The 57,579-nt window shown below is 45.1% G+C and overlaps 3 protein-coding genes, 2 long non-coding RNA genes and 1 pseudogene across 5 annotated transcripts; 3 read left to right on the top strand and 3 right to left on the bottom strand.

Moving 5' to 3' along the window:
• The first annotated feature begins 11,575 nt into the window (after positions 1 to 11,575).
• On the top strand, positions 11,576 to 14,359 carry LOC100838022 (annotated as a pseudogene).
• Positions 14,360 to 18,283: 3,924 nt separating this feature from the next.
• LOC100837714 (TPD1 protein homolog 1A) lies at positions 18,284 to 21,029 on the top strand. The gene is made up of 4 exons (XM_010238963.3): positions 18,284 to 18,633; positions 19,037 to 19,163; positions 19,823 to 19,936; positions 20,268 to 21,029. The coding sequence occupies exons 2-4, from the start codon at positions 19,049 to 19,051 to the stop codon at positions 20,657 to 20,659; spliced, it is 621 nt and encodes a 206-aa protein (XP_010237265.1). The 5' UTR covers positions 18,284 to 18,633; positions 19,037 to 19,048; the 3' UTR covers positions 20,660 to 21,029.
• Positions 21,030 to 29,984: 8,955 nt separating this feature from the next.
• Positions 29,985 to 31,904, bottom strand: LOC100839852 (leucine-rich repeat extensin-like protein 3). The gene is made up of 2 exons (XM_003576251.4): positions 31,480 to 31,904; positions 29,985 to 31,156 (listed from the first exon to the last, which is right to left on the bottom strand). The coding sequence occupies exons 1-2, from the start codon at positions 31,880 to 31,882 to the stop codon at positions 30,207 to 30,209; spliced, it is 1,353 nt and encodes a 450-aa protein (XP_003576299.3). The 5' UTR covers positions 31,883 to 31,904; the 3' UTR covers positions 29,985 to 30,206.
• Positions 31,905 to 35,356: 3,452 nt separating this feature from the next.
• Positions 35,357 to 37,492, bottom strand: LOC100831065 (bidirectional sugar transporter SWEET13). The gene is made up of 4 exons (XM_003576177.4): positions 37,214 to 37,492; positions 36,762 to 36,798; positions 36,177 to 36,669; positions 35,357 to 36,070 (listed from the first exon to the last, which is right to left on the bottom strand). Exons 1-4 carry the CDS (start codon positions 37,263 to 37,265, stop codon positions 35,774 to 35,776), a joined length of 879 nt encoding a protein of 292 aa, XP_003576225.1. The 5' UTR covers positions 37,266 to 37,492; the 3' UTR covers positions 35,357 to 35,773.
• A 4,342-nt stretch (positions 37,493 to 41,834) lies between these two features.
• Positions 41,835 to 43,463, bottom strand: LOC112272378. The gene is made up of 2 exons (XR_002966096.1): positions 43,375 to 43,463; positions 41,835 to 43,287 (listed from the first exon to the last, which is right to left on the bottom strand). It is a non-coding gene; the product is annotated as an uncharacterized LOC112272378 (long non-coding RNA).
• Positions 43,464 to 45,437: 1,974 nt separating this feature from the next.
• On the top strand, positions 45,438 to 46,699 carry LOC112272344. The gene is made up of 2 exons (XR_002966004.1): positions 45,438 to 45,772; positions 45,878 to 46,699. It is a non-coding gene; the product is annotated as an uncharacterized LOC112272344 (long non-coding RNA).
• Positions 46,700 to 57,579: the final 10,880 nt, after the last annotated feature.

The raw sequence follows: 57,579 nt of genomic DNA, 5'->3' as shown, positions 1-57,579 counted from the left end.
GTCCAAAATAATTATAAGTCAAATCTTAAGTGATTACGTTCATAGTGGAGCATTCTGTCACTTGGTCCTGTTTCAGTTGTCCAAAACTGAAAATAAATTATGCCAAAAGATTCTACATGCCATGAGGATTCCAAAAAGGTGCGGATCATCAAATTTGGCCAAACGGTTCAAAAGTTATGAGTGTTTGAAGTTCCAGGGGTTTTTCTGCAATTTTACCATTTAACTCATCCGGGAATAAAATTTACACTTTTATACAAGCCACATGTCGCGTTGTGATTCATCGGTACCGGTTCGTTTAAATGATCTAATCGGCCGAGATCCAACGGTCAAAGGACGTCGGGCTCACCTCCGGTGACCCTAGGGTTCCGGCGGTGATCTCCAGCGGCGGCGCGGTTCGGGCAGGGCGGCGGACAGCGTCGCAGGCGGCCTTCGGGCGTCGGGGAGAGCGTCGGCGTGGGCGGCGCGGCAAGGTGAAGATGGTGACGCGAACGGCTCGCTCCGGGGACGACGGGGTGCACGGCTAGGACGACGACGAGCGGCGGCGGCGGCGCGGGAGCTCCGGCGAGGATGGGCGGGTGGCGTCCGGCTGCTACAGGGCACCAAACAGGAAGATGCTCACGTCAAAATGAGCACAAGGATGAGAGGAAGAAGAAAACGAAGGCCTCGGGCAATATGGCTCACCGTGGGGACGACGAGGAGCAAAACGGCCGGCAGGAAGCTCCTAGCTCCGGCGAGCAATTGCGGCAGCGTAGGCGCGAGTGGAGTGAGGGGGTGCGGGGGAAAAGAGAGAGGGTGAGGGGCCCTTTATAGTGACGCAGGAGTGGTGCTTAATGGCGTGCTCTAAATCGCGAATTGAAGACGAGAAATTAAGACGGTACTCGCTAGATTCCCGGCCGAGGTTGAAGACGACTGACAGGTGGGCCCCACCTGTCAGCGACTGCGGGTGTGCGGTGGCAGCTGGCGGGACTGGCTGGCTTGATGGGCCGGCTCGCGGGCGGAGCTGCGCATGCATGCGGGCGACTGGGCCGGTTCGGCCCAAGTTGGCCTGGCCGGTCTGGTTTCCCTATTTTTTTGTTCTTTTTCTTTTCTCTTTTTCTTTTTCTTATTTTCCCTTTATCTTTTGATTTTGAACTCCAAATGACCTCAAATAAATTGCAGAAAATTTGTAAAATCATATCCTTTAATGCCAAAGCATCTGGGACTTGATTCCTTCCAAAAGCAAATTATTAAAAATATTTTTGCTTAAATAGTTGCCTCTAGTGCAATAATACTTAGAACTAAAATAGTTCTTCAACTCCAAAATAAATTACTAAAATTATGGGATAGCTTATCTTGTTGCATTAAACCCCTTTCTATTGACAAAAACCCCATGGGTTGAGAAATTCCAAAAAGTTAGCAAAGAAGGTTAAAAGGCAAAAGCTTAATAAAAAGATTTTGAATTTTGAATCCTTGGTTTAAAATGCTCAAAGTGCATAAATGGCATGATGCTTATGGGTGCAAATGCATGATGCAAAGTTTGGGAAATATTGGGATGTTACAGACCTAACTCCCTTAAGATGAATCTCGTCCCCGAGATTCCGGTTGGCTAGCAAAGAGGTGTGGGTGGTCTTCTCGAAGATCGTCTTCACGTTCCTAGGTTGCTTCCTCTTCGGTGTGATGATCCCATTGCACTTTGCAGAACTTGATAGTCTTGGAGCGGGTATGCCTTTCTGCGGTATCCAAAATCCGGATGGGTTTTTCCTCATAGGTAAGGTTACTCTGCAACTGGGCCTCCTCAAGTGGAACGGTGTCCCTCAATGGAGTGTCGGCCATGTCAGGGTTACACTTCTTCAGTTGCGATACGTGGAACACGTTGTGGACGCTTTCTAGAGTTTCCGGTAGGTCCAACTTATATGCCACTTCTCCCTGGCGTGATAAGACTCGGTACGGTCCAATGAATCGCGGGGCTAATTTCCCTTTGATTTCGAACCTCTTCACACCGTGTATCGGTGAAACTTTGAGATACACTCTATCACCAACCTCGTAGGTAACTTCCCTACGCTTTGAGTCTGCATAACTCTTCTGCCTCGATTGTGCTACTTTCAGTCTGTCACGAATTAGTCCGACTTTTTCTTTGGCGTCCTTTATCAGATGGGCCGAATAGACTACGGTCTCCTACCCCATCCCATAACTGTGGTGTCCTGCATTTCTTCCCATATAATGCCTCGAATGGTGACATTCCAATGCTTGCCTGGAAACTGTTATTGTACGAAAGAGGTGGCTCCATCGGTTCCCCTCCTGGAACGAGTGTTGGCGGCGGGCGGGTCCTCCTCTAGGAAGCTCTCCTCCTCTGAGGGCTCATCTGGAGGTGGTCCCTCTCCCTCGGGCTCAGATATCTCCTGTGCGGGAACGTTGGCTGCGAGCGCGTTGTTGAGGAAGTTCTGCATCTGATCGATGTGCAACTGCAGCAAATCCCTCTCGTACTGAACGTGCTGTAGAGCGTCCCCCATATTGAGTACGGTGGCCTCTAGGTTGGCCCGGTTTCCTAGGAGTGCTCCAACCTGCTCCTCAGCAATATTAGCACGAATCATCTGGTCGTGCAGCTGAGTCTCCAACTCCACCATGTTGCTTTCCATTTGTTCAAACTGGAAAGCCACCTCGGTTGGGTTGTCTCTGATATGGACATGCTAACCATGGATACGACCTTTGGTGCCCTCAATTCTATAATATTTGACAAGATTTATAATCAGGTGAATTCAAGTAGTAATTGTTTTCATTGTCATATTTATGAAGAGGCGGAGCTACTACTATCTTGTCTCGTTTTATTACGTAGACATCTTGTCGAGCTTTTCAAGTCCAAGGTCAAGATGAGATACGATGGAGGCGAACGAGAGGGCCAACAAGAATCAAGCATTCTTACAGCTGAGAGGGAAGGATTTCAAGTGTACTTTCCAACAAATCAAACGGCACATGATTCGGAGCTTGCTAGAGAAAGATATCAGGATTTCAAGTGTACTTGATTTGTTGGAAAGTACACTTGAAATCCTTCCCTCTAGCAAGCTCCGAATCATGTGCCGTTTGATTTGTTGGAAAGTGCACTTGAAATCCTTCCCTCTCAGCTGTAAGAATGCTTGATTCTTGTTGGCCCTCTCGTTCGCCTCCATCGTATCTCATCTTGACCTTGGACTTGAAAGGCTCGACAAGATGCCTACGTAATAAAACGAGACAAGATAGTAGTAGCTCCGCCTCTTCATAAATATGACAATGAAAACAATTACTACTTGAATTCACCTGATTATAAATCTTGTCAAATATTATAGAATTAAGGGCACCAAAGGTCGTATCCATGGTTAGTATGTCCATATCAGTCTCCGAGGGCGTCGAAGCCCACAGAGGCTCCTCCAACAACGCTCCTCCTGAAATCACGGAAGAAGGAGTCGAGTGGCAGCTCATCGCGATAAAGAGCCCCGAAGAATCGGAGATTAAGAGGGGGGTGCGCGACGTGGCCTTAACTCTCTGGTGACTAAGGGAGATAAGGCACGAAACCGTGCGCCCGACCGTTTCGCTCGCAGAAGTGGAACTATAAATGCGACCCGCGAGGCCAGGTGCCAGGGGTTTTTCCCTATGGGACCCACGCGTCGGATGGGGCGTAGCCCGGCAACCGACCGAGGATAGCACTTGCAGGGATCTTCAAGGCTGCCGGCCCACGCCCGGGGGCTACTGTCGTACCAGTGGCCCGCGGGGTCCCACTGATACGGGACGCGTGGGTCGCCAGTGACGAAGCCCCGTCAGGAAGGCTACCCGGGAAGCGGTGAATCCAGGAAGCCTGCCTCGAGGAGACGGCCTTTGGCAAAGTTAAAGCCGAGGGCCGAGTGCAAGGTGCTCCCGGGAACCTCGGTCCCGAGAAGCCGAAGGAACGCCTCCCGGCAACTAGTAGGTGCACTAGCCGGGAGGGTGCACCCCAGCAACCCGCGCTCGGGCATGCAGGCGGGACCCGCAGAACAGTGAAGACAGGACAAGACGGCGGGCGCAGTGCATTTAATGCACCGACAGGAGCCTTATCGGCAGGCCTAGTCCTGCTGAGCAAGGCTAGGGCGACTACCCTACGAACCATTTCTCTTCTACCGTGTACAGTGGACTGGGCGCTGCATGGCGTCCAGCATGGGTGAGTAAAAATGTATTCCATGCGGCTGTGACACGCGTCTAGGAAACGTGTCGCCCTGCATGCATCGGCACCTGTGGTATCCCCTTGTCTATAAAAGATGAACCAATGCCACCGGTCAAAGGGTTCCGTTCGGTTCTGTTCTAGACCTAGTAAGAGTCATAGCCAGTAGTAGCAAGGAGTATCACTCTGGTAGGCAGCAAAACTCTCTAAGGAGAGCAAGTAGCTCCCTGGGAACCCCCCGGGGCACCCTGTAAAACGCACACATATTCGTGAATACAACTCAAAGCAGGACGTAGGGTATTACACCTAAGGATGGCCGGACCTAGGTAAAACTCGTGTGTCTACACCTCGTGTCTATCGCCATGCCGGCGATCGCCGGAGCGATCACCTCGCCCTCCGCCGAACCAAAAAGGGGTGCTCGGCATCCCCGGTGCCGGAGACCGGCTCCGACACGTACAAATTATTGAAATATGTAGGGCATGGACGAGTAGGAATGCCTCGGAAAATCCATCTGATGAAGTGGGGATTCATATTGAAGGTAAATGATAGTAGAACAGTCTTCTTAATCTTCCGTACTTGTAGTTGAAACACATAGTATGTATGTGATGTGTCAGGTGATGAAGGTAACCACCCAGTGGGAGATGCTGGAGAAGATGTTATGCGTGGCATCGCAACAGGCAGTACGTGATTGCGTTTGGTTACTAGTTTCGTAGTTAGGATGAAACATTTTTTATGTGTACCTAAAAGGTTGTTCCACGCAGATGATGTACACAGTGAATGTAACATGGAGGAAGCCAAGGAAAAAGAGTGTCGGGCAGGTACGTTGTTTCGTACCTTCAAGTTGGGAAGCACATGAGACGTAACTTATAGGACAATACATTTATGGAGTATACCTTGGAGGATATTATATATTTTTTTGAGTATAATTTGGGAAGCACATGGCAGGCATTGAAGCTGGTGTGCATGGTACGTTCGGAGAAGAGGAAGAGGTGTCTGGAAAAGCAGTTGCAGCAGAAGATGGTATTGATTTCACATAAGTCAATTAACTTATGTAATTCATGGCAGTTGCATGAAACACAATATGTAATCGGATTTTATGTTACTGTGCAGAAACAATTCGCCCATGTCGTATGGAAGCCGTTGATGCTGGATCATCGATTCCTGGGAACGAAGTACCAGAATTCAAAGGTATCTTATATTTTTTTGGACTTGATTATGGGAAAATTGTATTTCATGAGGCGTTGATGATTTGTGTGCAAACAGAGGCTGCGAATGAGAGGAGATCATATGAGGCACCAAGTGGGAATGCAGGATCCGGAAGTAACAACTCGGATAATGTCAATGATTTGATAATAGCTTTTTCATGACACCTCCTGCGGATGAAATAGTGCCAGGTGATTTAGATAGGAGAAACATTGGTGCTAGCTGTAGGTCATTGTTTCAATTAGAAAAAAATATAACATGTGTTCAATTTACAGATGATGTAGGTGGTAGAGAGAAGGAAATCGAAAGCGAAGCACCTATATTTGACAGGACGCCACAATGTGAGTTGTTTCCATGTACTTGCATAAAAATTAGCAACAGTATTTCAGTACTTGTGTACATAAGTTTTGGAATGATGCAGGCCCACGTGAAGAAGGGAAGAGTTTTGCTGAGAACAGCAGTGCGGATAAAAAACATAGAGTTATCAGGTTCTGATTTTGACATACTGTAATACGAGATTTATCGTTATATGTTCAGAACGCTTATTGTTATTGTACCTGTAGATTCTTCAGTTGAAATTCTTGGTGTCAGGGTTTATGAAAGGCGGAAGTTCTTGAAGAAGATGTACATGAGCAAGGCACTGAAGAAACAAGCAGAAATGGCAGCACCAATGAAGAGTAAGGGAGCAAGTACTTTGTGATCTGCTGAAGTAACATAATATTTAGACTTTATTACCGTTTGTGGGGGTTTGGAAGAATTGTATGAATGATGGTACTATGCACGTTATTGTGGCTATGCACTATATTTTGTCTTCGTTCACATTGTATGGAGCAGAAGAACTTCATGAGTCATTATGTTGTGGCTATGCACTATATGAGATGTCAATGTACCGCACGTAGTCATGATTACGAGAGACTGCGACGAGTAGTCTTTTTGACCATGAATACGATGCATCTGTGTTCAATATGAGGCGACATGGAAAACATCTTACGATCAATAAGTACCTCACGCACTCATGGTTGTACTTCCATTTATTTACACGTACACGTAATGGAGGTACATTAGACGGGGGATTTGTACGTACTAACTATTCGATCAGTTAGATGGTACATAGTGCAGTACCTTATTTGAAAAAGCAGCTGGATGGTTGTTGTTTGGAACAACAAATGGATATATGGAAGATATGAAGATATATGGAAGATGGACGTATGGATGAAACCATACGAGCACAACGGTTGGACCCGAAGAGTATACGACATACATAGTTCCATACGTTGAAATAAATCCATGAGACAGTGGTACGAAGTGCATACATAGTACTGTCATTCATCACAACTATGACAGGAACATATTGGAATTGTGAAGGTACTACTTGAAGGGCAGGATAAAACAGGGTTCCTAGGGACATTGGCATCAAAACTCTTTTGGTTCACCGATGATCTTCAACACCGGGACCAGAAGTCGGGTCTTGTTCTTCTCAATACTGAGAAGTTCAAACAGGAACGTGTGCTTCATCCTCATGTAACCTTTCCGCAATAGTGTAACACTGTTATTATTGTTGTACGTGAGTACAGAAGTTGTTGCATCAGATGATTTTCTGGACATCTTACCAATGTCAGTGGTTGTTCTAGCTCATCACCGTTGTAATTCCTAATGCAGTGCAGCATACAGAGGCCACTCTGCTTCCTGCAGGTAAGATTTATTATGTAATTAGTACACAGAAAATTTGTTTTGTACTTGATATGACGGTTGGTGAAAAAGGATAGGTTACTTGTCGAATGTGTCAGCTGTCAACACAGGGAAAACTAGGGGCCAATCTTTCTTTGTAGGATTCCAGTTCTCAAAAAAGGTGTTCAAACAATCAAACAACTTCTCATGGATGAGACCTGATTTGTGTACATGCAGATCTTTCATTTTTCCAGTAGAATCCTGCTACAAGAATGGGTCTAGCACGTGGATAATTTCCTCCTCCATGTCGAACATGTAGGCTGACCAATATTCGTTAACAAATGAAGGGACTGCAAACTGGAAACAAATTTAAAACAAGAAAGAGTGTGAGGAAGGAACACGTGTGGGGAGCCTTTGTATTGGATGCGATCCGCACCATTCGGGTGCATGACATGTTGTACTGGATACTGTCACCAATGAGTTGTTGTCGGATAGACACCGCAGACGTGACTTCAGCTGCTGCAAGAACAGAGATCTGACAGGTGCAAGTACGTAAGACACAGTCAATGCATTTTCGATTTGTTATTTTGTTAAGACACGTATGAAAAGAGAGGATTAAAAAATGTACCGAGAAATCACTTTCTAGCATATGACGCCAACCCATCTTGCAGCTGTACATTATTTTTGTGTCTAGCTGAGTTAATCGTCTTACAAATAGGTCACACATCTCAAAGTCGAGCATCTCGGAATGGACAAGTTGATCCTTCACATGAGTACCCAAGGTAGTTATGAAACGAGGTAATTGAACTGTCAACCATGTGCAGAGAACAAAGATGTACTCATTAGAGAGTAGATAACATGACCGAAACAAGTAAAAGGAAAGTAATGTATGCACTCCTTACATGTTCAAGTACTGTGGACCTGCGTTGGCACACCAGTCCATGAGAGCAACCATTAAATCACTGTCTGGTTTGGGATGGTTGTACCCATCTGACCAAGGGGATGGGGCAGACTGTCCAACTTTGGTCCGACGCCTGTCTGGTGGAGATGCAGAGCAGTGGCCAAACAGGACTCTACTCTCAGGGCGGTCTAAGTAGTTTGTCTTGAAGATCAAATCTGCCATGACAGTTTCAGTTGACCATTTTTGTAGCAGCCGGAGAACATGGGGTGAGAGTAGTGGGTGGTGGAGTTCTGGTTGCATCATCATTTGAAGCTGCGATTGATGTCACATTTCTTTCAATGATATTGTGTGGTGTGTCGATCCCAAGATCAAATGAAGGTGGATCAAAATCCATGCGGTTGAAGGTACATCTTGTAGTATCTAATGTCGAAGCTATGATTGTTAAATATTCAATTGCAAGTAGTAAGTACATCATGGAGGTACTTCATGTACCTGACGTGCTTGGCTTAGCTTTCTTCATGGTAGGATCGTTGGTTCCAGTGGAACACCTCTTGGTTGTTGGTTGAGCCCCACAATCTTTGATGTCACCTGATTGTTAAAACTCAAAGGTTAGAGATATAATTTGCAAGAGATGTTGAGACAAGTTCCGTACCTTCATTTTGAGAGGTCAAATGTTCTTGATTGTTGAGGCTGTTGATGGTACCATGCGCAGAAGCTAAGAGAAGGTGCTTGCAGTTAGCTTGACCTCAAAGGTATGAACATTGTGTTAGAGAACACATACCTTCACTAGGAGCACCGGATACGGACGGCTGATTTTCAAGGTTGCCAGAATGAATGAAACCAAAGACCTGATCAGCAAGCCACAAATTCTGTTCAAGTGTGCTGTTTTTCTCAGCTATGTGCCTCTCATGCATTGCTCTCATCATGTTTGCATTGTATTTCTTGAAAGCAGTTGCAAGCGCTGAATTGCTCTATAGTACATAGAAAATACATGTGATAGAGGATAAAGCATATTTACAGCTGCATTGTAATATATGTGAAATTTAATAGTACCATAGCTAGGTACTTTTCTCGAAGGAATCGTGGCAGTGTTGCCACACTCATTGGGAGACTTGCGGAAGAATTTGCTGGTGCATGAGGCCTCGCAGGAGGTGTCGGCGCAGTTGTCGTGATGGGAGGACTCTTTGCAGGACGAGGAATTGGTGCGGAAGAGGCACATAATGTACCTCGTGCATTGAACTATACAAGAAAACTGGTATGTAAGGACATAGGAAGTTACTTTAAAGTTGAGGAGAAGCAAAGGTTTGGCCATTGTACCTGCTTCAAACCGTAGCCGCCTCCAGGCTTAGTATCTGCCAGTATCATCTTGTTCAGCACATCAGTTGGGAATGCCTTGCAACGAGGAAATACATTCTTCGGTGGTTGAAGTGACCCAAGCAATAGATTATCCAGATGGTGTATCTGGTTAGTGAAAAAATGTAAGTATGTGAGAATTGGAGGAATAAGAAGGCGATGTCAACCATTGTGAATGAATGATTTCTGTGGTGACATAACAAGGTCATACCTGCAGAAATATGTGACAACCAGCAATGTTTGAAACAACTTTGTTCATAGAAATGTCATCCTGTACTCTCTTAGCAGCATCAATTATACCTTTGATGACATATGCACACCAGTTGTACTCTCTGATCTCGTCTGTACAACGCAATTCACCAAGGAAACCAGGGTTAACGTGATCGTACTTAGTGGATGGTGACAACATGTGACCTATAAGAATTATGACATAAGCCATCTTGAAAGAATCCTTTTGCAATCTGGTACTCTATGGCGTAAGGTCCATGAGAACGATCTTCTCAGCTTCTTTTAGGCTAATCTTGTTTGTAGGCATCCCAGCTTGCTCACGGATGTATGCCAACGCTGTTTCGGATATCTTGGTCTCTGGGCCTAGGACATCACGGGTTCCACATGGTATACCAAATGCCCGGTTCACATCGATTGGTCGAAATGGAAGAGCACGTATCGCATCAACATCTATTGCGCAATTTGTGCAATCAACATTCTTCAGTAACCAAGTGCTGAAGATTCTGCTAATCGAGTTCCACAGCGGCACATCCAGTGTTCCACCAAACCCTATCTCTCGTACACACTCCTTCTTTACTTCATTAAATTTCTTGATAATCCAATACAAAGTCTTGGCTGATGTCCTCGAGGTTGCTGGTTTGGAGCTCGAAGAAGCTTGAGTATCTTCATTGCTATCATACTCGGTGGCATCATCGGTGCCATGGGAACCACAGGGAGGTTGTCAGAATGAGACGGCCTAGTTCTGTATGAAGGTTGAAGCATTTAAGGAAAGTATATTAAAGCAGGTACATTGGTGTTTTTGACGTTGCAGTGCATGAACATAAGTATTTAAAAAGAAATGTACATGATGTACGAGATCAAGGAGGTAAGGCATGAATGTAAGAACATTCAGTACATGATGTACATTGGACTGTACATGAAGGAGTAGAACTGAGTTATTGATTACATCATATGTATGAAGGTAAGAGTGCGGACAAATTCAATGTACATGATGTACCAGGTAAAAGGTGAAAGAATTTCGTAACGATTGTTCGAAGATAACTTTCTGAACTGTAAATATATGAACATAAGTACGCACAAATTCAATGAGGTTGAAATCGTACACTCGGTGAACTATTAATTGAGTACATCATGAAGGCAATGTAGAAGTATATCAATAAGTGAACATAGTATGGTAGTATATAATGAAAGCAAGGAAACTTAGGTACATGAGGTACATGAGATATGGTAGTACAGGATAGAAGGGGAAAGACATGAATATAAGATTGCATTGCAATGTACCTCAAGTATGGGAACCGAAACTTATTCAATACATCATGAAGGAAGAGCGTGACAGGAGGTACATAGTGAACGTTATGAAGTTCATAGTGAAGTTAAAAGGATAGCGATAAACTTGGAGACAAGAAAAAACCAATGCAAAGTAATAAAGGCAGAAGATGATTGAACTTAAATTTGAACTTGAGCAGAAGGAAGAACAGAAAAAAAAAATAGAAGATGAGTGAACTTAAACTTGAACTTGAGCAAAAGGAAGAACAGAAAAAAAAAAACTAATAATAGTTGGTACCTTCGATTCACTCATCTTGTGGACTTGTCTTGTACTAAGATGACTGAGAGGTACACATTTGTGCGTGAAACTAGACGGCAGTACAGAATGAAACTTGAAGGCGTAGGATTCGGAACAGAGGCCGAGGAACAGAACGAGGCCGGAGAAGAAGAAGCATAGTGAGGACCGGGGAAGAGTGGGGATGACGAGAGGAGAGAGACAAATATCCTTTTCCCAAACGCACAGTAAATTTGACCGGACGGGTCGGCCGGTTGACAAGACAATACACAATTAGGGTCCACTGACATTTCAGGACAGGGCTAGAAAAATAGTCACATCAATTCTACCGCCTAGTCCAAGACCTGGATTTCCCTGGCGTTCGATCACCCGCAGCATAAGGATGGACGGTTACGACAGCACGGCCAGATCGCGTTATCGTCGCCACGAGGTTTGGCCTGGTCCTGGCCTATGCCTGCTCATAAGAGTACATGGTATCCTTTATTTCTGCCGTACAATACAGTATAAGAGAGACGGAAGTCATTGTTGTCATGCGGGCACCAATTTTTTTTTTTTGGTGACAATCTCCAGTATATTTGTCGTTTGTCCAGGCGGCTTCCTCGGCGCTTGTCGAACAATTGAATTGACCAGCTCACTATTGCGGTATCCTTGAAATACAAACACCGAGCTCCACGGGAAACTGATAAATGAGTGAGTGACGAAGCGCGCACGAACTAAAGTGGAGCATGGAGGAGCAGGCAGCAGCAGCTTCTCCTGGCCACGGGCAGCGAGAGCGAGAAGAAGGCGCGCGCAGGGGCAGGAGGATGCGATGAAGAGGGAGAGAGCTTGGCGGCGAGCGAGGTGAAGAAGCAAGTGTGGCTCGCCGGCCCTCTCATCGCGGGGGGCCTCCTGCAGAACGTGGTCCAGATGATCTCCGTCATGTTCGTGGGCCACCTCGGCGAGCTCGCCCTCTCCAAAGCCTCCATGGCCACTTCCTTCGCCACCGTCACCGGCTTCAGCTTGCTGGCATGTACTAATTAACTAATCTTCATTATTAATTTCTTGCTTAATTTGGATCGAGCTTCAGCTTCATCCTCACCTTCTTCAGCTTGCTTGTTGGGTTGCAGGCGGGCATGGCGGGCAAGCCTTCGGATCAGCGCAGCAGCAGCAGCACATGCTGGGGGTGTACAAGCAGCGGGCGATGCTGGCGCTGGGCCTGGCGAGCGTCCCGGTGGCGGCGCTGTGGGCCAACACGGGCCGGATCCTGCTGCTGCTGGGCCAGGACCCGGAGATCGCGGCGGGGGCCGGGAGCTACATCCGCTGGATGATCCCGACCCTGTTCGTCTACGGCCCGCTGCAGTGCCACGTCCAGTTCCTGCAGACGCAGAGCCTCGTGGTGCCACGGCGCTCGGCCACGTTTTGGTGTGCTGGGCGCTCGTGCGCGGGCTCGGCATGGGGAACAAGGGCGCCGCGCTCGCCAACGCCGCCACTTTCCTCGCCAACCTCTCCATCCTCGCGCTCTACGTCCGCCTCTCGCCGTCGTGCAGGGACACCTGGACCGGCTTCTCCCGCGACGCCTTCCGCGGCCTCGGTTGATTCTTCAGGCTTGCCGTGCCGTCCGCTCTAACGGTCTGGTACGTCCTCGATCGATCGCCTTCTCTTAGTGTTAATTAAGTAAGATTCAGTTAATAATGAATGGCATTGCTGCTCGAATGCGTTATATGTTGATGATATGCAGCATGGAGTGGGGGTCCTTCGAGCTGCAGGTGCTGCTCTCGGGCCTCCTCCCTAATCCCAAACTCGAAACGGTCGTCCTCTCTATCTGGTACGGAGTATATATACATCTTCTTTGCTTTCTCTTAATTAATTGCTGATCATCATGGATTAATCTCGATTTTGCATGCACTTAATTCCTGCAGCTTGAACACGACCTCCGTCGCGCCATAAGGTCCGCTCAGCTCAAATACGGACACCGGACTAAACTAGTGACTGACAACAAATTAAACTGAATATGTTGGGTTCATGCAGTACGCGCGTATCGAATGGGCTTGGAGCAGGGCGGCCGCAGGCGGCCCGTCTGGCGGCCCGCGTGGTGATGCTGCTGGCGCTGGCGGTGGGCGCGTCCCAAGGGCTCGCCATGTTCCTGCTGCGCAACGTCTGGGGTTACGCCTACAGCAACGACGAGCAAGTGGCTGGGTATATTGCCCGGATGATGCCCATCCTTGCCATCTCCATCGTTTTCGACAGCCTCCAGTGTGTCCTCTCAGGTATTATACATACAAATCAACCATTATTCCGCTGCCCATCTTGCACTGATCAGCTTCAGTTTTCCATTGAGACAAAAACAAACGTTACAACTACTTAGTACTAATCGGAATACAACTGTAGTATTTTCCGTACATGTCTGATATTCTAGTAGTAGACCATGATCCCCCCACCTCTGTTCTCAATTTCTCGTGCGCATGTGCCGTGTGCTGAACCTGGCTTCATGCTGCTCCGTTCTAAAATCAAGTGCTGTCCCAGTGTTCTCTGCTCTGTTCTGAAATCCAGTACTCTCCATGCTTGGTGCTCTCTGCTCTGTTTTGTCTTGCAAATGAGAAAGAAACTTCCGTCACTAGGTACATTTATAGGTAACATGATATTATGATGATCATTGATGAAGCCGGTTAATTTTACAGGTGTTGTCAGGGGCTGTGGGCAGCAAAAGACGGGCGCTTTCGTCAACCTCGTTGCGTATTACATCGTTGGTGTCCCTGCGGCATTCTTTTTCGCATTTATCTGTCATCTGGGAGGAATGGTATTTCCAGTCCCGTTAACTCTTACATATCCACTTTTGAATCGGCGATTATTTTTGTCCATGGATTGACACAATTGATTTGAACAGGGGCTTTGGTTTGGAATAGGATGCGGACTAATGGTGCAGATGCTCTTGCTTCTCACCATTTCCTTGTGTGGTACTAATTGGGATAAAGAAGTAAGCCTAATTTTGACAAAAGAAGTCATGTGTTTAATCCTCTTATCGGTGTTTGTCCAGCCGCTGCTGATATTTGTGTTCTGTTGGATGCCCAGGCACTTAAGGCAAAGGATAGGGTTTTCACTTCTTCACTGCGTGCGGATATGACAAACGACATGACGTCATAGGGAGCAAAGTTTGAGAGCACACTATTTTTTGGGCAAAAGTTCTCAATGAACCATGGAAACATACATTGAATTGGATGATCTCGTGACACTAAACGAAATGTTAGGTATACCGGCACAATCACACTAGTAAACCATCAGGTAGTTTGCTAGTTCGAGCATATCAGACATTCAGATTCAGTGAGCTGAGTACGGCCCAACCATATCCAACATATAAATATGAAACACTGATCATAAATGAGCACGATACAGAAAACAAAAGTATGGAGAACTGTTAGAGTGATCTCCCATCCGCGTGGGCCCAACGGCCCGTCGGGTCTAGATCTGACGCGTCCTGATCGGGAGCGCCCAACCCAATATGGTTGGCGGGCCCCTGTCGCGCTGCGCTATATAAAGAGGTGGGGGGCGGGGCACGCACTACGACGTTCGCTGCGTTTGCCACCGACCCCACCGACACCCCTACCGATCTAGGGTTTCGCGCAGACAGCAACCGGAAGCTCCGCTGCCGCCGTCTCTCCCTCGCCTTCGACATGGCTGCCCCGTCGAGCTCCTCGTCGTCCCAAAGCGAAGGTATCCCTTCTCTCTCTCAATCCCGAATGCCATGTTGTATCACAGTAAAGCTATCTGCCCGTTCCGATCTACGTCTAGATGATCCCACGGTACTAACAAGAACAACAAGTTTTCTGTTAAAGAAAAAGTTCAGCCCGGTATTGCTCAATCGCTCGCTTCTCTTCCCGCAGCCCCGATCCCCTTTCTCGTTCACTCTGATCCCCTTTCCCGTTTGCCGGACCCTTCCGCCCCGTTTTTCTCCGACGACCTCTTCTGTCTTCTCCGAGCAGCGACAGCGCCGGCCGTCGTCTCCTAACTGAGCACGAACTCGAACTGCCAGGGCACGGCGGCGGGAGCAAGCGGTAGCCCTGGCCTAGTTGTAGAGGTGGTGGATCGGGCCGAGGGTGCAGATCTTGGGTTGCTTTGCTTTTCGTAGTTACAAGCATCTTTTTCTTCTACTCCATGCTGGGCCTGCTTACTCGGGCTGGGTTCTGGCTCCTTCGGCCCATCGTGGTCAGAGGTATCCATCTCAGCGTGAAGAGAATCAACTCCTGGCTGGCAAGATTAATGATACAATTGTGTACCCAAATGCCAGAACGGCCGGCAAGGCCGACAAATAAAAAATTAGACCGCAAAATTACAGAAGGAAACAAAAAAGGGTTTGTTATATCTAAATTGCCTAATTTTTTAAATACAGATAAGGTTGATTGCTCAACCATTCTATTTTAAGATTTGGGACGCATAATGAAGAGGAGGGAGTAGGGACGGCGTCTGAATATCAATCTGACGGTTTTGATGTCATTTCTTTCTTAATAGACGTCTAAGTTATGACCACACACACAAAAAAAAACAGCAAAAAAAACAGTGTAGAGGTGCAAGGTACTCCACAACGACAAAAAGGGGAGGGAGGGTGGGACTTAAGCAGTTAAGCTCGCAAGGTAAATTAGGCACGGAATAGAGTGAAACACGCCTTTATTATTGAGCCGCAAGGCTAATGCCACGTCCTAGCTCCTTGTATAGTACACGCACGAACGATACTGTGAGCTTTGTGGCCAGCAGAAGCGCAGAGCAAGCAGAAGAAAGGTAAAGAAAGCCTCAAAGGACGAACGGATGCTGAGGTCGTTTTGCGTCCCCAATCTTACCGGAAGAGGCCAAACCAGAGCTACCGTGCCCAACGCAGCGTGTGCAAGCCCCATTCTCATCATACAAACCGGCTGCACCTTCGCAGGTAGATGCAGGGGGATACTGTGATAACAACAGTGTATAAGCGTGTACGTGGTACTGGAGACAGAGCAAAGGTGCAATGCAAGGCTGCCACGTACCATCAGCTGTGCACCTGTGCCCGTTTGCTGGACACTCTGATCACGTATTCACGTTCTGGCGCTCTTTTGGGTGGAGGGAGAGGAGAGGACTCATGGCTCGTAAGAAAAGGAATCTTATTTATGATCTTGGATGGATAGAGAGGGTGGGCCAAAAGTGTATAGTACTAGTACTCCTTAGCTTATTTGTTGAGCAGACAAGTTTGATCTAAACTTTAGATTTTAGATCGCTCAGGTAAGATACAAATATTGTCTAGGATACAATATGGAGTACTATACAACAGTACTAGTACTATGAATCCTCTTTCGCTAGCTCTGCCATATACTACCACTGAACCAGCTGGCGCTTTTCCTTTGGCCACGTCTACAGTTCATGACAGTTGAACCCCACCGCCCGGTGGATGACAACAATCTTCAAAAGGACGGGCTTCATTCTCTTGGGCGGGGAGCCAGGATTTGGCGCGGAGATGAGAGCCTGTCCCAGAATGGGAGCATCACGGCTTCCATCGACGGCTTCTTTTATCCTCCTTCATGCAACAGCGCGTTAATATATGTTTCTATGTCTATCCTGGATAAAGAAACGAAAATTCCTCTCCTTGTTAACACAAAAATGACACGGATTTTGAAATCAATGTACAAATTTGAGTAAATTTTGTGAGGTCAAAGGGATCCCGTGATTGAGTTTGGGAGACTAACTCACGTGCTAGGCCCTCTCCTTCGTCTTTCTCTTTTGCTGCATTCCCTCCAATCATCTTCTCTTTTGCTTTTGTGCCACCTCTAATCAGCGGCTCGTACAGCCGCGAGTACGTGCGAACGATCCTCGCGAAACATTTACTACCCCTACTTAGTACTACTAGACAAGAGCAACACTCTCTCTGACAGCTGGTCCCTCTGAACCCGGCCCCATTCCTCAGCGAGAGTCAAAAAAACATCCGAGGGCAGTTGAGTTCCGATGCCCTGCTCCAGATTTGGTGAGAAAACATGGCTGATGGCGGATGTCCCCGGCCGGCATCATGATGGCTTCTCCGCCAGTTATAAACGTCGCCATCATTTGCACCCGCGGCCAGCCTTCATTCAATTCCTCCTCGTCCCCCATGCATACGCAGCGGAAGCGGCAGCACACGTGATGCGGCGCCAAACGGGAGTAAGATCAACGTTGTCACACGCTCGCCATGACTCGCCCATGATTTCGCTGCCCACAAGTGGTATACCGCATGCACCAGGAGTTATGGTAAACCGATCCTCCCACCGGCGCCACCGGATTGTTTGGCCGGGCCACCGACATGGCACGCTCGTTTCGTTCGTATATTAGGTGTAGGAGTAATTGATTTTTTGACTAATGGACTGAAACTGGAATTAGTCATCACTGGTACTGTAGTCCTGGAATCCACACCAAACCCGTGGAAACCGGCGATTAACCAGGTAGTTTGTTTACCTTTCCCATTCACTGACTGACGAAGTTACTCCCAACTGTTTCAAGGGGTTGAGCCGAAGCTATATTCGAAGGTTCGTGACTACATGGAGTAAAATACAACCACCCACCCATTGACATCGAACTTGGCCGGCTTATTCACCTTTAAGTCATTCTATATTTAGGAAAGCGCAGGCAAATTATGCATGTTCACTGGAGTTGCTAAAAAGGTTTCACTAGCCCGCTAGTATCTCAAGGGCCACTTTGTAGCCAATACCGCATCAACACTTGGACAAGACACAAGAGCATGCATGGATGGACGCATGCAAAAACCTTGGCTCGCTGAAAGGTAGACCCCCCTACAGTCAGTTGACATGTGTGTGCCGAGTTAGGGATCGTGTCTCAAGCCTCGTCATCAACTTTGGTGAAAAAAAAAACTTTGTTGACCAAATTGCTGACCAAAGTGCGTGAAACTACACACCAAATTTCTGGATCATCCTATACCAAAGAGATTATCTCTATCCCAAAATCCCTCTCACCATCTAGCTCCCGTCCACCGCGAAAAGAAAATCAACACAATGATTCAAAAATCAAACTGGGGTTTCAAAAGAACGGAGCAAGCCAACAAAAGAGAGCAACAGAAGAAAAGCCAGGAATTGGAGTCCAAAAGGCAGCAAAGCAGCCAAAAATCCACAGAGCTTTCCAGAGCCACTGGCCAACCCAAGCCCGGCCACACTGGCCTTGACCAGAACCGGACCAGACCGGATCGCTTTCCTCCTGATCCCTGTCGGGTCCCCTCTCTTCTTCTCTCTTCGCCGCACCGGAACGACCCAGCTTGCATTTCGGAACGGCCCAAACGAAAATCCTTCTTCCATCAAAGCCATTCTTCCTTCCATCGTTAAAATCTGGGTCCTCCACTCCAACTCAACCCTGATCTCCTATATAAAGCTGCCGGGGTCCGTATACACACACGCCGTGGCATCACAGCATCCCATTCCCATTCCCCCCGTCCGGTTGCGCCGCACGTGCGAGAGAGGCCTGAGGGATTGCAGAGGCAGCCCAACCCTACTAGTACCCCGCACGTACCGGCCGGCAGGCAGGCCACGCGGCGCGGACGAGCGAAGCAGCAGCCGCCGCCGCGTGCACGATCTCCTCGCCGGCGACCACCGTCGTTGCCAGGTACGCGACGTCCTCCTCGTACGTCTCCCTCCTCCCGTTCCTTCCCGTTGGTGGTGGGTGGCGTCGTAAAGTGTTTGGCCGGCGCGCGCGTCTCGCTGCAGCGTGCGTGGTTTCGTTCGCGCGCCTCGCCGGCTGCTGGGCTCGTGGTGGGCGGCTGCGGTGGCCAACGGAGCGCGCGAGGAGTTCGTGTCACGCTGGCCATGGCGGCCAACCGGGCCTGGGGAACGAGGCCCGAGGCGCCGCCGCTTGCTACTCCTAGTTCTCTGTGGAACTCTCTCTCTCTACTTTTCTGCAGCTTTTCTCGTCGATCCGCTTAGCTTTTTTGTGTGGTTTTTGTTTGTAGCGTTTCCACAGATCTGTATCGTGATCTCCGTGTGTTTCTGTGGTGTTCGTCTTACCGCAGGGTCTCAGCGAGATGAGGGCGCCTTTATCGGCCTGTCCGCCGTCGGCTCTCGCTGCCGCGGCGTGGATGGTTGTACTAATCGGCGCGCTCGGCTCCCTCTCCGTCGCATCCGCCTCCGACGACGCAGGTAGCTCCCGTTCTCAACTCTCTCCCTCCCTTCTCTCACTCTCATCTCCATGTTTTTCCAGCCCCAATAGCGTTCTGCTCATCTTCGTTTTTCCACTCTTGTGGCCGCCTATCGTTTTGGTTTGAATAAACCTCCCTTCCTTGCATCTGTTCGGCTGAGATTTTTGCCGAGTGGTTTGCTACTACATTGTTCTAGTTCAAGGATTGAGTTCTAACTAGTTGCAACGAAATACTCTCCCCTCTCAGTGCGATTCCGGTGATAGTATTCTTCATTTGGAAAAAAAAAATCTTCGGAAGATTCTGTGTTTAATTTTGCTGTTCTACTTTCCAAGTTTGGGATACAAACGCCAACGGGGAGAAGAGAATACATCGGTGGGGCCCGCCCAGGCTTCTTCCTGTTGCGTTGTGATCTCGCATCCAAAGGTTTGTTGTTGGTTTTGTTTTCTTCCTGTTGTTGTGATCTTTCGGAGCTGTTCCGATGTTTCTGCGTTTTGGGTTCCGAGAATTTCCTGGTATTTTATGTCGCTGACATAGTGGGTCCGGTTAACCTGGGGCCTTCGTGTCTGCCTCGTGCCTCCGTTGTAGACGGTCGAACACGTGCATTCCAGTTGTATACTCGATTGCCAGACTAACGATGTTTCCGGCCTCCTGTTGCTGCAGGATTCTCGCCGACGCACGCGCCGCCGCTCGCCCCATCCCCCTCCCCCGCGGCGGCTCCTCCGCACCCGGCGCATCGCGCCGCCGCCCTTCCCCGCAAGGTTCTCCGCCCGGCAGGTAATTAATACGGCAAAGAAAAGCATCTCCGTCTTGTATCTCGAGTCTATGTCGTCGCCTCTCCGTCCGATCCTCCGATCGTACGGTCAGTGATGCCTTTGGCCGCTTCGTTGGGCCCAGGGCCCTGCTTTCTCCGACCAGCGTCTGCGCCCGTGGACCCTGGTTCTGCGCGCGCAGCGCAGGGGTGGTACTCTGAGCCTGGCACGTGGGCCCAGTGCCCTTCTTTGTTTTTGTCCTCAGAGACTACTACTGTTTTGAAATATCTCTCACATTCCATTCTGTCCTGCTTAGTGAATGACGTGTGGGACCCTTTCTCTCTTCTTTTTTGCAGACACGGACGTGATGAACGTCGTCGGAGCCCGGCCGTACCGCGTGGCTGAGGGGTGTGCCGGTGCTGAGGACATCGCCATCTACCAGGGGCGTGGGACGAGGCTGCCGAGCGGGGTGCCGGCGTACACGGTGGACGTGATGAACCGGTGCTCGGGCAGCGACGGCGAGTGCGGGATCGCCGGCATCCACGTGCGGTGCGGGTGGTTCAGCTCCGTGAGCCTGGTGGACCCGCGCAAGTTCCGGCGGCTCGCGGAAGACGACTGCCTCGTCAACGACGGCCAGCCGCTCCTCGCCGGCGAGACCATCTCCTTCGAGTACTCCAACTCCTTCCCCTACCAGCTCTCCGTCGCCGACGCCACCTGCGTCGACCCCTCCGCCGCCACCTCCCCGTAGCCGCCACTGATCACCATACGGACTTACGGAGTGGTAGTCCAATACGTATAACTCAACTCATTATACGAGTAGTAAGTATACTAAGTACGAGTATCAATAACAGTGTCAATTTCATGCATCCTTAGTTGCAGTGGATCGGTATAAACTGTACGTAATCTGATGGTTTGTCCCCGTTGGCTAGCTGCTGGGGAAATTTTGTTAAACCACTAGTAGCGCTAGAAAAGGACCTCTTCGACTTCCCCTGCAGTACTTGCGTGCATGCCTCAACTGGTGACAGCTCGCTGGAATCGGGAATTGTCGTTGTGGGCAAGAAAGGGAATTCCCTAGCGTCTTTTTGGCAGGTCAAGTAAATGCGACAAATTCCCTTTTCTTTGTGTGTTGCGTTGTCCAGTTTCTCCTTTCGGGCGATTTCTTCCGTCCCCTGTGTGTGTGAATGGAATGCCCGTTTTGCCTAGGCGCGAGGGCACGATCGCCGTGTGGCTCGTGTAGCTGTGGTCTGCAGCTGTGATGAATGACAACGGCGTGACCGTGCGAGTCGTGTTTCCGGTGGCAAAAGCCCTGGCGTCGCATCGGCGGTGCGGTGCAGTGCAGTGCATGGATCTGTGTGTGACAGGCATGCGATATGTGATGCGATGGAGCTGGAGACGACAGTTAATACGAGCGAACAAAGCTGTCAACGCTCCATCGCTGTCCTTTTTTCTTGGGATGTGAAGGGGCGTATAGACAGGGGGTGCCCAGGGTTATTGTTGGTAGTTGGTGTAGGGGCCTGGCGATACCTCGTCCACGTGTAGGGCATTTACATCTACGGTGGGATGCCGTGTCTGTTGCAGAGGAGAACTAGACTTGCAGAAATTCGTCCTGACAGAACAGTGTAACGCGTGCAAGCAGTCATGCGGTTTGCTTGCAGTTGTATTCAAGGGGGGCACCGTTTGCATTTGTGAAAACAATATCAACTGGCGTCCACCAGCAATGAATTTGCTAGCGTATTTTCGTACTATCAACTGAAGTAAACGAGACCCGGAATCGTCGGAAGAAGCAGAAACTGGTTTGCAAGGCCGGTCAATAAATTAGTATTTTCATAATTCTTGTCTTAAATTTATCTAAATATAAATGTATCTATTTCTAAAATGTCTGCGTACACGTAAAATTTGGACATAAAATTCACGAGTACTCGGTACAAACGCTAGCACGATCGAACCAACTTACTAGCCCTCAAAAATGTCACTCGAGATCCCTTTTCCCGTTGAACCAGCTGCGATAAAGTCCATCAGTAATGAGTGGTGAATAGCACATCAATCACGTCGCGCACGACCCCGTCTCCCCTGCTCGATCTCTCTCTTCGACAGGCATCAGCTTTCAGCTAGTTTACAGTAGCCTGCTAGGTAGGCGGCCTGGTGGAGCAAAGAAAAGGTAGATACGCATGGCCCGGTCTTGCGACGCAGAAGCAGGATCACGTACCACGCCGCCGTGCCATGGCAGCGCTAGCTAGGCTGTTGCTGGCCAGCCAGCTGCATGCTGCTGCTGCCCATTGGAAGGAGGGAGGGAGGAGAGGAGCTTGTGCGCTGCGGCTGCTCGCGAATCGACGCAGCCTTGGACAGAGGGGACGGGACGCTCGGCTGGACGGCTTGGATCGATCGACAGACAGGGGGACAGGCAGGGGTTGCCACATGTGTGCAAGTCGCGCCAGACGAGGCAAGACAGGCTGACCTCGGGACCCACACCGCACGGAACGAGACCCGAGTTAATTCCCCCTCGCTGTTTTACTCCCGTCTCTGCCCTAGGGATCAGGATAGCTAGCGCTATCAGCCAATTAAATTTGTACGGGATGTCCTGACGATTACTGTCTATTTTTCAATTGATTTTAAAATAGTTTTTCCAGCTGAGAATTATAGTCATTTGATTAAGATCAATCTTCGCAAATAGTATTAGTGATTAGATTCGACCGTTGTTAGCGTTGACTTTAGTTATTTCTGATTAGTCTTGAATATAGCAAAATCGTGATTTTTTTCATTGGTATAATTACATGCGCTCAATGACGGTGTTCGCATCACTTGGTGCAGGTGCACAGGGGCGGAGCCAGAAACTAAGAGCAGGGCTATTATACTGTATCAGACTTAAAAGAGTAATTAAAGAGAAGACGTCCGAGGCCAAATTTAAAAGTATTATAATTTACCAAAGGAAAAATTCTCAAGCCCCAGGCCGTGGCCACCCTAGCCTGGGGCTTGTCTCCGTCTTTGCAGGTGCAGACTCACGGAACTTGAAGCCACTGTGTCTCTGCATTTCGACGATTGGCAGATATAGTTTCAATTTATTTGATAGAAATGAAATGCAATCTAATTTTCATACGTGTATGCGTGTCCGGACAAAACGGTGACAAGTGATGGACCGGAGGGGACAATGTTAGATTAAAAAAAATCATGTTTGTTTGCTTGTTTAATGAAAGACAAATTTAAAAAGCAATGATTTTTAGAGAGGAATTAAGATTAGTTATAAGTGTGTAATTCTTTTTAAGAAGAAAGGAGACAATGTGACATAGGAGTCCAACAGAAATGAAATCACATGTCTCGATCGAACGGCAAACACCAAATGATCTAAAACTTCTACACTTATTACAAGTTCAGCAAAGGCCACAGCTGGAAAAAGTCCGAAGTTAAGAACTAACAAAAATATCAATCTCCGACTTCAAGACAGTGAGTCATGGGCCTCCGACCATACCAAGCATGGAACACTTCAACGGCAATTGTGGAAAGCTTGTTAGCAACAAACAGTGGCGGACCCAATTTTTCAAAATTGGGTGAAAAAACAGTGTATTTCAACATTGGGTGAGACAATACACTACAATTCTACTCCCTCCGTTTCTAAATACTTGTTGTGATTTTAGTGCACTGAATTTTGTACATTTTTTACTTATGATAAAAGAATTTCCAAATTTATTGGGTAGGACGGACCCCACCCAATCACCCGGCTGGGTCTGCCCTGGCAACAAACTTAAGCTTCCTCTTGCTAGTGCACTCCTGAAGTCCATCCCAATACAACAGCCAATGACATATAGGAAAGACAACGTTAATTGGGTCTTTGACTTGTTTCCTACTGAAATAAGAGGAATTACGAGCTTATCAAATGCCCCAACACTCAACAGCAGCACCACAGGCTATCAGGTTCCTAGTTTCTTGAACGATCCATAATCAAGTCACACAATTCCGTCAAGGATCGTGGCCCATTGTTGAGATCATATACACAACTTATCACAGTCCAACAGAATTTTTAAATGACACCGTGCTAGCCAAACAAGTTGGTTTCAAGGATACCCTGAAAGAGCCTCACTTATCTGTCAGAGGTGCTCAAACAACATCTCTTTTGAGGCCAAGGTGCAGGTGGTATCGTAAAAGAATAATTGTCATCGCCTAAGGTGTGTTCGCACATTTGGTGCCAAAATTGTAACTATGCTGCTTCTTGACATCCCCTCTCAATCTTGTACTCCCTCCGTCCCAGTGACAAAATATTACATGTATTTATATCTCTTTTGATTATAAATACATACACATTTTGATAAATTTGAGTCACTTAATATGTGATGGAGGAAGTAGTTATAATTCTGGTTGTTTTTTCATAAACTGGTGTAGGCTGGTTTTGTCCGTCGTAGTTTCTTAAAAGAACAAGTTGTAGTTGGTTTCTAAAATACAAAATAAAATCAAGAATTCCAGATCCAAACGACGATAGCCAAACAAGCTGCAAGTTTTATTTTCCTCAAATGTGCTGATGTAACGCTGAGCTAGCAATATGTGGTTAGGTTATTTTTTCGCTTAACGACGAATAGAAAAGGCCGATTTTAGAAAAAAATTACGCTCAACTTCAACTCAGGAAACGACGCTGCTTTGAAGACCGCTTTGGGGCGCCCGTGAGATCGTGAGTACAGTGGCTGCTACTCTTGCACGCGTCGACGTGCTCGGATGGTCCGACTACAGAAAAAGAGGCGGTGTCCGTCGTCCGATGCCTGCCTGTCTCAAAAGCTGCTACTATGTGCTTCGTGCAATTCCTTCTCCCGGTGGAAAAAAAGCTGAATAGTTAGCAGTAAAACCCTAATCAACCACATCTGTCAATCACATCGCCTAGCAGTAACTCCTACTAGTACTGTAGCATGCATGTGTTGATCAGTTTTTTTTTTGATCGGGTGCATGTGTTGATCAGTTGATAGCACGAGCAGTGCTAGCGATCTCTTCAAGATCTCTTGTACCAGCTGTGGACTGCGCCAGTTTCGCAGTGTATATATGTGCCTTAACAGAAAACGCAGAGTGTCAGACTGGCGACGTAGGTGTTTTTTAAGTATGCTTTTTCCAGAACGCACCTTCGTTAATTAGATCTTGCGCACAGACGTGCCGTATCTCAAGTTTCTTGGCCCAGAAATCAGACTGAACATGCGTTGTTTGGATTTTTAAAGTACCCAAGCGCAAGATGCGATGTACTATAGATGGGTGTACTTCTTTATCTTAAGTCCGGTGATGTCTCAGTTTGGGTCGGGGTGACACGAGGGTCTGGATGGATGACGCTAAGCTGATCGCATAATCATAGCTAGATGGGGGCAGAAGACTAGTACGGCAAGCAAGCATCCTTTCCCCCGCTGCCGGACCGATGCAAAAGCGTGAAGCAGCGAGAGAATCTTGTCAACTCACGTGTCCTTCAGCTTTCATCCAATGTCAATCACAAAGCATGTCTGAACGAACGCCAACACGGGTTATTATTTATACTACTAACAGTGTGCTCCCTGTCCACAGCAATGGCCTTTTTATTCGTACGGTAGGAAAACTGAAAAATCACAGATTACGATTGATGCCGATCTGATTACATGACTGTGGTTGCTGAACACAAGAAAAAAAATTATAATAAAAAGCTGAGTACCCGAAACATTTTCATATAAAATGTACCCCTCTGCCCTCTTATCGATAATAAGCAACAAGTGTCTCGGAGTTAGTATAATTTTGCACTTAGTACAAAATCTGAGTCACTTATTATGAATCGGAGGAAGTAGTTCAACAGAATTTTTATGATCTTTTTTTCATAAAATCGTTCAAATTATTTTATGAAAATCCTTTGAATCACAATGTCCTAAGAAAACGATTGGAACGGAAAGAACGGAAAGAGTAAACCAAAGATAATCATCCACGCATCACTTAAGCATAGCTACTGCTACAAGTCCTCAACTCTTCATCCATAGACAAAAACCATAAATCTCCTCCTGCACGGTTGCGTCCACGGGCCCACGGCACCACACGAGTCATATCCTCTGATCTGCAGTATTTCCGATCATTGTTAGGAAAGTAGCCTCTGATCTGCAAGGCCGTTGATGTCGACAAATGCACATGAAGTGAAAGTTTGACACGACATGAATTACTCTTCTTTCGACGACGAGCACATGCAAAAGTAGTAAGCCACGCGAGCTTGCGTCCACAGTATGACTGTAAGGCCTCTTTGATTAGCACGACCAAGATTTTTTTTTAAAGCAGAATAAAAGACACGGAAATATGATAGAAGTACACGTGCAATACAAATAATTGAAAAACATGAAGATTTACTAATCATTTGATTGATAGGAATATAAGAAACACATGAATCTTAATAAACATGGTCAAATTAATTCCAACCATATGAAAAATAAAGTTGTAACGTTATTACATCCTAAACACTCTTCTTTTTTATGCAAAGGAATCTAAAAGAGAAAAATCCTGCGATTTTTCTTTAAAACGGGATTGAATTCCACTTTTTACCCCACTAAAAAAGTTTTTGGCACATTTTACCATATTAAAAACATCCTTCTCTTTACCCCATTTAAGAATTTTTTGCCATAGTAAGATTTTTGGCCATCGTGACTAAGTGACCCCACATGCCAGGCCAACTCGTTGGAGGCGTATCTCCTAAATAAGATTATCGCCACAATTTAACTTTACCCAAAAATTTCAAAAGTCTATAGAATTTTGGAAATCGTTTCTGCACTATCTATATAAAAATTCATTGAACTTAGACAAATTTTGACAAAATAAATGTTTGATTTAAATTTTGTTTGAATCCTGATGATGTGATTCCACATGTCAGGCCTATGTGGCCACTCAATGTGGTCAGGCACGAGCAGGTGTGGTTTCACCAACTTGGGAACGGGCAATCCCTCCTTCAAATTTCAACAAAATGTCAAAAAATAATCAAAATTGAAGTGGGTACATAAATTTTACCTCAAATTTTTAAACTACTCCCTCTGTTCTTAAATATAAGAAATCCTATATGCGTGCTAAATCAAACTTCTTCGAGTTTTTTGACGGTTTGACCAAGTTTATAGAAAAATCTACTAAGATCTACAATATCAAATGAGTATATAGTATGAAAATATGTATAATGACATATTTAATAAAACTAAACTAATTTAGAATTCTATATTTTGGTAGATTTTTCCTTAAACTTTGTCAAATTTGAAGAAGTTTCACTTATGACAAAGGTACAACTTCTTATATTTAGGAACCGATGTAGTAGATTCAAACAAAATAAAATCATGACATTTTGCTGGTCGAAATCCATCTAAGTTCAGTGAATTTCGGCCAAGATAGTACAAAATAGTTTTCAAAATTTCATAATTTAATGACATTTGAAATTTTAGGGTTGCTAATTGTTTAAACCTTCGCCCGGAAGTGTATTCAAGAGACATGCCTTTGACTGGATGCGCCATGGAGACCTGATACGTGGGACAGCTCGGCAGGATGGTTGAAATCTTAAAAGTGGCAAAACAATGTCAAAAGTTTCTTAAACGGTGTAAAATGTGTCACAAACTTTCTTACGAGGGGTAAAATACCATCAACCGCATATAGCTAGTAGAACTAAAGTATTTGTTTTATGGTTTTTGTTACATTATAACCATAAAATAAGTTTTGAAGTCCCCTCTGTTGCCTATCCATAAGTCCAAGAATCTAGAAACGATTTCCACGGTCTTTCCTCGTTGCTTCATTACAACTAAACATGCTCTCCTAGAAGGCCATATAGTGAGCTTTGCAAACGAAAAATCCCGAGTTGAGTTCATCGCAGAGCATGACAACGAACTGGTGCTTAGCACAGTAGCAAAAAATCATACTCCATATGTAAACACTTCAACTTTCAGTTATCTATGATAAATATTTCATACCTGCAGGTATGCAGGTCAGAAGGTGAAACCTAATATTCTTTTCTCAATGGTTCAGATTACTTTGTCCCGGCCTCTTCTAAGAAACATTCCTGTACTTGCAGGGGCGGAGCTGGAACAGACGTGAACCTGATGCACACTTACTAGTCAACCTGATGCATTAGCCTTATTAAGCACATAGTTACCATTAAAAACTCTTTTTACCCTGATGAATGTGCATCAGGGTATGCCTATGCAGCTCCGCCCCTGTGTACTTGTTCCCTGAACACAATTCATCAAGCATAAGCGTGTACATCACAGTAGCGGTGACAATTTCTAAAGAAAGAACAGTTTGCAACCGTCTTGAGCTCAAAAAACCTGCTATCGTGACCACCTCCAATTGCTGAATCAATAACTGTCGACTTCATGTGAGGCTTGGCCAACGAAATAAAAATAAAATAGAATCCAAAATGGGAAAAAGATACAAGCATAATATAAGAATGAATTTTTCTAACCTCCTGAGAGGTTCTGCTGGACACATGGCAAGGGCAAACTCAGCATTTTCCTGGTGAACTCTTAATACCTGATAAGCAGTTCAGGCCAGCAAGCACCATGTATGGAAATCACACAACTGGTACACTGAAAAACTTTGGATCTCTTCTACTAAAGTCTATTAACATTAATCCATACTATGGAGTGTAGACATTCTATTAGGATTTTTGCACGTCCCATAGTGAAGAAATGCAATTTTCAGCTCCTTAAAATTACACAAGCTAATAAGAGAGAAAAAAAAATAGATCACAATCACATCAGCGATATTAGGGGTATTAGCACTATCCATGTTTTGGGGTATTATCATTATCCGTGTCGTACAAATCGTATTAGGTTCTTTGAACAATCCATCATGCAGAAATGCAACTTCCAACATTAGTAAATGATGCGTAATTAAGAACTAAAATAAGACAACATACGAAATCAGGGCGAGAATCAGTTGCTACTAGGACAACATGTCTATTTAGCTGGGCCTCAACATCCCAAATTATCATGAATCCTACCAATCCATCCATGATAACATAAAAACCCACACAACACAGCGAAAACATTATGTTTCGAACAACAAGGACTAACAGGGATAAAGAAACCGTGCTCAAGTAGTCAAATCATCGGCACAATACGATAACAATAAGATTGTACAACGAAGAACTAACATGCACAAAGAAACACACTTAGGTACTAGTAGTGAAAGCATCACCATATTGCAGCTGATTCACCCAAACAGCCAAAATAATCGTAGAACACGGTTACAACATAGTACAGTTCATCAGTACCTAAATGACTTCATAATAAGTTCAGAACCTCACAGACTAACTTAATAGCAAGATCACAGTATCATGCAGACATGGGTGGATCAACAACAGAGATGAACGCTGCCTAATTAATATATGAGTAAATTTCACGGAATCACACTTTTTGTGGCAACTGTCTCACAAAACCACGATTGTTTGTAATAATCTCACAAAACCCTAATCTCGATAATTAAGCTGGCTGATGGCGTTTCCGACAACCCAGGGCCACCAGTCAGATGTCACGTCATCTTCCCCACACAGTTTCGACGCCACGTCAGTTTCTAGCCGACCCAAGACATCACCAGCTGTCAGTAGAGCAAAGGCAGCTGACGTCCGTTTCTAGCCGACCCATGTCAGTTTCTAAGAATCATGAGGTCTAACCTCTTGGAAATTTTCTTTTGAAAGTTTCAATGCAACTTCTCTCTATCCCTCTCCTCTCTTACTCTAATTAAGTACCATATACTTCGTCCATTCCATAATATAAGGCACGCATGCATTTCAAGTTTTGCTTTGACCACCAATTAGACCAAAAAGATGTGAATTATCTCTTCCAAAAATTGTACCATCGAAAACTTCTTTCAGATATGAATCTAATGTATAGTTTTTATAACACATAATTCGTATTTTGTTAGTCTAATTGATGATTAAAGTTAGATCTCGAAATGCCTAGGCGGCTTATATTATGGAATGGAGGGAGTAATTTCCAAATTTCTGTATTTTTTCTATGTAGCACCCAAACACTTCTTTCAAGTAATTTCTATTTTTTTTATTCCTATACTTTTAAACATGTCATGGCATTTCAATCTTACATTTTTCCTATCCCTATGTTTTTGGACTCCTGCGATCCAAAGAAGCCCTCAGAGTTTCAAAAGTCGAACATCGCAGGTTTAGACATCCTAAAACTGCAAGACAGAATAAGTCATTTGCTTACATTCCAGAATATGTACTCACTTGCATGCAACCACAACGAACCAAACAGAAAAACGAATTCATATACCTAGTACATCATCATCTTTTTTTTTTACTAGCACGAGCAAAACATATTACTCCGTAATATTTACTGTAATTATGGAGCAGGAGTAGTTTTAGAAGAAGACCAGGTGGTTGGATCTTTCCTGGAACGCTTCAAAGGCGGAGGAGAAGGGGCAGAAGGACTCGTCGGAGGGAAGAAAGGTAACGGCGGGAAAGGCCAATGGAACGAAGGCGGCGGAGGCGGCGGCGGCGGCGGAGGAGGAGGAGGCGGTGGCGAATAAAACGACGGCAATGGTGGAAACGCAAACGGTGGCAGGTGCGGAAACGGCGGCAAGTTCGGGAACGGGAACGCAGGCGGTGGCGGCGGCGGGGGCGGAGACGGCGCCGAGAAAATCGGCGGCAGACGAGGGAACGGGAACGACGGCGGTGCCGGTGCCGGCGCCGGCGGCGTCCACGGCCAGGGCGGCAGGTTGAACGGGAACGCCGGCGGCGGCGGAGACGGCGGTGTGAAGAACGGGAACGGCGGGAATGGCGGCAGAGGGAACGGGAACGCCGGCGGCGGCGGCGTGAAGAAGGGGATGGGAGGGAACCATGGGCGCGGCGTGCAGAAGGGGATCGGCGGCCAGGGCCAGCGCGGGCAGTAGAACAGAGAATCGTTCAGCGCGGCGGGCTGTAGCGGGCCTCCGCCGTCGTCGTCGCACAGGCCAGGGCCCTTGTTGGGCCGCGGGCGGTAGTAGAGCGAGTTGAGGTTGTAGAGGCAGACGTTGGCGTTGGAGTTGGGCTCCTGGGCCTGCGTGGAGAAAGAGATGTGGCCCACGGTGGTGGTCAGGGCCGGCACGTTGCAGAGCGCGGAGGGGTTGTCCAGCACGGCGGCCCGGCAGAAGGAGACGGCGGCGGCGGCGGTGGTGCAGCCGACGCCGTCGATCGCCGGGATGTCCAGCTGGTACGCGCCGTAGCTGTTGGTGGTCTTCTCGGCTGTGATCTTGATCTCTTCTTTGGACGGGGAGTTTGCTCCGAACGTGCAGTCGATTCTTACTCTGACGCCTGACGAACAAAGGAAAGTTAGCTCAGAACTTGGGAGAAGTTTGCTGAAATGCGTGCAAATTCCGCGGGTTAAAATCTTGAGGTTAGTACAGTGGTAGCAGTGGGAAAAAAAATTTAATGCGCTCAATTTGTTCATAGAAACATTTTGCAGGTAACAAGTAAACAAACTCCAGTAGTATCAAGTTACAAGTACATTATGCACATGAATTTCAGACAGAAACAACTCTACTGGACAAGTAACAAGTAACCGATCCTGTGTTGTGTATACTTTGCACTTGCATTTGCAATAAACCTGGCATCTGCATACCAACGGAAGACCGTACCTGGCAAGAAGTAGCTGTGGTTGGAGAAGGAGCTGCGGGAGCACGCGTCACAGAACACCGTGCCCGTCACCGTCAGATTTGCGCCGCCGCCATGAGAGCTCTGGCATTCCGCACCTGGAAGAAGAAAAAGAAGAACAGGAACCAGCAGCACTTGCAACACAAGAAACGACATTGGCTTCGCCATCTTCGAACTTACTCCACTCCTGCCTGTTTTATATCCAGCGTAGGAGGTAGTAGGAGCCAAAGCGTTAGCCAGTAGTGGTTGGGAGATGATCGGAACCTGGAGGTCGAGGGCAATGAGCGCGCAATTTGAGTAGGGGCACGCTGAGGAAGAGAAAGGGACGGGGAGGGCCGACGACGCAAGCCTCCAACTCACATGGAACAAGCGCATGTGAAGAGGCATTCGGACCTTTCCTGCCTTCTATCGCAGCCGTGCTACCATTTAACAATGCGTACAGACTTTGGTTCCATCTCACGGGCTCGACCGACCCGTGACTGAAAGGTGCTCTCCGGTGTTCTCGATTCTGGAAGCGTCACGGCTTGGAATGTAGCAGTAGTACTGCCGCGAGAGAGCCACCGTCCACCGGGCAGCAACAGTGGGAAAGGAACCGATCGAAGGGTTCTCTGATGGGTTCATTCATTCCTGATTTCCTGTGCCTGATAAACAGAGGAGGTTGCGAGAGAAGATTTGCGTGCCGCGCCTTGGCCTTGTGCTCTGAATTGTTACACAGACCATCCGTGAATCCTCCGTCCTGCGGGATATATAGAGAGTGGGATGTTTCGGAAAACGGTGGGCTGTGCAATACCACCCAGGAATCGATGCCATTCACCATGACTCGTTCAGTAATAACTCTATGGATAATTGTCTGCAGATGTCCACACGCACACACACTTCAATAACGAGTCATCCATGAGAAGCTGTGGTTTATATGACCTCAAATTGATAGCGCTAGATTTATTTTCAAAAAAAAAAACTTGGTACTAAGATTTGCAGTTTCATATCTTAATGCCACATATTAATTAATAAAGTAATTCTTAATTAAAACCTTCTATTATGGAATAGGTTATTTTTGGATGCCATATCTTGATATTAATACTTAATTGATTAGGTTCAAAAAAGATGTGATGAAAATATAAAAACTTGGACAATGGATTTTTTTTTGTGAAGAAATCATATCTTAGTGAAGAGAAAGCTTTGTTTTCCTTTTATTTTCCAATTTTTATTGTCAGCTAGCTATTATCCTATGGGTCATTGTTCAGTAAATCATATAAAATGCTCAATATGCCCGTATAAAAATGTTGGCGTGTTCATATCAGGCCGGTGGGCGCTAAATCTCTGCAACCACTGGAGCTTGTGTCTGAATTGATCAATGAAGCAGACTGCTCGTGGAGGTCGGACTCTCCTTGCCGAGCATTTTTATGCTATGGACATCGAGCTTATTGGTAACATCCCGCTGAGTAATTGGCGCCAACATGATTTCTCGGCATGGCATTTTGAGAAGAAGGGCAAGTTCCCTGTTTTGTTCTGCTTATCATATGTTAGCGGAGACGAAGAAGCACAGGGAAGATTGCCATATGGCTGACAGTAAGCTTTGTCCTATTTGTCGGGGTGCGAACGATGACTGGCGGCATGCCCTAATCCACTGCAACATGGCTTGTTGTGTCTGGTCCTTGGTAGATGAGGATCTGTTGGAACATGTTATTGCTAGTGTGTCTCCTGGCGCGAGATCCTGGCTGGCAACTTTATTTGAAACCTGGAACCAGGAAAAGCTAACGAAGATCCTCTTTGGACTTTCATGATGAATAATTTCAAAGTCCACTATCAGCGTTTTCTGGATGATCTTCAGGTTCCAATGGAGAACAAGCCTTCTCCTGCACAACAGGTGCAGCGGTCTGTTGCTAAACTGAGATGGATCCCGCCTTTGACAGGCTTAGCGAAGGTTAATGCCGATGCTGTACTGTCCCGTTTTGGGCGCACAAGTGCAGTCGCTGCTGTCTGTCGGGGTGCTAGCGGAGAATTTCTGGGAACCTCTTCGGTCACCATTGATGGCCTCAACTCGCCGGAAATCCTTGAAGCCATTGCGTGCTGTGAAGCTCTGGCCTTGGCCACTGCTCTACACTTGAGATCGGTACAAGTTACTTCTAATTGCATGAACGTGGCCTGGTCAAGAATCTTCAAGAGGAAAACCTGTGTTCATATAGCTCCATTTCTAGAGAGTTCCAGGAGAGGAAGAAGAGGTTCGACGAGGTCCTTCTTTCTCATGAGAAGCGAGAGACCAACATTGATGCCCACAATCTCTTCAAAGCCGCGTCCACTCTTGCTGCTGGACACCGGGTGTGGCTTATAGATACCCCTGATATCTCTTGTATTCCAACATTTGTGTTAAGCTAATAAAGTAGGGTATTTCGCTAAAAAAATTATAAAAATGTTTCGCGTCGTTGTATGGTTCCCGCATATAGGGCTTCAGAGATTCCGAATTGCCCCAGCTTCGCTTGTCACATATAATGACCTGCATAATGGATCTCTACATCACTACTAGAAACTAGAGTTTTCCCTAGACACAAATACCCTAGGTGAAAGGCAAAAAACCATAGGTAAAGGCTTTACCTAGCCATTGCTCTAGGTAAAGGATACTAGGGACAGTATAGTCGGTAAACACTTGTTTACCTAGGGGCAAACTGACAAGCTCTAGGAAAACATTACTTTACCTAGTGACACATGCTCTAGGGAAAGTTCCAGCTGGATGTTCATGCCAGCATGTAAAGCAGATTTCCTTAGGGTGTTTTGGCTCTCGGGAAAGGTTGTGGGGCCCTTTGTCCTTCGACATTACCAGGTCAGTCATCTTTCCTAGAGGATTTTTATCTTTATCTTTACACTTATAAAGATCTGAATTGGTGGTCGCGAGTTCACTTCAACAAATTGACACTCATTTTATACGTATCATGATCTTTTGACTATTCTTGATTGGTTTTGATGACTTTCAAGATGAAAAAAATTCAAAAATAATATTTTGAGATAATTCTTATTTAAGAGAAATTATAAAAAATATGAGCCACAGCCACAGATTCTTAATCTCGTAGAAAACTCAGATTCTTAATCTCGTAGCAAAGCACGGACATTTAGCTATTAGGGACACATTATGTCCTTGATGGAGGGAGTAGGAAACTAACAAAGATTAATCCTCTGTTTAAGAATAAAACTGATGCAAAGGAAACACAACAATATATATCAAATATGCTTGGACTACTACAGAAATAGGCGACTCACTAAGTAGGTAACTGAATCTACCGTTTTTTCACCTACTAAATTGTTTTGGTGGGAACTCACGGGACATGATACAAGAAGGTGGGAGACTCACGCGTGAGTTGGTTAGTGATCTCAAAAAGATAGTGCGAAACAAAGTTCGACGAAAGAACGTACGTCTTTCAGCGGGCTATACATCAAGGTGGAACGGCGTTTGATAGAAGACAAAGAAACAATTATAATGATTTTTCTGGAAACTAGAAAGCAATTAACCAAACCAACAATCCCCGCCAAAAAAAAAGTAATTTGGACGAAAACGTACGTATATATGCCACTGCCACATGGCAGCGCGTAAGCCCGTTCACAAATTAAGCAGGCAGTGTGCATGTGCGCGCGGCAACAACAAAGCTCAGGACGGCTCAGGTTGCGTGCCTATTAGATCACTCTTGGACCACGTGCGCCGCTTTGCATGCTTTCCGGCCCTTGATCTATGCTTCTATATATCTCTGTAAACGTCATCGCAAACAAGTTAAACACGGCAAAAAATCCTCGTGTGTGTGCACAATACGAGATGATATATAGATCAGATCGTGACATGCATGCATGCAGTAGTGCGTGAAATCACATAAGGTATAATTAATTAAAACGATTTCATTTTATTATAAAACGTTTACACGTACAATTTGAACTCCAACGACAGGTAAGAATACATGCATCCACCGTCGATCGATGGAAATGAATACGACACAGACACAGCAGCAGTAATCAAACACAGACCGAGACCTCTCTCTCCCTTCCCCCATGATTATTAGCTAGGTTCAGCCACTCTCATGCATGCAAGCATGATCGGCCTAGCTAACTAATAGGGAAATTAACTAATTAATAATCATCAATAATTAATAGCTCCTTAATTCAGTCTATACCCGGGACGGACTGGAGCTAGCTAGCATATATTCCCGGCTGCATGTGCGAATATTAAAGCCTGCATGCATGCATGACTTGTGCATGGGCCATGCATGATGCATGCAGACACGTGGATCATATCTGGAGCTAGACCACCTCGACAGTCGCAGGACGAGCCGTAGGATCCACCAGCGGACGGTCAACGCCGGCCGCGCAGCTCTTGGGCAGGGCTTTGACCTCGACCGGGTACACCTCGGAGCCGCAGTTCTTATTATCGGGTGTGGCGCCGCCGCCGAGCTTTGCCATGTTGACCACGACGTGCTCCTCCGCCGCCGGCAGCTTCCCCTCCTTCCCGTCGCCGCGCACTATCGGCGTCTTGTTCATGTAGAACATGTACAGCGCCATCTGGACCACCCCGAAGGAGAACCCAAGAATGTTCGGCAGCTGCAAATTTATTAAGTTTTCAATATATATACACAGAAAAAATGTCACTGATCGATCGATGCAGAGGCGGGGGTATATATATAATATGATTTTTTCTTCTTCTTACCGCGACGTATTTGTCCTTGATGAGAAGGCCGTAGAGGAACCAGACGACGGCGCTAAGGGTGAGGGAGAGGGAGAGGGAGAAGGGCATGTACTCGACGCTCCGGGTCTTGATGACGCGGCCGATGATGCTGAGCGGGGCGACGAAGACGCTGACGGAGAAGGCGACGCAGATCCAGCCGAGGGAGACGACGCGCTTCTCGCCGTGGGCGAGGAAGAGCGTGCAGAAGAGGATGACGCCGAAGACGCCGCCGTTGAGGAGGAGCATGATCTTGGCCGTGAACAGCTTGGCCTTCCTGGGCGCGTACACAAAGTACATGACCACGTAGATGGTCTCGATCACGCAGCCCGCCGCGTTGATGGTGATCAGGAGGCTCTCGTTGCTCTTCACCAGCGCGTAGTAGATCCACAGCATCGCGCTGAAGAGCGCCACCACGTACGGGACCGACTGGAATCCCTCCGTCGACTTGCTCTTGTAGATACGGATAAACGTCGGTCTGTGATAAATCAGCGGTAATTAATTGATTGATCTTTAAGAAGATATTATTAGATGGTTAGCATTTAAGATCAAGTGAGAATCGCCGCTTACATTGGGGCCAGGTAGCTCATGAAGGAGATGACGTTGCCTGCAAGGGCCAAAAAGAAATGGGCGCTAAGGTTAGGCGTTTGAAAAGGGTAGCAAAGCTGATAAAAAAAAAGTTGAGAACTGGACACGTTACATCTTTTTCTCCTAAGCTTTGCCTTCTTTTTTGCGAGCAAAGATAGGAGATTTGCTTTACCCTTTTTTTATGGTGTTATTGGTGCATCTATGATGTATTCAGTACTAGACTAATTAATCAATCAATGGCAAGATAGATACATATGCTGCAAAGGACGACCGGTTATGGTGACACAAAGTGCAACCCCACTAGCTAGCTAGGTGGCTACTATCAACTGTAAAAGAATGATCATATATATGCTTGCGATGAAAAGGAAAACAAGAGATGGTAACTCAGAGGGAGGCATCGACGATCGATCTCTTCTCTGGGATGAGTATTATACCTAGAAGGCCAAAGGCGAATGCCCAGGGGTGTTCCAGAGATAGGCCAGCCATTGTGATACAAAGGTTGCAAACTTCACAACAAAGCTTGACAAAATGAATGGACACTGGCTCGTAAGCTGAGAGTCTTGCTGTTGTTTGGAACTTCTCCCTGTCTGTCTCTAACCCTAGACCCCGTGGAGGGACGAAGGGAGAGCTGTAGGGAGGAGTATTCTGTGTTGGCTCAAACTCTTGCAGGAGTAAGCAGGTTCTGGGGGGCTTTATATAGGCTCAAGCTAGGTGCCAGATATGCCCATTGGTGTGTGCAACCTCTCCACACACATACTTATAGCGACAGCATTAATCATGGAACTGGGAAATCACTTCTTTTTATTGCTTTGTGAAAAGCTTTTTGGCCCTGCATAAATCAAGCACTATCAACTAATGTACTTTATTTAATGGAGATAACCATAGAAAATCGAAAAAGGTTAGAGCTTTTTTTTAGCAGACTTTAGTGCATAATTGCATCGGTTGGTGAATCGTTGTACACTCTTAATTGTCCTGCGCTGCCCGTGGATCTCTAGCTGCGACCTTCACGCTTTAGTATTTGGAAGCGGCCGGTAATAGCTAGCCGCCTAAAACAGAAAATCACATGAAGATATTCCTTTTTTTCTGCGAGTACACATGAAGATATTTCAATACACCTGTACCTCAACGGAGGTACTGAAAAGGTTTTCATTTCTGGAGACACATTTAATTTGGTTTTGTTACAGGAAAGTTGTCTATTTTTAAGTTATAGAGATTTGTCGACACGCTGGCCATCAGATCTTAAGCCATCAACAGCACGCGGGAGATAAAGGGAGTGGGGATGCATCCAGAACTTAATCCAACGGATCTGGTGCGTCGCCTAGATTTGAGATTTTTGCTTAAAGGTGAAATGCCTGAGACATAGCCATACCTTTTAATCTGGCAAATTTTACGGACCTAATACTCTATTGTATCCAAACATTGTACTAGGCAATGGCAGTATAGATTTTCCGCATGCAAGTCGAGGCACAGGCGCACAACAAGACTAAATATAGCTTAATTAGTTTGTAGAAACTATAAACCAGAACCCTTTTTCTAATGCATTACAATTTTACATGTGTTTTCTGATAATCTTTTTTTAGATGATACTTCATACGTCCACATTAGGCTACTTACTCCTTTCCACGAAACAACTCACATAGGTTTTTCTGGTTTGTTCTAAAATATAACTCGATTTTCTCTTAGCTCCCGCATCCGGCCAATAACAGTTCACATCCATTTAGTGTTAATCCAATATGTCTGGTCAGACATCAGAAACGAGAGCTGTCTTGATCAAGTGCACAAATCTATATGAGTGTTTTGCGGAATGGATGAAGTACTAAGGACTGTCACTTTATCTCTCTGCCAGCAGAGTGCAATTTCCTGATGGAAAACATCCCACTCCAGGCGACTCACCAAGTCCATCCAATCATTTTGCTTTTACCGGAAGAGGTGCTAACGATGGCTGCCAAAACAGAACGTGGTTCCAGCACTTGAAGAGCGAACGATCGAAGTAATTCTGTACCAAATAGAGTTTTTCTATTGCTTGAGTAACTATAGAGCGAGAGAGGAGATTGCTTGCACGAACAAAAAAGTTTACAAATGTGTATAAGATCGTCATTCGACACACACAAAAAAGCTCCTCGCCTTTCCAATTGTATTCAATCAGCTTCTAATCGTTTAATTAGTAGCATTTTCACGTGCAACAAACGTGCCACGTATCATCTTACGTCTATAGTTTCGGAAAATGTCTTTGCTTCTCTCGGTTCTCCTCTGACCTCATTTGGCGCATGCATGCAGTTAGTGGAGCTCTTCTTTGCTTTATAACGCTTAATTTCCATTCAACATATCATGATTAGCACACACAAAGCAAGAGCATCACCGGTATCATAAGCATATATAGTAACTTGATCATGTGTGTGTGTGTGTATAACAAGGATTGCGTGCTCAGGTTTACTGGAAACATCGACCGTCAGCAGTTGGAACGATTAAGAATTCGACAAACTTGTGCGTTAATCTGTGACCCATCGACCCACGATTGGATGCTAGTTAAAGTGGTTGATTAAGAACAGAGGCCTAGTGATCGAGGTAGGGGTAGCAAAGAACGGCTGATTATGAAGTAGCTCTCTCTTTTGGGAAAAGGCGAGGAGGATGTGATCAATGTCCACTGAATTTTTTGATCGCCACCACCTTTGCCACAGATTTCACCAGGATGGTGCATGTTGATTGCATACGTGTGTTTCATATGATATTAATGGTTAACACAACTTTCTCTTTGTGTATGTGCATGTGAAAGCCATAGACCTATATAACTTAACTGATCAGACTATATGAGGTACGGTAACCGTGTTTCTAGGAGATTTCGCGGAAATTTCTTGTGGAACTGATTGACCTCACCTGACAAATCTAGTGCATAGTAGTGTCGTGTGACCCTCCTCACTTCCAAGCAGCTTAATTGGGCGCTGATTTGTGAGTCTGCGCGCGATGTGTCTGCGTATGAGATGTACATTGGAATTTTGTACAAATTTGGGTTTAGCAATGGAATGGTGAAATTAGTCGATATGACAAGAGAATAATTTCGTGCTCAAAGTTTTTTGACAAAATATCGTCTTTCAAACCCAAATTTCAAGCACAAAAAAAAATCCTCTATGTCAAGAATGTTAAACCCCACGTTGACACGGCTGTAAATCACCAAAAAAATTGACAATTAAAATTTTCTCAGAGAGCTAAAACGTCAAGGGATCACTCAAAATCGAAGAAAAATACTCCCTCTGATCCATATTAGTTGTCGAAATATTACATGTATTTAGACGATTTTTAGACATAGATACATCCATTTTTTGGGCAAATTTGAGACAATTAATATTGATCGGAGGGAGTATCTTTTTCACATCTCAAAAACGTTGCTAACTTTTCTCTAGAAATTTAAAAATAAATAAATAGTAGATCTGCATCCAATAATCATTTAAAACCCACAGAAAAAGTGTGGAACAAGTTATGCCAGAAGACAAAAAAGAAATGCATGTGACTTTTGGTCACTCACATGTGGGGTCTGTCCACAGTAGGAGGTCCCATTAATTTGCCGGCGACCCAATTCACCGTGCAGCAAGTCAGAGAGTCGCTGGCATAATTTGGTTTTGGGTTATGATCGCTTAATTAATGCACGTTGGCGGCTCAACTTTGTGCGGACGACATCCCATCAGAACTCTGGTTCGAGCAACAGCCGAGGCTGCTCTGCTCCTAAAAACGTGTGTTATATATAAACTGTTTTGAGAGTTACAGTAGTAACAGTGCATCGATCAACGCGCCTATCTGCAGAAATTTCTTCGACACTTCACAGACGTTACCGCGCTTCGATTAGTCGGCACCAACAGATAGCAAAAGAGGTGTGGCGGGACGGGATACGACTTCCTTTTTGAAGCCTTCCTCGATGGTCCACCAAAAACGAATGGATGGTTCCCCGTGTAGGGGCTGGATGTGCAACGGATTTTAAATCGGAAACGTCGCAACTTTAGATACATGCATAGAGGGATCTTTGGACCAAAGCACTCACGCGTACCTCAAATTTGCGTTGTTCACTTGGAGCGTGAGATCCGTTTCGGGCTTTGAGATTTTATCTTGGTCCGCTCTTTGAAAATTCATTTTTTTTCTTTATTTTGGCCCGCTCTTTGAAATTCATTTTTTTTTCTTACTACTTCGACAGTGGCTCACTTCGTCAAGAGAACAATCTCAGTACTAGTACTTTTTTTCTTTTCATGGCGATGGCAGTAATAGGAGTGTAGCAGTACTTAATCGCCTATGGATACATGTAGCTATAAAGGCTACACATATAAGCAATCATATACACGAACGTCATGCATGTATGGTTGAGATCGTCCTGTAGGTAGTCAAACAAGTCATGCCATATAGAATGGCAACAAAAGGAACCTTTTGAGATTCACCGTAGGTTGAAAGAATCTTTCCTTGAAAAGAAGTTAACCATTTGCCTACCTCATTCCATATTTTTTTAGCACGCTCTAGCTTAATAATTCCGTTCGGTACTACCAGTTAAGAAGATTCCTCTGACTGCGACGCTGCTTGATCGAGCACATTCACTACAAAAGGGGGAACCCTTTAATTTATTTCCTGTATGTTCACCGCCGTTCTTTTACGATTATTTTGTAGTCTGCAGCAAGTTGGTCTTGTGCCGGAATGTGGACCGTACGTACATATCGATTCCATATCTACAGGTGCTCGCGCGGCTGTTAGGCTTACGAGGGCATCTTCAAAGTCTACGTGTTAGGTTCTAAGTTAAAATGCCCAGTTTATGTATACCAAAGCCATATTATAGGAATGCTCCAATAGGCAATAGATTGTATCTTAGTTGTCTAATGAGAGGTGGGACAATATACATAGTTGTTCTCTCGTTCTTTCTTGGAACTTATATATGTTCATGGGTTGTATCTTAATCCAACCTTCCTCGCTTTCTTAATTTAATATGTGCACGTCATCTAAGGCTTCTACACGGCAAATTTACCGACAACTATCTTACAACAATTGAAGATGGAACAGTTATGTGTTTGTGTCTTGAAATCACGATTGCGGTTGGAATGGAATCAATTTAAAAACATAAGCGTACAGCATGCATGCACTACTAAAGACCACTTATGTTGGAAGGCAAGGCCCAAAAACTTCATTTGTGACACTCTGGCTCGGACATTTGGCTTGGCGAGGAGTCACCACATGGGGAGGACGACTTTGCTCCAATGACTTCTTCATCGTCGAGTCCTTGGTTCCGATCACATACTCCATGTGGCCTAGACTTGGCGCTGCGTGATGGTCTACCCGCGATCGATTTCCGGGTCGCCTCCACCTCTCGCGGTCTTTTTATCGCCTCTGCCTCTTGCAGTCTCCCTTGTCGGCTCCTGGAGACCAAGGGAAGACAAATTGAGAGGGGAGAGCTCCCGATTAAGTCCGCTCACCTCTAGAAACCATGGCATTGCCAGAACACATGTGTGGACTTGCCGCTATGAGCACAGTAGAAGGGCCACCACGAGCCATGAGAAGTGGAGAGGAGTGTCCACGACATGGGTGGAATGGGAGAGGAGGAGGAGGTCAGTTGACGCGTGGGTAGAAGGGACATGAATAAAATTTTCGCAAAAGTGTTGGTGGAAGGGAGAAAATGGTCATTTTGTTAGCGTGCTCGCGGCCAGACGGGCAGTAATGGTGGTGACAAAATTGGCACACAAATAGTGGGCGCATTGATGCTATGAAGATGATCGTCAGCAGCCGGCAACTTTTTAATTGGCTAGGGCATTGAAGGCGCGTGCTAATTCAGGCAAGGCGAGCGGTAAGGACGCAAGGCCAAAGCGGCCTGGGTCCACGTGTGTAAGAGGGAACACCGCAGGTTGAGACATTGGCATGAGGGCTGTAAGCTTATAGCCGGTCCACATGTAAGGTTTTAGGCGGTCTCACTCATGTCAGGAATTCGATCAGCTCAGGAACGATCAACGTGTGGGCATTTTCGAGGTTGGTATATGGACGAATGTGGGAGAAAGCGGAGCAAAGCTACGGAAAAAACTAAGTAGTGCTAACGAAGTGGGGGTGGGGGGTGGGCCTTATTTGAATAGGTCCAAAACCAGTTTAAACATGGTGAAAATTGTTTGACATAATTTAAAAAATATATGAAACTTATTTGAAGTAGAATTTCCATATCTTCCATTATATCCCTTCTCGTAGCGGTTTCCTCTTCCTAACCCCCTCTCCTCTTAGATTGATCATGCGCTGCCTCCCAGCCCCCGCTCTCCTCTTATCTCGGATCTTCTGTGCCGGAAATATATAGTCTTTCTCGACCCATGGACTCTGGCACTCTCTTAGATCATGCCGGTTTGTGTTGCAGTACTCCAGGTTATGACTGCTGTGTATCTTCCTTGACCCTCTAGAGATAGAAGGTAACAAATTAGAAGAGGACTGCATAAGGATTGTATCAGTATGATATTGGAGCATCAATATATATGGGACTGGGGCCCAAGGACTATTCAGCTAACCGCCGCTACACAATAAAATAATGTCCTGTCATTGGCAATAGACAGTACGATGATTTGGATTTAGATTGAATCAATTGCTCGAAAGTGCTTACCACATTAACATCCATTAACACACATCTTGATCAACTTTTGTGTGCTTATGAAACGGATGAGGCATAACTGGCTCCGCTGGAGAATGTGCTACTAGCTAGCTATATATAGTAACGTAACGATTGTCAGCTCGTGCATTTCAATGCATTCCAGCATGAACCCAAGTAAGTTTTTCAAATATTCAAATCCTCTGATTAATCATGTGTGTGCGTTCATAGCGTGAGTGTACACGTGAGTTTGTGACCATCTGGGTTTGTACCGTGTTTCTAAAAAAAAATCCTCTAATTAATCTCAGATAGGCATACATATTTAGGCAGGTAATAATTTGGCAATAAATAAAATTCCATTCAGAAAAGGTAATTACTCTAAGCCCAAGTGACAGGACTGTAGGATGTGTCAAACACAGCATCGGCAACCAAAACTCTAATTGGCTACATTGTGTACACAGGGAGAGGGGGATGGATCACAGCAAAAAGCCACGTACATAATTGAGGCTGCCATGCAACTAACTCGATCAGCTGGTTGATGGGGATGACACAATCTTATATCAAAAAGACCCCAATTATTTGATCAGGACGTCCTCTTTTCTTGGCAGAAAAGAAAAAAGGAAAAAAAGCCTGCACGCCTACACCTGGCGCGAACTGATACGTCGCCGGATCAACACACTTGCCAAATAATGCCCCCTCTCTTCTTTGACCCTAATTTAATCATAGGATGGATGGATCGCTCCTGGCTAGCTAGCTAGCACAGCATGCAGACAAGAGATAGATCAGTCGATTCAAACAATTATTCAGAGTTAACAAACTGGGGATAATACAAATGGCATGTCGATCTCTTCTTCTTCTTTCTTGCTTTGGTCCTTTGGCTGTGACGATGACGGAGGCGATCGGGATCCTTATCCCGATCATCCAGCAGCCCGGATAGTGGAAGCGGGCTGCAGTGCGCGCTTAGGGGGACAATTAAAGGCAAGGCCGACTTGATCTCAGCGTACGTGGTTGATGCTCTAGCTGTCGAAAGCAGAGATTTTTTCATGAGTTATCCGTCGTCGTTGCAGATATACACGGATTATATATTCCTCCATCCAAAGAAAGATGTCTCAATTTTGACCAAATTTGAATGCATCTATACACGAAGTCATGTCTAAATATATTACAATATATTAAATTGGAATCGGTGGTGATGGGTGGGCGCCGTTGGTCGGTGTTGGTCGGTCAGCTTCGATAAAATTACAATCAATATGCCACTGTTCCTTATTTTCTTTCCTTCCTGTCTTATTCACGATTTCAGTAGCAGAAATTCTACGATTTAGATTTACCGCAAGTTATCGTATGGTTCAAATTTGTCACAACATAATACGAACAGTCCTAAAATAAATCAATCTCCTTAACATGAAATCCAAAATTCTTCGTATCCATATCAGTATGGAAATCAATCCGAACCCAAACAAAAAATCTCGGTATCAATCTCAGTATGGAAATCAATCCAATCGAAAAATCAATGTCCAGACTTCGCCTCCACCGGCTCGTGCTTGATACACTTTCCGTTGTTCCGTAGCATCGCACGGGTTCTTTTGCTAGTACATCTAATTTTTGACAAAGTTGAGACATCTTTTGTTGTTCAGAGAGAGTACTTTTTTTGTCACCGTCCGTAGGTTAATTTGCTTGATGCCGATGTGTACGTCCTCTTTAGGCTTGTATGGGGGGAAGTTGTGCAACGTAGCGAGTTTGGCACGGACCGCGTTGGATGTTTACAGGGAAACGAACTCGGACCACGTGCTTACACTGTAGTGCACGGCACACGCGGAGCCAAATTTTCTTGCTTTTAGGGAAAGATGAGGGGAAATGCCGACTGAGGTCACGCGATAGGCACACTTCTCCTGTGTGCAGTCTATTCGAACAAGTAAGATACCGTATCCATGTTTTTTCGTAAAAAGAAATGATATACCGTATCCACGAGGAGCATGGTGAGCTAGCGTGTGCCCGTCGCAATGTTGGAATAGTACTGCCCCGCTCAATTGCGTGGAAAATGACCTATATATACCGTGCTTATGTTACTGTGGGTTTGGTCTCTTAGTTCTAGTAGTGTTCGTTCTACTTGCCTCTATCCATTCAGGCTCATGATCAGTTTTTGGAGCTGTAAATTCTTGTGGATCAGCTAGATCCCTCTCCAGACTTTGATTCTTACACATATAGGTGGCCTAAGCAGCTCTTGCAATTATGGATCATATTGATATTCCCTCCACCTTTAATTGGATTTGGGCTTCTTGTCAGCTAAAGCACAAAGTTCCATCTGTTAAAAATGAGAGTTATGCTTCAGGAAAAGAGAAAAAAAAAAACAGTTCCATCGGCCCTCCTTTATATGAGTGTGTGCTTTGCAATCAGCTTCAGGTGGAATCTAAAGGTCATCTGTTTTTTAAATTCCCTTTTGCAAAACATTATTGGAGAGCTATATATGTCCCAGTTTAAATGCTCAGATGTTCAGTCCTTCTATTTTTATCCATGGTAGATTCAGCGCATCAAGCAAGAGAGCTTAAGGTTCCCTTTCATACAACGATCTCCGGTCTGGTTACTTGGAGCATTTGAAAGATCGGGACTGACTGCATATTCAACAATACGTGGCACAATTTGTACATGTGCAGGAAAATCTTTAAGGATGAGTTCAATTTGGTTTTCCACAGAGCCAAAAGAACGAAATATGGAGGCTTCATGTGTGTTCAAAGCCACATGAGCAGGATCTCACTGCCCAAACACCCTGGAATTGATCCACCATTTCAGTTTTCCTTGTAGGCCACAACCAGTTAACAATTGCGCGCAGGCGCGTCATACCTCCCAAATGAGTTTAGGTAGAGAAGGATCAGTTACCGAATTGTATATACGCAGAGAGATTAATTTAGCATTTTTTTAAGAAAGTACATTTTTTGTTTGAACTTATAGGGAAGTTCATTTTTCTCTCTAGTTGTTTTGTTTGATCAAAACTAATCCTAGGAATTTCAAATCAGTCCGACACCTAGTTTTGGTGGTTTTAGTGCTGACACGTCAACACCAGGTGGCGGTATCTGCCACCTAAAGAAACACAATTCACGTTGATGATTGCATCAAGGACGGAAACATAACCGTTAAACACAAACCCATGCACATAGTTAGTTAGTTACACAACGTCTTCAGAATACTGGGTGTCACTAGTCTCGAGATTTACCAAGTCACCAATCATGTCTTGCTATCTAAGGATACGTCGCTGCCACAAGGATTCTACCAAGACACACATGACGACAAACCCAGTTTTGATCCCTAGCGAAAACCACTTCGGTGTTCCTCAAAAAAAAAAAAACACTTCAGTAACCAATAGTTGGTTCTAGCGGACTTTCTTATTTCTCTTTAAAGGAAAATTTACTCTAGTGATCGGCCTCTGTATCTATATCTAGATGCATGATACACATTGTCATACTCCGTAATAAAATTTAGTACATTATATGCCTACTAATAAAATTTAGCACATTATATGCCTAGCAATAAAATCATACATGTATCCAGGTCGAAACACAAAATTTTGCAAGTGCTTGACATCACCGATCAATTGAGATTAGTGTTTTGAACCGTACCCCTCATGCCTTATTTGGTACTAGTGTTTTTCTATTGACAAGTGGATTGGGTATTTGAGATGACTTAGTGTTCACCCAATGCTCTCAAATCTCCTTTTACCCTAAAACACAAGTATGAAAAGTGTTTTGATTGATATAAATAGGTGTTTTGTCAGAAAAATCTAGGACTATCTCATGCAATCCATGTGTACTGGGTTTCTAGTTTTTTTGAGTTTGGAGAGGATAATACTCTACAAACATTAAAAAAACACTATTGCCATACAAGACCTCACGGTGATTAATTAGGTTGTTTTCCATACCACTCAATTTATTAGGCAAGCTAGCAAGGTCGGACCCTTGATCCAAGCTATCTTTTTTTTCGAGAAGGTCAGCCATATATTAAATCAACCAATCCTTACAAGAACCATCTTTGAAGTAAAATAAAATAAAATAACATGCAAGTAAAATAAAACGTCGTTGTCTTCCTCTTGCATAGAGCGAAGCTCGATGCTGCCTCTGGACCTCTAAACCATGCATGTCGGAGCCAGGAAAACATCGTTGACTTAGCAGCCAGAAAGTCACCGGTCAAAGCCAGAAAACACCATGACAATTAATAATGATCTTAGAAACAGACTACTGTTCTGGAGAAGAAGACGATGAAGAGAGTTCGAGATAAGGATCCAACATTAAACAGAGACACGTAGAGTGCCTGCAAAACACGAAGAGAAAAATAGATCCACCACTCCAAAGAAGAAACGACCAAACGCCCCATACTCCTCAACGCTATCGGCGAGATCGCCGTCGAAGAGGTGAACGAGAAGTTGAGAAAACCTTATTCTTGACCCGCACAACACCGCCGTCACCATCATAGCGCTTCTATGGGTTGACCAAACCCTAATTTTAAAGACCTGCTATAGTGCCAAGTGCAGATCCAACGTCTCCACCCCCTCCTCCCACTTGAGCAGCAAGCAGAGGAGGAAAGACCCGTCGGAGCTTGCCGGCCTGTCGAGACGAGATGCGATCTGGGATTGGTGGCTTGGTTACGGCCTGAGAGAGAGAGACTAATATTGATCCAAGCTATCTAATATACTTCCTTCAAAAACATCTATCTAATATAAAAAACAGTTCATTTTCCCTGCACTTGGCAACGTGCGGTCCCTACCACCCATCAAAATATATTAACACGCACTTTGCACTTTGCGTGTGAGATATCTTGTGCCCGTAGATATATTCGAATGGCCTGGGTACACCTGGGTGCAACAGAACCACCTGCAAAGAGACTTATCTTTTCTACTATAAAGTACTCCAATATTAGTAGTGTGAGTGATCGAGCTCACTCTACGTCATGGCGTACGTACACGTGGTAGTTCGAGATTATTTTTGTCAAAAGTTTGTTTCTGCACCACCACGGCTTTGTTTGCAACAGACTGCTTTTAAATTTGGTCAAGGAGATGAAACTGAAGTAGCTTTCTGTTTAATATTGTCTGCTAGCTAATTAGCGAAACATGCATCAATATTTTAGCAAGTCGGCAAAACAGTACGTACTAATCCGGTACTTTGGGACGGCGGCATTAATACATATGAATGCGATCGTGAACATCCACTTAGGTTGCATGATTAGTATTATTTTTTTATTTTTTGGCGTGGATGTAGTAGCTTTTTTGTTTTCTTTTAAGACTAGACATGGTCTTAGACAAGGTGATAATGATGCGGATATGTTTTTTTAGGGTATATTGTTGCGGATATGTTGGCAGTGTTTATTGAACAGGCTAAAGAGAGAGAGTGGCAGTTGAATTGGTCATTACTCACAATGTGAACGGAGGTGTTTAGATCCTCCAGTATGGCGATGATACGGCTCTCTTCATGGAGCATGACATGGACTAGTCTAAATATCTCAGGATGTTCATGTGTGTGTCTTGAGCAGTTGTCTGGTATTAAGATTAATTTTCACAGAGTGAAATCTTTTTCTTTGGACAAGCGAAATAGGCAGAAACTCAATGCACACAATTCTTTGCGTGCGGGGTTGGGTCGTTTCCGTTTCATTATCTTGGAATTCCGATCCACTATATTAAATTGTTGAATAAAAACTGGAAAACAGTTGAGTGTCATTTTGAAAAAAAAAATAGTACCTGGAACCGTGACCTTTCCAATTTACCCATATTCATGTTGTCTTTTCTGAAATACCTAAAGGAGTATGTAGCCGATTGGATTTTTACCGGTCTAGATTTTTCTAACAATTTGCCGTCCCCGAGATCAAGGAATTTAGAGACTAAAAATATCTACCTGCTTTGCAAGTGGATGTTCAAAGTTTTGGATCGAGAAGGTTTGTGGTTGGAGTTGCTGCACAATAACTATTTCTATTCCAAAACTGTGTCTCCGGTAAATGTGTGAAGGTTATAGACTCTCCATTTTGGAAGGGGCTCCGGCTGATGAGGCGGTTGTTATTTCCTTTTCGTGTCTTTCGCTATTAACAATGGCACGGGAGTTTGTTTTTGGAAGGACAAATGTATTGGTTCCACTCCTTTAAAATAATAATTAGTGTCCCTTTTTGAAATTGCGCTTAACCGTCATGCTTTGGTTGTCAATGCCTCGAAAGCATATCTTCCAAATATTGAATTTAGGAGGGCCATAATTGCTGCAAGATTGATTACTTGGAATCTTTTGTGTGCTTAGCGGGCATGTCATTGACCAACTCGATTCGTTTTCTCGGAATTTGACTATGTCAGGGAGATTTATAGTGAAATTTTTATATAGTACATTAATAAACTCAAATTTTCACATCCGCCTTAAAATTATTTTGAAACTTCAAGTTCCTATGAAGGTTAATATTTTTCCTTGGTACGTACATTTGTCGAGGGGTGGTGTTCACAAAGGATAATCTGGCCAAGAGAAATTTGAATGGTTGCAAAAATTGTCTTTTGTGATCTAAGTGAATCAAATCAACATTTATTTTTTGGTTGTCCCAATGTGACTTTAGTTTGGATATCATATTTGTGACTTTGAATTTACCTCCTATCACCTGTATAACTAATATGTTACTTATCCTTGTATGGGCTAGCGTGATTTGTTGGGCAATTTGAAATTGTAGCACTGATTTGGTTTTAAATAAGGCAAAAGGTTTCTAATATTTTTAGGTTGTTTTTTTGGGTGGCTCATCATATCCATACTTGGTCTCTGCTGCATAGGAGGGATGTAAATGACTCTGGTTTGGGTGCAACCAACGGGACACGGTCACATGGAAATTCTTCAACCGGTTTGGGTGGCGTCCAGTAATATGCTAAGAGGAGTGTGATATTTTTCCATATTGTTATTCTTTTGAGAACTTTCAGATACACATAATAATATTGCCGGTGGGTTTCCATCCTTTTTGGAAAAAATAGATTTTTATGCGCGTGGGGTCAACAGCTTGAGTAGCCCAAATTCCAACGAGAAACAAACAGTAAACCATCATTAAACGGTTCCAATATAGTTTTTGATGTATTTCTTGGGGAAAACATATTTTAGTTCTTCTGGCCCATTGATGCATCTCAAGTTTGATGATGCATTTTGTACTATTTCTGCTAACATTTGTAATGTTTCGTTTTGTATGCATCAAATATTCAGGGTTTTATGTATTACAACTCTCTCCCGTAAATTCATTTAATTTATTGTGTGGAAATTCGATCGAACTTTGAACCATGTAGATAGGTGCTTTTATTATGCAGTGCACTTATACTTAGTACATCTAATTCTAAGCGCAATGGATATCCATTTGAGTCCGTCCTAGCTAGGTGACCTCAAGTATCATGACCGCTCGAGGGGGTCAGCCCTAAGTAATGTTGCTGGATAGTGGCACCACCCTCACACCCTTAGCAGCTTCCTTCTCCCCCCTCTCGTTTCTTAGCCCCGGCTTTCGATAATTCCCCATGTAATTTTCACTTTTGAAATAAACTTCTGGATTTCAAACTTGGATTTTGAAATTGGAGGAAGAGGTGAACTCTACTTACAAATTCAGACAACCTTTCAGAAAAAGTTGAACGAACTTCCATAGAGTTGAAAGCAAACTTTCAACATTTTTTAGATCCAATTTGAGAAAGACGACGAAATTCCAATACTTTATTACCAACTCTCAACAATTAAGGATAAACTTCCAACAATTTCCACATCAACTTTCAACAACCTAGGAGAAACTTTCAACAAATTGTTCTGGTGCTTAATTTTGAACTATTCAAATCCACCATAAAATCACCGGGTTGTGGTTTACTGAGACCGACAGGTCAACAACAATTGTTTTTCCCCTTGTAGCCACGACCCGACGTCGAGCAACCTGTGGCTCTAGGCAATCACGATTGGATGCGTGACCATCAACGGAGTTAAATAGGGTGCTCATGAACACACATGGAGAAAGAGAGGAGAGAGAGAGAGACGTGGTAGGGGTTATAAGGTGTAAGGGTGGTCCTACCTCGTGAAAACATAAATGCGACAATATGGCATCCAAAAAAAGATCGTAGCGTAAAATCTTAACTAATCTGACTTTTTTGCTCAACGTCAAACTCTATGAAAGACATGGAATACATGGGGTTGAGCTTGAGCCGTCAAATCGTTGATTGCTCGTGAAGTTGTTAAGTTTTTTTCCAACCATGCCATATGCATTGAGGAAACATGTCAGATTTGTTTTAAAATTTATACTTTAGTTAATTCTTTTTGAATTTTGCGAGATAGTTATTTTTTGATTTACACAGTGGCAACAGGCTCAAGCTCCACGTTGTGGCGATAGGGGACAATAAATCTACGAAGGAAGGACGAGAGAGGAGAGATCTGACAAACAATTACAACACGGCGTGAAAGAAAGTACTAATCCAGCACAGATGACAAGAAAGAGCAAACGTTAATTTCTTTTAGCAGCGGGCTTAATTGCTAAAATAAATCAATTCTCGCAGCTCGCGGCTCTAGCTGATAGATAATACTACTAACGTGCTTGCAATGAATAAAAATGGAAAACTATACCTTGATAAAAAAAATTTAGGAAACAAGATACAAACGCCGACGCTCACAAACACACGCACACTCACCCCTACGAACGCAAGAACGCATACACTACCCATAGACCTGTGCAGCACATCATCTTGAGATTGACGAATTTACCGCAGGCACCTCGCAGTTGACGGGTACGTCGCTCGCACTGAAAACACAACGCCAGTGAGATAAATCCAGATAAATACAAACATCAATGCTAAGTCGCAGACTCAACCTGGCGAGGAACGAACCACCTGATAAACCGGAAGCAAAAACCTACACTAAGCAGTAAATCAGTTGCTGTCAAGGATGACTTTTTGCATGGTAGGCTAGGCAGCTAGCAGACAACATATTAATCATTTGAGGAGCCGTTCTTTTCAGAGTCCTGCTTTCCCTCTCTCCCCTGGCTTTATATCTACCGCTCATAGAAAAGCAAAGGCTCTATGCATGTGGTGAGATCATCATCATTTATATTAAGAAATGGTGGCCACTTGCTGCATTTCATCTCTCCCGTCCATTCCTTTCAGCAAATCATATAGGCGCATGAATAACATGCACGGGACACCTGGCACATCCAACGGACCCACCAGTCATTCGTTTTCCATTGGAAAAATGGGCGAAATTGGCGGTCAGCTCATGAAGAAACTATCGTAAGGCGTCGATCTAGATGAGGCTGCTTGACATGGACGGATTCGATTGGATCAGAAAGATGCAAGCTACGTGTTAGATTGGATAACCAGATCAAATTTTGCCAGTTTGATCGTTACGCACATGCATGCTGTAGTATTCAGCTATACCGACAATGGAATGGACAGGCTAAGGGCCCAGTCAATGGAGGAGGGAAGAGAGTTGAATTAATCGAAAGAGCTAGAAGGCTAAAAGTTAACGGGTGACGAGCTGGGCAGCGGACGTTGGCGAAAGGACCTGTCGAAAGACATCCATCCAAACTTGGATATGATCGATGACGGTAGATAGATGGCCGTTAATCAAGTGACGGAGTACAATGAACCGATGGGGCAGGATGCACGTATGTATCTACGGACGTCAAATCTCGACCCATCCAATATATTCCCTCCGATCCATATTAATTGTCTCAAATTTGCTCAAATATGGATGTATCTATGTATAGATACATGTAATATTTCGACAACTAATATGGATCGGAGAGAGTACAATGAACCGATATGCTCCAGTTTCTTTTGATCATCTGATGTATATTTTTAATTAATCACTAAACTCGTACGGTTTACTTTTTTTGAGAGCAACGATCAAAAGGTTTTCTCGGTATTCTCCCACTTGGGCGAAAAAAACTGTATATTGGAGAAGTATCACTCGAGATTTGATGTCGCTAAAATAGCTAATTTTTTTAAATAATACATTTTTTTCCACCAATATTAAAAATAATATGCATTTTGAGAATTTTTCAAAAATAACACAGCCTCGGTTTGGGCCAAACCGACAGGCACTAGTCAGCCTGGCCCAAGCTGACAGGCCTCTCAGACCCCTCATAGGCACTAATCGGCTTCGGCGAAACCGATTAGCACTTATGAGCTTGGGCCAAGCCGATTAGCACTTATCAGCTTGGGCTAAGCCGATAAGTTGCATGCCTCTTGCTCAATTCTTAAGTTGGCTGAGTGAGCTCCGTGTGCTATCCATGGTGCTGCACTTGAGTGCCCATATCCTCTTTGCAAGTTTGACAAACCCGACTACGAACATCAAAATGGCTGCCAAGTTCCCTCTGCCCAAGATTACCTAAATACCTCCAGCAAGAAGACAGATGGAGAAATAAACAAGATATCAAGTAGACAGGTGACAGGAAGGAATCAAGCATTGATGAAACCATGAACATGGAATCGGGGGGTTAGGTGCGTGCCTGCATCTCAAACTCACAGCGGGCCAACGGCGTTCATGGGCTTGTCCGGCTGCAGCATCCGGGGCTCCGGACATCCGGTCCTCCGTCGGAGTGATTCCCCATCCGCGGCCCATCAGCAAGGGCGGCTCCTCCGCGCCCCGCACTGCATGTGTCAACCGACCATCGGCGACCAGAAGCTCCAGGCGAGCAGCGACGGGGGGAAAGACAGAGGCCACATGGTGTAGGAGGTCTCGGCGGCGGCGCGTGTGAGTGACGGCGGAGAGGAGCCAAGGAGGTCTCTGCCATGGGCAAGCCCCCGGGCGTGGAGCAGGAGGGAGGGATGGGTGTCTGCCATGGGAAAGGAGATTGGGGATTGACTCCGATCGTGAAGGGAAGAAGAGAAGGGAAGAAAAAAAAAGGGAAAAAGGGCCTGCGACCCACCCGTCGGCTTGGGCCAGGCTGAGAGCTTCCTGTCGGCGGTTGGGCTAGGAATCCGGCCTCCAGTCGGCCTAGGCCATGCCGACAGGGACTTATCGGCCTCGGCAAGGCCGACTGGGCCTAATCGGCCTGGGTCAGGCCGAGGCCGTATTATTTTTGATTTTTTTTAAAAACGCGTATTATTTTCGAAAATGGTTAAAAAATCGTATTATTTAAAAAAATAGCGGTACAATAGCTAATTTTTTTTAAATAATACATTTTTTTAATCATTTTCAAAAATAATACGCGTTTTTAAAATTTTTAAAAAATAATACGGCCTCGGCCTGCCCGAGGCCGATTGGGCCCAGTCGACCTGGCCCAAGCCGATTAGGCCCAGTCGGCCTCGCCCAGGCCGACTGCAGGCCGCTTGCGCCCGGGCCGCCCGACTGGCGCCCAGTCGGCTTGGGCCAGGCCGACTGGGCTGTCGGCTTCGCCTGGGCCGACTGGAGCCGATCGCGCGCGGGGCCCGCCTTTTCTCTTTTTCCCTTTATTCCTTCCCTTCTTCCTCCCCAGGCCGAGCCCGAGCAGCCCAGAGCCTAGCTCGCCCTTCCCTTCTCTTCTTGTTGTTCTCTTCTTCCTCCTCAAAAATGCCCCCAATTTCTAGCCAAAATTAGTGAGATTTGTTCCCGCTTAACCCACAAAACTGCATCCCCTTGCTATTTAGCACCCAATGACACCTTGATCTACTCTTTTCGTTGAACATTTTGAGCTAATTTCGTGTTCCTAAGTTTGGGCAATGGTGGTGGTTTGGAGGAGTTTGGAGGTGGTGGTGGTGCTCATCCGGTGACCGTGAGGCTGCTCGAGGTTGGGGTTCGCACGCTTCAAGGGTAAATCCTAATCTCTCACGTATTTATCCTATAATGTATATGTTTATGAGGATATGTGTGTACGTATATATAGAAGTATGTTTTAGCGTTTGGTAGTGCTCATTATTTTGGAAAACTGTTAATGTCGTACTGCTTAGTATTTGATGCATCTAAATATTATGGCCGGGAGTAATATGTTTGATAGAATATTTTTTTTTGATGCCGTACTGCTTAGTATTTGATGCGTATTAATATTTTTAATATGCTGTACTGCTTAGTATTTGACGCGTATTAATATTTTAATACGCCGTACTGCTTAGTATTTGACGCGTCTAAACATTTTTAATATGCCGTACTTGTGATTATTTAACGCGTACTAATATTTTTAATATGCCGTACTGCTTAGTATTTGACGCGTCTAAACATTTTTAATATGCTGTAGTGCTAAGTATTTGACGCGTCATAATATTTTTTATATGCCGTACTGGTTAGTATTTGACGCGAATTAATATTTTTTATATGCCGTACTGGTTAGTATTTGACGCGTATTAATATTTTTAATATGCCGTACTGCTTAGTATTTGACGCGTATTAATATTTTTAATATGCCGTACTGCTTAGTATTTGACGCGTCTAAACATTTTTAATATGCCGTACTGGTTAGTATTTGATGCGTATTAATATTTTTTATATGCCGTACTGGTTAGTATTTGACGCGTATTAATATTTTTAATATGCCGTACTGCTTAGTATTTGACGCGTATTAATATTTTTTATATGCCGTACTGGTTACTATTTGACACGTATTAATATTTTTAATATGCCGTACTGCTTAGTATTTGACGCGTATTAATATTTTTTATATGCCGTACTGCTTACTATTTGACGCGTATTAATATTTTTAATATGCCGTACTGCTTAGTATTTGACGCGTATTAATATTTTTTATATGCCGTACGGTTCCGGTACTGTCTTAACAACCGAGCACGGAGCTGATCTGAGTCAGTTTAAGTATGTGGAGTTGGATCTAACGGCCCCTCAAACATGGACGTTTAGTCAGCTGCATGAATGGTTGGTACGATGTTTAGCGGTCAATCCTGAAACATACACCGTCCGTGTGCAAACATTGTGGACCAGGTCAAGTTCAAGTATTTTTTGGATTTTGAGGCCGATAGACCGGACATCAAAGTGGGTGCGCTGGTTAGAAAGTTGCGAGAAAAGGGGAACTACACCTGTCGCCTTAATCCAGGTTGTCGCTCATGAGACCAATCGAGCTGAAGGCGAGGGTGAATCAAGTTATGACTTGTCCAATGCAAACTCTGTGTCGAATGCTGGAGGTGGTGGTTATGAATCAGGCCAGAGCTCCGGGGCAGTAGGAGAGGATGAGTACACTGGCGAGGCAGATGCGGATAAAGAAGATGGTCACTTGTAGAACGAGATGGAGGATGAAGATACAGATGGTCGTAGTTCTTATGACGATGAGTCTCATGAGTCGGACGAAGAGGAGGTGCCGATTCCTGCGTCATGGAATCAGCACTTCTCTTCAGCTATGACCGTGAACGATGGACATGACTCTGCATGGCAATATCATCAGAACAACATTGCGAAGGGTGCCAGATTTCCTGACAAGAAACATCTGCAGGATGTCATAGTTGCTTGGGCAATGTCCACGCAAAGGGTTTTCAAAACAACAGTCTCTTCACAAAAATATCTGACAATGGAGTGCGAACAAATAGATTGTCCCGGGAGGGTGCATGGCTATGTTCCTAAGTATGACACATATTGGGTTGTGAGTGACTTGGTGTTGCACACATGTGTCATTTCCAGTATCCCTCAAGACCATCGTAACCTCTCGTCGATGCTTCTTGCTCGGTTGCTTTACACGGAGATAGTGGAGAGCAAAGCAATGGAAGTGAAGGCCATCATGCATAAGGTCAGGGTAAGGTTTAAGTACAACATTTCGTATGGCAAGGCTTGGAGGGCTAAGCAGAGGGCTCTTGAGGAAAGATTTGGTTCGTTTTTCGACTCTGTTGTCCGCCTCCTCCATACACTGCAAGCCCGTAATCCAGGCACCTATGTCGACATCCAACACTTCGTGCACCCAGAGTATCCAACTGTGAGGGTGCTGCAACGACTGTTCTTCACTTTCGGTGTATGCGTCCAAGCTTTCCATCATTGTCGACCGGTGTTATGCGTAGATGGCACTTTTCTGACTGGCAAATACAGGGGGCAGATCTTGACCGCCATTGGTCAAGACGGCAACAATCAAATCGTTCCGCTTGCATTTGCTTTCAGGGTGAGAACACTGAAAGTTGGTTATGGTTTTTCAGGCAGCTCAAGAGAGCACTTGTGCATGATAAGCTGAATGTGTGCATCCTTCATGACAGACATGTAGGCATACTCAGTGCGATAAGGACACTGACAAACCCTGAGCCTGATGAACAGACTCCATGGTAGGACATGCAGAATCGTTGGTGCATGCGGCATTTGGGGGCCAACT

Source organism: Brachypodium distachyon, chromosome 4, assembly GCF_000005505.3.
Source record: "Brachypodium distachyon strain Bd21 chromosome 4, Brachypodium_distachyon_v3.0, whole genome shotgun sequence".
In the NCBI taxonomy this organism is placed as follows: Eukaryota; Viridiplantae; Streptophyta; class Magnoliopsida; order Poales; family Poaceae; genus Brachypodium; species Brachypodium distachyon.
Note: the sequence above shows the minus strand (reverse complement) of the source record. Positions and strands in the feature narration are given on the sequence as shown.

Bases quoted from the DNA above. Each gene is read 5' to 3' on its own strand.
- LOC100837714 (XM_010238963.3), top strand. From the start codon at position 19,049: ATGAGGGCGCCTTTATCGGCCTGTCCGCCGTCGGCTCTCGCTGCCGCG. The intron at 19,164-19,822 runs GTAGCTCCCGTT...CTGTTGCTGCAG, and splicing joins ATCCGCCTCCGACGACGCAG to GATTCTCGCCGACGCACGCG. The intron at 19,937-20,267 runs GTAATTAATACG...TCTTTTTTGCAG, and splicing joins CAAGGTTCTCCGCCCGGCAG to ACACGGACGTGATGAACGTC.
- LOC100839852 (XM_003576251.4), bottom strand. From the start codon at position 31,882: ATGCCTCTTCACATGCGCTTGTTCCATGTGAGTTGGAGGCTTGCGTCG. The intron at 31,157-31,479 runs GTACGGTCTTCC...TTTGTTCGTCAG, and splicing joins CCACAGCTACTTCTTGCCAG to GCGTCAGAGTAAGAATCGAC.
- LOC100831065 (XM_003576177.4), bottom strand. From the start codon at position 37,265: ATGGCTGGCCTATCTCTGGAACACCCCTGGGCATTCGCCTTTGGCCTT. The intron at 36,799-37,213 runs GTATAATACTCA...TGGCCCTTGCAG, and splicing joins ATTCGCCTTTGGCCTTCTAG to GCAACGTCATCTCCTTCATG. The intron at 36,670-36,761 runs GTAAGCGGCGAT...GATTTATCACAG, and splicing joins ATGAGCTACCTGGCCCCAAT to ACCGACGTTTATCCGTATCT.